The 70,152-nt window shown below is 45.6% G+C and overlaps 6 protein-coding genes and 1 pseudogene across 8 annotated transcripts; 5 read left to right on the forward strand and 2 right to left on the reverse strand.

The window, feature by feature from the left end:
- Positions 1–17,530: 17,530 nt before the first annotated feature.
- Positions 17,531–19,364, forward strand: LOC136503298 (protein NRT1/ PTR FAMILY 8.3-like; annotated as a pseudogene).
- A 3,262-nt stretch (positions 19,365–22,626) lies between these two features.
- On the forward strand, positions 22,627–27,302 carry LOC136549278 (protein NRT1/ PTR FAMILY 8.3-like). Of its 3 annotated transcripts, none has more exons than XM_066540518.1 (5): positions 22,627–22,856; positions 23,547–23,649; positions 24,157–24,374; positions 24,702–25,258; positions 26,330–27,302. In XM_066540518.1, the coding sequence occupies exons 1-5, from the start codon at positions 22,776–22,778 to the stop codon at positions 27,150–27,152; spliced, it is 1,782 nt and encodes a 593-aa protein (XP_066396615.1). In that variant the 5' UTR covers positions 22,627–22,775; the 3' UTR covers positions 27,153–27,302. The 3 variants fall into 3 exon arrangements, with proteins under 3 accessions (XP_066396615.1, XP_066396627.1, XP_066396620.1); XM_066540523.1 differs by having other exon boundaries at positions 22,629–22,856; positions 23,550–23,649; XM_066540530.1 differs by lacking the exons at positions 23,547–23,649; positions 24,157–24,374.
- A 147-nt stretch (positions 27,303–27,449) lies between these two features.
- Positions 27,450–29,963, reverse strand: LOC136549252 (pentatricopeptide repeat-containing protein At4g37170-like). Its single transcript, XM_066540495.1, has 2 exons — positions 27,669–29,963; positions 27,450–27,586 (listed from the first exon to the last, which is right to left on the reverse strand). Exon 1 carries the CDS (start codon positions 29,916–29,918, stop codon positions 28,011–28,013), a length of 1,908 nt encoding a protein of 635 aa, XP_066396592.1. The 5' UTR covers positions 29,919–29,963; the 3' UTR covers positions 27,450–27,586; positions 27,669–28,010.
- A 1,022-nt stretch (positions 29,964–30,985) lies between these two features.
- On the reverse strand, positions 30,986–37,354 carry LOC136549337 (protein GID8 homolog). The gene is made up of 5 exons (XM_066540580.1): positions 36,934–37,354; positions 36,747–36,853; positions 32,698–32,829; positions 32,397–32,553; positions 30,986–31,359 (listed from the first exon to the last, which is right to left on the reverse strand). Exons 1-5 carry the CDS (start codon positions 37,151–37,153, stop codon positions 31,238–31,240), a joined length of 738 nt encoding a protein of 245 aa, XP_066396677.1. The 5' UTR covers positions 37,154–37,354; the 3' UTR covers positions 30,986–31,237.
- Positions 37,355–40,190: 2,836 nt separating this feature from the next.
- On the forward strand, positions 40,191–41,920 carry LOC136503307 (peroxidase N-like). Its single transcript, XM_066498434.1, has 4 exons — positions 40,191–40,461; positions 40,573–40,755; positions 40,863–41,028; positions 41,151–41,920. Exons 1-4 carry the CDS (start codon positions 40,234–40,236, stop codon positions 41,552–41,554), a joined length of 981 nt encoding a protein of 326 aa, XP_066354531.1. The 5' UTR covers positions 40,191–40,233; the 3' UTR covers positions 41,555–41,920.
- Positions 41,921–43,037: 1,117 nt separating this feature from the next.
- LOC136503319 (peroxidase A2-like) lies at positions 43,038–45,252 on the forward strand. Its single transcript, XM_066498440.1, has 4 exons — positions 43,038–43,420; positions 43,521–43,712; positions 44,392–44,554; positions 44,637–45,252. Exons 1-4 carry the CDS (start codon positions 43,181–43,183, stop codon positions 45,053–45,055), a joined length of 1,014 nt encoding a protein of 337 aa, XP_066354537.1. The 5' UTR covers positions 43,038–43,180; the 3' UTR covers positions 45,056–45,252.
- Positions 45,253–65,955: 20,703 nt separating this feature from the next.
- LOC136467447 (zinc finger BED domain-containing protein RICESLEEPER 2-like) lies at positions 65,956–68,604 on the forward strand. Its single transcript, XM_066466162.1, has 3 exons — positions 65,956–66,646; positions 66,757–66,974; positions 68,302–68,604. The coding sequence occupies exons 1-3, from the start codon at positions 65,956–65,958 to the stop codon at positions 68,602–68,604; spliced, it is 1,212 nt and encodes a 403-aa protein (XP_066322259.1).
- The last annotated feature ends 1,548 nt before the right edge of the window (positions 68,605–70,152 follow it).

The raw sequence follows: 70,152 nt of genomic DNA on the forward strand, positions 1-70,152 counted from the left end.
ATTCCACCATTGGAGACAACATGACCCAGAAAAGAGACCTCCTTCAACCAAAACTCACACTTGCTCCGCTTAGTGTACAACTTATGTTCTCTAAGCTTTTGCAAGACCAACCTTATATGTTCAGCATGTTCTTCTTCGGTCTTAGAGAATATCAGTATGTCATCAATGAATACCACCATGAATTTATCTAGAAACTCCATGAACACCTTATTCATTAGATACATAAAGTATGCAGGTGCATTGGTCAATCCAAAAGATATAATGGTATACTCATACAAGCCATACTGGGTAGTGAATGCTGTCTTGGGTATGTCTGAGTTTCGAATCTTATGCTGATGGTATCCTAAGCGGAGATCAATCTTGGAGAACACATAGGCTCCTCTTAACTGATCAAACAAATCATCAATCCTAGGCAAAGGGTATTTATTCTTGATTGTAACCTCATTAAGGGAACGGTAATCCACACACATCCGTTGACTACCATCCTTCTTATCCACAAAGATCACAGGTGCCCCCCAGGGGGAAGAACTAGGGCGTATGAAACATTTTTCTTGCAACTCTTTTAGTTGTTTCTTAAGCTCTTCTAATTCATTAACCCCCATTCTATATGGACATTTAGCTATTGGTGCAGTCCTAGGTAATAATTCAATAATAAATTCAATGTCTCGGTCGGGTGGCATACCTAGCAAGTCATCGGGGAAGACATCCGGGAACTCCTCCACAACACGATCTTGTTCATTGGCATCACCATCCAACTGATTCACAGTGGCTGTAGGCTGAGCTTGCACTACCACTTCTACACAGATTCTATCTCCATTGGGTGATGTCACAACCACAAATTTCTCCTAACACTAAATCACTGCCTGGTGTTGTTTCATCCAATCCATTCCTAGAATAAGATCAATTCCCATTGTTCACAACATAATAGGTTTCACTTTGAAGTCTACCCCCTTAAGGAAATGCTAGTTGAGGGACTCCAATATGAAGCGGGCATACTACCTCCCGATGAATTTACTAGTATGGGGTTTTTTCATGGCACATAAAGGTATGCTATGCATTCTAACAAAAGCTTGGGAAATAAATGAATGCGAAGAACCATAATCAAAAAGTATTGTAGCAGAGATAGAGTTGACGCTGAATGTACCCAACATGACCTCAGGCGTCTCCTAAGCTACATCAGATGACACATAGTTCACCTTCGTAGTATGAGGTGGTTGGGCGTTGAACTTCTGATTGCCAGTCTGGTTCTGAGGGACTTGCTAGTTCTGCTTCTTTGGACACTGATGAGCATAGTGACCTACTTCTCCACAGCGGTAGCATGCATTGGGGTTATTGGGTGCACCACTCTTCACTGGAGCATTGTTGGTCATTCCCTAGTGTGTTGCCAGATTGCCAGTCTATTGCGGGGGACACTGATTACCATACTGTTGCTGGTACTGAGGGCATTGCTAGAACTAGTTATGTTGAGGATACTGACCATGGTTTCCCTGGTTAGATTGTCCTTGATTCCTTTATTGAAAACCCTACTGGGGATAGGCTTGCGGGCATGTGTTGCTTCTAGAAGCTTGCCCTTAAAGCCTCCTCTTCTTGGCTTCCATCTCTTTGCGCTTATCGTCAATCACAATAGCGCGGTTCACCAAAGACTAAAAGTTAGGGTAGGTGTTGGACATCAGCTAGAGCTGCAGGCCATCATAAAGTCCTTTGAGGAAATGGCGTTGCTTCTCCTTATCCTCAGCCACATCATTTGGAGCATAGCGTGATAGTTGAGCAAACTTGTCATGATACTCCGCCACAGTCATGGATCCTTGCTTGAGGGACCTGAATTCCTCCTGCTTCAATTCCACGAGTCCATCAGGAATATGATAAGACCGGAAATTGTCCTTGAATTCCTGCCAAGTGATAGCAGGAGCATTGTTGGGGCATCCATACTGGAAAGAATCCCACCAATCCTGAGCTGCTCCCTGGAGTTGACCAGAAGCATACAACACCTTCTCAAGATCATTGCATTCTACTATGTTAAGTTGCTTCTCTACAGCACATAACCAATCATCTGCCTTTATAGGATTTGAGGCATGGGTGAACACCAGTGGGCGACCCCTCATAAACTCTCCATGCTTATCTCTGACCTGAATAGGCGGTGGTCCTCTTGCAGGTTTATTATCCAAGCGTTGCATCATGGCTTGCATTAACTGCGCTTGCATTCCCATCAATTGTTCCATGGTCACAGGTGGCGATGGTGGTGGATTTATGAGAGCATCACATCCATGACCACGGCCTCTGCCTCTTCCTCCTCTTACGGCCATCTGCTTTCCAACAAATGTGTAAAATTTTAGAGATTTCCAATTTATAGAGAGCTTATAAAGATAAGGAACAATGCTAAAAATTTTCTGGACAAGATTTAAATACAGCAGTTCAGTAAATTTGTCATAACTCGAGTTTCAGAGATCCAATAGAGGTGTACCAAAAAATGGTTGGAAATCTTAGGAGATCAGCTACAACTTTTATTTGAATCACTTTTACAGATTCTGACATGCACATGGTCAAAAACAGCGCTAAACCGAATCTGTTCTGGATTCCAGTCTGTGTAGGAACATCAACTTGTGACAGCTAGATCTCACAAACCTGAACAGCTATTGATGTGATTCCAGAGACATTTGAAAGATACAGACGTCTAGTTATCTCCACAAAAATTTCAGAATTTTTAGCAGCCCAGATTTCGAGATACAAAATAAAGAACACAGGCTGCTCTAGAAAACAGCACAGCAGAGGTAAGATAAAGCAAACCATCTGCATTAATATTTCATCTAAACTTAAGGTTCCAACCTAAGTAAGTTGTGGACATGCCCACAAACTTCTAGCAAACAACCAAACTCCAAATCAACCAAGTTCACAATTAAAACATCTAATCATCAAAGTTCACAAGACCAAACAAGACTAAACATGAAACACGAACTAACAACATCATAGCTTTAAAACAAGGCACCTAACATCTATGGGGCGGTGTCAATCATGGTGAACGACCAGCACTTCTTCTTGTAGATCGGTGGCTACCCAAGTTGAGCACGTAGTTCATCAACTTGCTTCTGGAGGCGTCTCTCGTCTCTCTATGATGCACGCAGCTCTCCCTTGACTTCTTCATCCACCCCCTGCATGGCATGGACATGCTGCACTGTTGCTCCCAGAGTTGGGTCACTCTTTGGTGGTGCCAAGACCTGCCAAACACCCTCATGATCATTGCGAGGAAGGAACCTGAAACAATCCTCCTTCATAGCCTCAAAACGACGGTCATGGTAGTAGATGTAGGCGTCTTGCGCCGCATCTTCCATGCCATCCAAGGCATGGGCCCTCCTGGCAGTGGCACAATGGATAGTCTCCACCTCATGTCCATTCTTAATATCATTCCAAGCAGTGACAACCAGCTCTACCTTCCAAAAGGTTGCCTCCAAAGGATGCTGGTACTCTACACAATGATAGCTAATGGAGGCATGCGGATTGGGGTAGTAGTCATCCAGCACATGGGTGAGGAGGGTGTGGTAGTAGGCCGTCTCCGGGGCTGGCTTGAAGTAGTACTTGCACTTCCAGCCTATCTCCTCATCCACCACAGGGACAGCTGGGGATGGCATAGGTGTAGGTGAAGTAGCTGATGACTCCTTGGATGTAGCTACAGCAGGATAGACCAGTGCAACAGCTGGAGTAGGAGCAGGTGCAGGTGTTGGGGTAGCCATCTCCTCATCGTCGGAGATGATCACAATCTCCTTCTCCGCCTGTGGAGCACGTGGGGTGAACAAGGCACGGTAGCCAGCAGTGCTGAGGCGGGCGGTCTTCGGGTTATGAGACATCAATAGATTTAAAGTGAGATAGAATTAGAATCAACAATTTTATATAATAGATTAAGGTATGAAAAGCATAAATGTTTTAATAAAATAATAAGAATAAGACAGTAAGCAAGAAACCAGAGGAGCAAAGATGCTAAAACGACTATTTCTAACTAGGCTTGCGTCCTACAGTCAACACGGCTCTGATACCAATTTGTCACACCCAATTTTAAGGATAAAATTGAATACACTAACTCATGTGTGCCCAGGGATCAGTCACACACATAAGCTGACAAATTATAAAAGAGTATCATCACAGTGTATCTTACATCACGATAATAACATAACTTAGTCTTACACATCACAGCAGAAAATAAAAGATAACTCTCTCTCGTGGAACACCATCACAGGGAAGGTCAACTGGTTGACCACAAGCCTAATAATTCTCAGGAAACTCCTCATACACGTTGTCATCTATTACCCATCCGGGATTTTTATCCAAATAAAGAAAGTAAACAAGCATAAGTACTTTCTGTACTTAACAAGATAACATGGGGTTATGTAGCTCAAAAAGGATGACACTGGTTTACTTGCAGTTAGCATTTTTAGTAAGTCAAGATTTTATTATCAAGTTTAATCAAATTATGCTTAAGCTCCCATTTATACCCACATAATCAGATATCAGAATCATTTGCATCATATTATTATCGTATACCATCATAAATGAACCACAATGAGTAACCATTTATTCTGTGAGTTTTCCGGGCCGCTCGTGACCATGAGCACACCTGTTATAATAGTTTGTAACCCTCTGCAGAGGTGGTGCACATTCACCGCGAGTCATGATTCCCATATGCCCGGGTTAATTACTCCCATGTCACTGCCAAGGTGAGCGGGCAGGGTACACTATGAAGCCATTTCATAGGTTTCTCTAATAAGTTAGGGCTGCTAGGTTTCCTCAGCAGGTAGATGTAGGAACCCCCCTTTCCTATGGCACATATCCATCGTGGCTATACACATAGGAACAGAGGCAGCCCTATACTCAATGTGGCAAGCCCCTCTTGCGCCATAATGGTAACCTCTAACAAGCTAGAAAAGGTCCTATTACTGAGCTAAAGTCAGAGCCATATGACTCTCACGGTTGCACTGTTAGTCCTAGCTTTTGCCGATAGATAAGTCCTTATGGAGGGCCGGGAGCAACATGATCAAAAGTCATTTGCACCTTCGCCTGATGGATCAGTTGCTATAAATCATGTTATACTTTTAGTTCCATAGAACCATTAACCATTGTATAGATCATGTTTAGTTAGAGCACTAGCAATCTACCCATATGCAATTAACCCATAGGAGTCAAGGGAACATGTCATCAAATGACTAGAATGTCCTTATGGTTATCAAAGTTAGACACATGCACATGAGTAAATGATTAAAGTGAATAGGATATCAAGGTAAGCCCATGCTTACTTGCCTTGGTTCACAAACTCTTGCTGGTCGTGCTGGTCATCGAAGTACTCTTGATCTCTAACGTTCTCCTCACCGTCTGAACGCGACCAACATGGCAACATACAACATTCCACAGGCATTCATGCAAAGCAAACAATCCTATAGTTAGAACAGTACACCAACAGTATAGAAAACAAGATAAAATGTTTATGAAAATAATCTATGTCTCACTACGATCACGTCAATGTGAAGTTCACGAAAATCAGAGCTAAAACACGAAAGTTATGAATTAAACGGGGTTTTCTATAGCACTTTATTTAATTAAACCTAATCATGAAATTTAAAAGTTGCAAACTTGATTTATAGTGGTACTAACACGTAGATTATGAAATTACAAAGCTAACGCAATTTGAACGGGTTAATTCGGAGCTAAAACGAAGTTTTTATGAGCAAAACAAATCTAGTGGCATTTCTATAAATACTGAAAACATATTTTGGACTAAAACAGTGTACTTTTCGTTTTCAAAATGAGAAAGCATACTCTGGGAACTGCGCTAGGGACGGTGGGTTCAATTAGGTGAAACCAGGAGGTCTCTTTAGCAAATTTACCCACGAAGGGGTATCGGCCTCTATGAGCCGTTGGATCAAGAATGGGTGGCTCAGATTAGATCTAGGGGGAGAGAGAGAAAGGGGGGTGGCCGGAACAGTGGCCCGGCGGTGGCGCAGCCATTGCCGGTGGTGAGAAGGTCACCGGCGCGTGTGGTTAGGGGCCTATGGGCCACGGTTTGAAGAACCGAGGGCACTGGGGAGTAGCGGGGGTCTCACGAACTCATCCAGGCTGAGAAGGCAGCCGAAGGGCGCGGCTGAGGCGACGGTTGCCATGTCCGGCAGCCGAAAGCTCGCGGTGCACACAAAACAGCCACAAGAAGCCATGAAATGAGAAATAGGCAGCACAGGGAGAGAGAGGGGAGTACGGTGAAGCTCACCGCGACTTCAATCGGGGACGAACACGGCTCGGGGATGGCAGTTCGCACAGAGGGACGGACGGCAGAACACGGCAATCCTCGGCGTGGAGGTTTTTGGCGTCCATGGCTCAAGCGAGTGTGAAATGGGAGTGGGGATAGGCAGCAGGGGTGTGCGTAGGGTCACGACACCCTTTTTGTAGAGGCTGAGCGCGGGCGACGCGCCCACGACGCGAGGAGCGGGCGCGGGACGGTTGTGGCTTGACCAGCGCTGCGGTTGCAGGAGGTGGGGGACAGCGTCGACAGGTGGGGCTAGGCGGTCAGTGGCTAGGCGTGGGGCATAGGAGCATGGCAGTGGTTAGGCACGCGGTGCTAGGCCGGCGCCTTGCCGGCGGCGGTGCTAGGCCGGCTGGGCTGGGCTGGCGGCTGGCGCGGAGGGAGAAAAGAGAGTGGGCCAGCGGTGAAGAAAGGGCCCGCGGGCCAAAACTGAGGAAGGGAGGGAAAGGAAAGGAATTTTCTTTTTCTTTTTATTTTCTAGAGTTTTTCAAAAGTATTTTTCAAATGGATTTGAATTCTTGTTTTCAAATTTGGTCAAACCAATCATCCCAAGAATGAATATGCAGCAGCATGTATTCATCAAGAGGTTACTAACCTTATAATTGATTTTAATTCCATAAAACTATTATTTCCCTAGGTTCAATTCTCACAAAAATTGCTTAAATAAATCAATTTGGCTATTTTAGAAAATGAAAATTTTCAGGGTGTGACATTAGAGGCTATGGTGGTGATGAGCTAGATTATCACAAGGTAGTCAAAATTATGTTGGAAGCTTATTCACCTAGAAATGAGACCATAGTAACTCTAATTAGAGACAAGAAGTTTGAGTACTTCACACTAAATGATGTACTTGGAAGGATCTTGACCTTTGACATGCAAAGAGAAGAAGCAAATGAGAGGAAGAAGCTTGGTGAGTTGCAAGCAAAGCTAGAAGGCATAAAGATCAAGGATGTAGCTCTTATGGCCAACAAATCAAGCAAGCAAGGCACTACTAACAAGTCCAAGATCAACAAGCAAGCCTAAAGCAAGCAAGCAAGTCCAAGAGCAAGTAAAGACTACATCATCCTCAAGTGAAAGTCAAAATGATGATGATCAATATGATAAGGTTGATGATGTTGCTCTCTTTATGAAGAGGTTTCAAAATGGGCTAAAGAAGCAAGGATACAAGGTAGTGAAGAGAAAGTTTCTAAACAAGAAGAAGAGGACATGCTACAATTGTGATAGCACCAATCATTTCATTGCCAAGTGTCCATATGAGATCAAAGACAACAAGTACAAGAAGGACAAGGAGGACAAGGCCGACCATAGAAAGAGCAAGAAGTACATGGGAGAGGCTCACATTGGGCATGAATGGGACTCAACTAGAGAGAGCACAAGTGAAGAAGATGAGAAGGTTGCAACCATTGCTATCCACAAGTCATCTCCTACACCAAGGCTCTTCAACAACATGTTCGATGATGACTACTACTCCCCTCATATTTGTCTCATGGCAAAGGGTGAGAAGGTAAAAGTAAAGGCCAAACCTCCTCCACCTCCTAGTGATATCTCTAGTAATGATATTAGTGATAGCTCTAGTGATGATGGATCTAGTGATGAAGAAATTGACATGATAACTAAAAATTTGGATGGAAAGACCAAATTATTCATCACTAAGCTAATAGAGGATTTAGAGAGTGTCCAAGCTGAGCTAGAATCTAGAGAGGAAACTTTTATCCAATAGGTGGATCTTCACATTGCTAGCAAGGAAGCTCTTGAATTAGAGAGAAGTGAGGTGGAATCCTTGCACAAGGCTTTGGCCAAAGAGCAAGGGGACCATGCTATCACAAAGAAAGCTAATAATGCTCTCAAGAAAAAAAGTATTGTGACTTGGATGAAAAGTACAAAGAGCTTGAGCTACAATATGGCATTCTTTGGGATAGCAACTCACATCCCTCTAAGACAAAGGGAACCTCTACTCCCTCCACTAGCCAGGGTTGTGGAAAATGTTATAATCTTGATTTGAATGCCTATTCCACTAACCTTGCAAACATGGAGGCTATGAAAAAGAAGATTGTTAGGCTCAATGAGATCATTGGTAAAGGGTGCATGGTTGATATGGATCAAACCAATGACAAGAAGGATGAACAAAAAGGGCCACAATATAGGCAAGGAAGGCATCCCTCAATCAAGCATGGACTCGGCCACACAAAAGGGGCCAAAACAAATGGAAGAAAGATAGTGAATGGCTTTGAGTGTATATAGTTTGAAAGGAAGGATGGAATTGGTACAGATCAGCCTGCATAGCCCGTGGTAGAGCAGCAGCCAGGAGTGGCAGTGTCACACCCCACAAAAATGGGAAGGCTACCAATTCTGTTCCTAATCAGACTAAGCCCAAGGAGAAGGTGTTCTAGTAGAAAATAGGTTTTCTAGAAGCCTAAGGAATCAATGTGGGGTACCAAGAACAAGTATACCTATCAACCGAAGACCCATGCACCTTGATAAAGCGTGATATCGTGCTTTGTTTTGAAGAACAACAGTAGTGGAAAAGTGGTTGCTAAATATGTTGTAAAAGAAACCAACATATATAGGAATACTTCTATTTGGGTTCCTAAGTTTCTTATGACTAACATGCAAGGCCCGAAGTCAAGTTGGGGACCTAAATTTAGCAACTAAACTTATTTTGTAGGCATACTCCTCTGGTGGATTAAGTTGGGAGCTTGATAGTGGATGTACAAATCATATGACCAGAGAAAAGAGCATGTTCTCATCATATTCCCCGATGACAAACTCAAATAAAAATATTGTCTTTGGAGACAATTCAAAGGGGGGTGTGATTGGTCTCGGTAAAGTTGTTATAACCCTTGAGCATTCAATTACAAATGTATTATATGTTGATTCATTGAGTTACAATTTGTTGTCCATTTCTCAATTGTGTGAGATGAGCTACAATTGTCTCTTTATGAATAAGGGTATGAAAGTCTTTAGAAGGGAGGATTCCTCTATTGTCTTTATAGGTCGATTAAAGAATAAGCTTTACCTAGTTGATTTCAACAAAAGTAAAGCTAATCTTAAGACTTGTTTAGTGGTAAAATCTAGCATGGGTTGGCTTTGGCATCGTCGACTAGCCCATGTTGGGATGAGGAACTTGGCCAAACTTCTAAAAGATGAACACATCCTTGAACTAACAAATGTTCATTTTGAGAAAGATAGGATTTGTAGTGCTTGTCAAGCCGAAAAGCAAGTTGGCGTACCTCACCCACCAAAGAGCATCATGACCACCAAGCAACCATTGGAGCTAATACACATGGATCTCTTTAGACCGGTCACCTACCTAAGTCTCGAGGGTAACAAATATGGTCTTATTATTGTTAATGACTATTCCCGTTTCACTTGGGTATTTTTCTTATATGACAAGTGCCAAGTTCAAGAGAAGGTGAAGATATTTGTTAGAAGAGCTCAAAAGGAGTTCGGTCTTTCCATCAAGAAAGTGAGAAGTGACAATGGGACTGAATTCAAGAATACTCTAGTTGAGGAATTCCTTGATGAAGAGGGCATCAAGCATGAGTTTTCAACTCCATACACCCCTCAACAAAATAGTGTAGTAGAGAGGAAGAATCGTACACTCATTGACATGGCAAGGATAATGCTAGATGAGTACAAGACGTCGAACCTCTTTTGGTATGACACCATCAACACCGCTTGCCATGCCATCAACCGCCTCTATCTACACAAGAAGTTGAAGAAAACTTCATATGAGCTTCTAACCGGTAACAAGCCTAAGGTGTCTTACTTTAGAGTGTTTGGGTGCACGTGTTTCATACTTAACAAGAAACCTAAAACCTCTAAGTTTGCACCTAAAGTTGATGAAGGTTTTCTTCTTGGTTATGGATCAAATGAGCATGCCTACTGTGTTTTCAACAAAACCTCTGAGAGAGTTGAGATTGCGGTAGATGTCACATTTGATGAATCTGATGGCTCTCAAGTAGAGCAAGTTGATTCAAGTGTTGTAGAAAAGGAGAATCCACCATGTGAACCAATCAAGTAATTGGCTATTGGTGATATTAGACCATAAGAAGATCAAGCCATTGAAGTGGAGGTTCCTCAAGTTGTTGTTGCATCAATTTCCACTGACGTACCTGATGCTGAACAGCAGCAGACTCCTCCTACAACACCTATGCGTGGCAGTGCCACACCTAAGAGCGTCAGTGCCGCGCCTACACAATCAGCAGCAGCTGATTCCACTCCAACTCATAGATAGAACCTACAACCAATCTTCGAGCAAGAAGAAGATGAAGATCCAGAAGATGAACAAGAGGCCATTGATCATCCAAGGCTAAGGCAAACAATACAATGGGATCATCCCATCGATAATATCCTTGGGAGTCTTTGAAAGGGGGTAACAACATGTTCTCACTTAACAAATTTTTGTTAATATTACTCATTTGTTTCCTCTTTGGAGCCTCTTATGGTAGAGCAAACACTTGGTGATCTAGATTGGGTGATGGCCATGCAAGATGAGCTCAACAATTTCAAAAGAAATCAAGTGTGGACCTTGGTGGAATGACCCAATACCAATGTCATTGGCACCAAGTGGGTCTTCTGCAACAAGCAAGATGAGAATGGCGTGGTGACAAGGAACAAGGCAAGATTGGTTGCTCAAGGTTTCACTCAAGTAGAGGGCTTGGACTTTGAAGAAACATATGCACTAGTGGCAAGGCTTGAAGCAATCCGAATGCTTCTAGCCTATGCCACTCATCACAACTTTAAGCTATATTAAATGGATGTGAAGAGTGCATTCCTCAACGACCCTATTTAAGAACTTGTCTATGTTGAGCAACCACCAGGCTTTGAAGATCTCAAGTTTTCCAACCATGTCTACAAACTCCAAAAGGCACTCTATGGGCTTAAGTAAGCACCAAGAGCATGGTATGAATGCCTTAAGGAATTCTTGCTTAAACAAGGCTTTAAAATAGGCAAAGCCGATCCTATCCTTTTCACTTGCAAAGTTGGTAAAGATATCTTTGTGTGCCAAATATATGTCGATGACATAATATTTGGTAGTACTAATCACACTTTTTGTGAGGAATTTAGTAGGATCATGACTAAGAGATTTGAAATGTCCATGATGGGTGAATGAAGTTCTTCCTTGGATTTCAAATCAAGCAAGTGAAGATGGAACTTTTATTAGCCAAACGAAGTACACCCATGATATGCTCAAGAAGTTTGACATGGTGAATGCCAAGCCTATCAAAACTCTCATGCCAACTAATGCACATCTAGATCTTAATGATGAAGGGAAAGCCGTGGATATCAAGGTATATCGCTCTATGATTGGCTCTCTACTTTATTTGTGTGCATCTAGGCTCGATATTATGCTTAGTGTGTGCATGTGTGCTAGATTTCAAGCTAACCCAAAAGAGTGTCACTTAGTGGCCATTAAGAAAATCTTAAGATATTTAGTACACACTTATAACCTTGGCTTGTGGTATCCTAAGGGCTCTAAGTTCAATCTACTTGGGTATTCAGATTTCGATTACGCCAGTTGCAAAGTAGATCAAAAATAACTTTGGGGACATATCAATTCTTTGGATGGTCTCTAGTGTCTTGGAGTTCCAAGAAGCAAAATTTTGTAGCCCTTTCCACCACCGAGGATGAGTATATTGTAGCCGGTGCATGCTGTGCTCAACTGCTTTGGATGAGGCAAACCCTTCAAGATTTTGGATGTCACTTTACCAAAATCCTATTATTGTGTGACAATAAAAGTGCCATAAAGCTAGCAAACAATCATGTATGCCACTAAAGAACTAAGCACATAGACATCCGACATCATTTCTTAAGAGACCATGAAACCAAAGGAGATATCGAAATTCGTCATGTGAGCATAGAAAAGCAACTAGTTGATATCTTCACTAAGCCTCTCAATGAGTCAAAGTTTTGTGCTTTGCATAGTGAGATAAATATACTTGATTCTCATAACGTGGTTTGAACTATAGCACACCTTTGATTGATGAACTAGCTTGCATAGGACAAAAGATTTGCCAAAAAGTTTAAATATTGTGCTTCAAATTAATTTATCAAAAGAAACAAGTGCATTATGATCATTGTTTGTATTGATTATCTGCTGGTGATCATAGTGTGCTTGAGATATGTGTCCATATCCAATATATGTAGAGCTATTTAGTTAGTAGCTAATTCCTGCTATTCTAGGAAGTGTGGCTGTGTTGCGCTTGCCCTGCGACAGTGCCACACTTTGAATTCCAATCGGAATTCGGCCCACAACGGTAGTTACCCTGGGGCCCATATCCTTTACTCTTTTCCCCATTTGGCCCACGGTAACTCTCTCTCTCCTAGATGTCGCCGCGTGGATGCACTATCTCTTCCTCGATTCGTCGCGTCATCGTCCAGCTGCACCGCTGCTCTCCGGTAGTGCTACGCCGACCACCAGTCTTCTCCTTCGTCATCGGTGGCCACTGAAGCCCATGGGTGGAGCAGTTTCTCCTCTTTTCCCTTCAATCCATGAGTTCCAAGGTGATAACCCTAGAACCTTCCCGATCTATGCAATGGAATTTGATTTCTATTTGATTACGGTTTCTAGTGATTGCATGAATAGGATAGAAGTAGATTTGATGGACAAATTGAATTGAAATATAGAATTATGGGTTGACTGTCACTTGAGCCTGTGGCAGTGTCGCATGCTAAGCGCGGCAGTGCTACGCACTGAAGATTGTTTATGCAATTCAAAGTGACATTCCATTGATGACTCTCTATTTTGATTGGATTAGTGCACCAAATCTATTACTCTCTTAAACATGAAGTTACTTTACCCATCTAGTGCTCAACTCCATGTTCTTGTTAGATCTACACTTTTTGGAATTGTATGATGGTCCAGCAGGGCATTTGTAGAGTGGTTTGAGTAAGCAAGAAGAGGTTGATCATGAGTTGGGAGAAGTACTAGGCATGGTAGTGCCGCCCCTAGGGTGCGGCAGTGCCGCACCACCTGACACAGTTGTGATCAGAGTGCTTTCCTAGCTTATGATTTGCAACTTCTTGACTATTTAAATCATTCTACAAGTGTTTTTCTACCTCTCATGTGTATAATTTCTTATTTTGGATCTATTTTCTTATGCATAGATGGCCTCCGGAGGTGAAGATGATTGGAGGGGGAAAAGGAAGATGACATAACCTCATGACAAGCCAACTCCTCACCGTGGTTGTGGGAGGACAGCAACTGGTAGCAACAGTGCAGTAGCTAGAGGAGATGCCAGAGATAGGGGGAGGAGGGATCAGATGATCCAAGAGGAGGAGAACTTGGAGAGGGCTGGCCGCACCATTCCTCCTGGTGCTTGACCAGCCACTCCTCCTCACCTTGAGGAGTTTGATAGAGCCTATATCACCGAGTATCCTGAGGAGGTGCTCATGAGGCGTCCAGTTGATAACCGCGCTCATCCCATGCTCAATTAGGTGGGAAGGCATAAGATGGTAGAAGAAGCACGTGAGAACAATCTTTATGAGCAGCCAAAGGATTTAGGGGTTGACTATAGATTCTAGAATGAGTTTCATTCCAACTTCTATGCCTAAGTGATCTTCAACTCAAAGAAATCCAAGATTGTGAAGATGTAATATATTGACTAGGAAGAGATCAAGGAGAAGGATGATCCTAAGTTCAACAAGGTGATCAAGGCTTGTAAGATCTTTGGCCTTACTAACATCATGAGCTTCCAGTACAATTGGAATGAGGAAGTGTTAGCCCAGTTCCATGCTACCTTCTTCTATGACATCTATGCAGATGAGATTCCCTAGATGACTAAGGGACGGCACTACCGTATTGACTTTATGACCTTCTGCCAGATCCTTGGTTTTGGAGAGGAGGAGCGAGGCTTCACTTATATCTATGATGAGCCTAGGGCAGAGATCTGTGACATTGCATACATGTGGATTGATAGAGAGGAGCAGATGGTCGAGTTAGTGGCTTGCAAAGCTACTACTACATCTTGAACAACCTAATCAGGCACACCATCAATCCCAAGGATAGAGCAACTCCATATCTTAATAGCTATGTGAGGAATGTACTTGCTAGGTTTGCTCCTGGAGGTGACAGGTTTAATGTCCCTCGCTTCATGTGGCGTGAGCTAAGGATTGCCATGGATGATAGGAGAAAGGGGCTGCCCTATGCCCCCTATCTTATGTTCATGATTGAGAGGGTCACCGGCTACAAGTTTGACAAAGATGGTCTTCACACCATCTACAAGATTGAGAAGACCCAAGCCTCAGGTGCTAGCAAGGTAGTGAGACGCTCTCCTTTAGTTGAGGACGTGCCCAAGTCCTCTCGCTCTAGGTCCCGCAAAGGTAAGAAGATGAAGAAGTTTAGAAAATGGATCAAAGCCATTTTTACCACTTGTACCTATGCAGCGAGGACCGCATATGAGGACCGGTTGGAGAACTGTGAGGCCAACCGGGAGGCTAGAAAGTGTAATAGGCTGCCACCTCTTCCTCTAGCTGAGCCACCGTCGAGGTTTGATAACCTCCCTAGCCTCTCCGACATAGATTCAGAGGATGAGGAGGAGGAGGAGGAGGAGGTGCAACCAGAGCTTGAGCCTCACATGACCTTGGCATCGACCTTAGAGTCCTTGAGGAGGAGCACCAGACGCACTCACCATACTTCGACCACACATCGCCAAGGGAGGGCGGTGGTGTCCTCTGATGATGATGATGATGGCAATGATGGAAATGCTGCCCATGGTGGAGATGATGTCGACTAGGAGGGCATCCAAGGAGATGAGGAGTGAGTTTGTTGGTCTTTCTTCTTTTTCCTCTCTTTTTTGTGCTTTATGCCAAAGGAAAAGAAATTTATAGGGGGTCAACAACTTTTCGGCGCCATGGAGAGATTGCTGCAGTAGGAGCTTCATGTTCTATCCGTTGAGAGTAGTCTTTGTTAGGTGAGAGTTTTACATAATAATGCTACCTAAGTACTCTTTATGTATGGTATATGGACATGTATTGATCTGTGATGTAGCTTCATGTTCTTTTATATGAGTATTACATACTGTGTGGTGCCTGATTTTACTTGTGCTGTTACAGCAAGTACGGCAGTACCGCACCCAGGCCCAGTAGTGCCGCTCTACGGCAGTGCTGTGGCTAAGGAACGGCAATGCCGCACCTAGCTCTCACAGTAATCTTTGTTGTGCATAAATTGTCATTTGCATCACGATTATATATCTAACATAGTGTGCAGCACCCCACAGGAGCATGGATGTAGGGGGAGCCCCATCACTTTCACTAAAAATGTGAATCCTGGCTTCTTATGCCAATTTAAGAATTTAATTCTCCATTCACACATTTAGGAGGAGGCTCTACACCCATGGCTCGAAAATCTCAGTTATGTTTCATATCTTTTGTAAGCTCTAATTGGGTTGTCATCAATCACCAAAAGGGGGAAGATTGAAAGTGTAATCAAGCCCTAATTGTGGGTTTTGGTGATAATAACCACGCAATTAGAGAACTAATAAGATTTATCGAGATGACAAGCAGGGAATCTATATTTGAGGATGTTATACAAAATGGAGGAGCCCCCAATTACAAACGTTGATGGCTTCAAGCTAAAAGGAGGTTTAAATTCTTTTATATTTTGAATTTGAGTATAGAAAAAGCTGTACTATAAAGGAGAACCCATTGCTTAAGCTAAAGTGTGCTACCAAGTGCTCAATCTTACACATACATCCTCGGTTACTCAGTCAAGACAGCCATCACTTCACTCTTACCCTTACTGTCTTGCCTGGTGCGGTAATACCGCACCTGGATAGAGGCACTGCCACTGAGTGGCACTGTCGCACTTGAGCCACGGCACTACCGTGACTTAAGTGACCGTTGGGGGTTGGGAGGTATTTATACATTTCCCTTTCCCCTCCAATGTCTCTCTCTCTTCTTCTCCAACCGTTCAGTTCGTGGAAGAACAGAAAAGTGCTCTTCTCTCTCTCCTTCATTGGTGACCTTGAGTTCCCAAGCCTCTCCATTGATTTCCCATCAATCATTGAGAGAAAAAGGTCACAAACTCGATTAGAGAGCAGATCCTTTGATTCCCAAACTCTAAAGAGCACTTGGTTCACGTTTTGGTCGGCGGTTGTGTTTGTTACTCTTGGAGTTTGGCTCCTAGTTGGTTAGAGCATCGCTCGTGGAGCTTGTCAACTTGTGTGATAACCCCGGAAGGTTTGTAACCATCTCTTGAAGCTACTGAACTCACCCATCATCTCAAGAGTTAACCCTTTTGACTTGAGAACGAGGAAGGGTTGCAAAGCCCAAAGCCTTAGTGGCTAACCTCAACAACGTGGACTTAGGCGAGCCTTGGTGGCGAGCTGAACCACGGGATAAATCCTTGTGTCACCTTGTGCTCGATTTACTTTACTTGCATTTCATATTGTTGTTGATGTGGTTTTTAGGGTTTGATGCCGATCTACTTGTGTGTGGTATTCCTACCACTTCTAGCTGTTGATCTGTGATCCATATACTTGCAGGAAGATCAGTAATTTCTTCGATCTGAGTTTTCATTGACAAATTTTGAATTGTGTCTCGAAGTTGTCTGCATGTGCGGCAGTGCCGCTGTTCTGGACCGACAGTGCCGCGGTCTCAGAGTGACAGTGCCGCGGGTTGAATTTGATAAAAGTTAAGTTTTATTTTGACAGACCTATTCAATCCTCACGCTAGGCTAACCAGAGATCGTACGGTAACAGATGTACACCTCGCAAGACGCAGACCGGGTAAACCATGAAAGGGGTCCACGGCCTCCTACTTAAGGTGTGAACCTTCCTAATCGGTGGTATGTTTCACTCTCTACAGTTCGGACTGAGATTCTGAGTTGCCATGGATATAGAGTTTCAAGAGCAAGTTCCTGATGTAGAGATATGAACCCCCCTGCTAGTTCTTGTAATTTTTCTTAAGCAAATGGCAGGACCTCTGTCTTTCGAATTAAGAAGCAAGGGGAGAAAAGCTGTTAGTTCTTCTATATCTACCGACAATTTGGTCTCCAGGCTTACAATCCATCGTTCTTTGTTTCTCTTTTTACTTAGTGATAAACTTGTTTCTGTTTCCATTTGGCCTTACAAACTATTTTTGAAGATGAAGGTGCACATATTTAATTCTAATTCTAGGCCCAGTCATCTCGTACTTGTACATAGCATACTAATAAAAGGAATTTGGTATGTGTTATTGCAGAATTCAATGGAACATATAAGCGAAAGGATGACTGGCACCGAGCGAACAAAAGACCATACCGACAGTTGGAGAGCATGCAGTTACATCTTAGGTGATCACAAATTATGAAATCTCAAACATCTCTAAAGCAAGAGATTGCTCAAAACGCTGAGGCTTTGAAGCTTCAATTCGCTTGTTCCAGCTTTCTATTCAGACCTCTGATACGTTCTCCCATGAACAACATCCTTTTGTGTTCTCCTGCAATTTGCAGTGAACCTATGCTTTGAGGAGCTGGCATACTATGGAATCCAGTTCAACTTGGTGACATTTCTCAAGACGTTGCTGCACGAAAGCAATGTTGTGGCAGCAAGAAACTATACAAATTGGCAGGGGACGTGCTACATCGCGCCGCTAGCTGGAGCGATAATAGCAGGTTCTTATCTGGGCAGATACCTGGCTACAGTAGCTTTCTTCACAGTCTATCTGCTTGTAAGCACACAAGCCGCACCCATTGGTAGACCTACCAAACACACCTAACCAGTTCGTTTTCGTGTTGACAGGGGATGGCTGCAATGTCTATTTCAGCGTCGTTCCTGAAGGTGCATGGTCCATCTCAGTCCGTTGTGTTCTTCCTTGGCCTCTACATGATGGCCATAGGAGCTGGTGGCATCAAGCCCTGCGTTTCATCATTCGGCGCTGATCAATTCGATGACAGCAGCCCGGCTGAGAGGCTGAAAAAGAACTCCTTTAACTGGTTCTTCTTCGCAATCAACATTGGCAGCTTCATCGCAGGCACCGGTGTTGTGTGGGTGCAACATCATTACGGGTGGGCGGTTGGCCTCTGGCTCCCAACGCTGTTCATCGTGTTGGCCATTGCAAGCTTCTTGATGGGCTCCAATAAGTACAGGGTCCAAAAGCCTTTGGGGAGTCCAATTGTAAGAGTTTTTTAGGTCATAGTTGCAGCTATTCGCAAATGGAATGTAGGCTTGCCGCGAGATGATTCTCTTCTCCACGAGCTACCTCACACACTAGTTCTTAGGTACATTAGTTGCCTCGATACAGTGTACACTCCTTCCATAGGCCCCATGTTTCTCTGACCTGGCAGGCAATTTCTTTGCGTAGATTTCTTGATAAGGCTGCAGTGGTCGTCTCATCTACTGAAGAGTTGTCTGGCTATGATCCATGGAGGCTCTGCACCGTGACGCAAGTAGAAGAGCTGAAGGTGATCATCGGGATGCTGTCCATCTGGGCCAACGGGATCGTGTTCTTCGCCGTCATGGCACAGTTCTCCTCGACATTCCTGGAGCAAGAAAGGACAATGAACAAGCACATCGGTGCGTTCGGCATCCCGCCGGCGTCGTTGGCGTCGTTCAACGCCGTCAGCGCCCTCATCTAGGTCCCTGTCTACGACCGGGTCGTCGTCCCGGCAGCCAGACGCCTCACCGGCAATGCTCGGGGGATCTCGGAGCTGCAGCGCTTTGGCACCGGACTGCTCCTGTCGATCACGGTGATGGTGACCGCGGCGCTGGTCGAGACGCGGCGCCTGGCGAGCGCGCACGGAGAGGGCCAGGCGTCGATGAGCATCCTTTGGCAGGTGCCGCAGTACTTCCTGGTGGGCGCCAGCGTCGTGTTCGCATGCGTTGGGCAGGCGGAGTTCTTCTACAACGAGGCTCCGGCGTCGATGCGGAGCCTGTGCTCGGCGCTGAGCCTGCTGACCGTGGCGCTCGGGAGCTACTTGAGCTCGCTCGTGGTGACCACGGTGGTGTGTGTCACGACAAGGGGCGGCAAGACCGGGTGGATACCCAGTGATGACCTTAACAAAGCCCACCTAGATCGCTTCTTCTGGCTCCTCGCGGCACTCAGCTCGCTCAACCTGGCGGTTTTCGTGTGCTGCGCAAGGCGGTACAAGCGCAAGAACGTTTAGATTCAAACCGGCAAGGAAGATCGTTGGTTTATATGTTTCGTTAGATTCATGTATGATTCCAAGCGACGTGATAATAATATTTCAATCATGTATTCCCTCTATTTCAGATTGTAAGTCATTTTAGTTTTCTACATACGTAGATTTTACTACGTAGATATATACCATGTCTAGATATATAATAAAAACTATGTATTTAGAAAAGCAAAAAACAACTTATAATTTGAAACGGAGAGGGCCGAGGTGGGATCCAGCAAGCAAACCAGCTTCGTCAGATCCGTCGGCGAGGCGACACTGGGATCCCGCTTCGTCAGACCGTCCACAACCCCAGCAGGTCTTGTCCATAACCTCCAATCTGCTGCCGACGAGAAAGAAGGTGTGTAGCAACACAGGGAGTTCAAAGCAGAGGTAAGAGCGAAGGCACGAATCGACAGCGGCTTACGCAAGGCCACCACGGAGATCGATGGCGACGCGGATCACGGGGCTAGGGCCTCGTCCTCCACCACCTCCATTTGTTCACCCGAGCACTGCGAGGATCAAAGACGAGGCGCGGACCTCGTCGCCCACTGCGAGGTGTGTCTGAGAGAGAGGAGAGAGATGGAGGGCAGAATACATTTTTTTTCTCCGCCACTTTTAGCTCTTGATAGTTCGTTTTCTTCGACTAGCGAAATGATGGTTAGTTTGATATGGTCCATCTGGCTAAAACTTAAGCGGCTAACTGTTAGCCGAAGGGATCAGGCTCTATAGCTAAATCATATATAATATAAAGTAAAATGCCACCTGGTCCTCAAACTTTTAGGGTCTTCCCACCTTGATCCTCGAACTAAACTACTACCTCGGTGCATCAATGGTCCAAAACCAACTACGTCAGCATAGCATCCGACGTGGCAGTGCCACTTTGGCAGCTGGACGCTGTGGCCATGCCAACTTTTCAAAAAAAACCATGTCCCATTTCTCTTTCTCGCTTCCAAGTCGGGTGGGGATGCCCACGAGGATGGCTGTGCCCATGCAGCTCCCCTCGCCGCCCGCGCACCTCCGGGTCCAGGTGGACGCTGCACTATGGGGCGTCGTCACGGCATCCGAGGCTGCTCGACGCGGCCACGGGCTTCGCCTCCAGCATCCACACCAGCTGCGGGATGGCGTCCAGGAACGCGGCGGGGTTCCGGCGCGTGGAGCTCGCCGCCTGCACGCCTTAAGGCTTAGCCAAGCTCGCACTCACCTCCACTCTCTCGTCCTAGCCTTCTTCTTCTCCCTCTCGCTCTCCCTACTTGTCGCGGGCACGGCCGCCATGGTCGCCGGACACGAGCTCGCAATCTGCCGCCGCCGTTCCGCTGTAGCCGAGACACCCCACGCCTCACCGTCAGCACGACCAGCTGCAACGTAACAAGGCACACCCGGAGCACCCATCCTCGGCCACACTCTTCGCCGGCGCCGGCGCCCCGCCACCGCCATGGGCGTGCGCTCCCGGGCAGCCGCGCTCTGCCCGAGGCTGTGGCCCCGACCGCGCGTCACCGCCACCGCGTGAACCTCACGGGCCCCGTAGCTGCCACCTCCGTGCTGCCGGCGGCCATCTCCGTGAACGCGAGCGAGGACACGCGAGCAGGCGCCGTTGGAGGCGTGCACCACTGCACGCCGCGAGCGCCGGCGGCGTGCTCGCGTACGTCGCCCTCGCGCTCGCCGGTGCCAGGTGCTGGTGCCACGGCGCCGAGAACCCACTATTCCGCAAGGCCGCCGCGTACGAACCCGGAGCAGGGGCGCCGAGCAGGCGCGTGTGGGTGAGCACTGAGCAGCCGTGTGAGCGGGCGCGTGCGCGTGCAGGGTCGCGCGAGGAGGAGAAGCGGGGCTTGGTAGCGGGGTCCAGCCGCGGCGCATGGAGCGCGCGGGTCGGAGGCGGCACCGAGGCTTGGACGTGGCGCTTGTGTTGCGTGAGGCTCGAGCGTGGGCGGCAGCCGTGGGTCCGCGGTGGAGGAACAGAGAGCCTGTTGCTGTGCTGGCAGACAAGGTGGTGGTAGTGGAGGAGGTGCAGTCTGGCCGCAGCCCGTCTGCCGCCGCCTGCGCCGCCGGGGTGCCGCCGGCAAATGCGGTCAGGAGCATGGCCACCCCGTCGCGCGCATGCGTGCTCGACTGACGCCGCGCCGGAGCCGGACTCGAGCGCGTGGGGATGCCCAGGAGGAGGATGGCGGCGCCCGTGCGTGATGCCGGTTCAGGGAGGGCGTGGAGCTGCTCCGCGACACGCCGGTCTCCAGGTCTACGGCCAAGGCGGCGCTGCACGTGCTTGTGCGCACAACGGCATGGGGACGCAACCGCGTCAAGGCGGTTGACACCGGCGCGGTGCCCGTGCCCGTCTACATGCTCTTCGACGACGGGGCGGAGCGCCGCGCGTGCGAGCTCGTCTTGGTGGCGCGGGACATGCTCTTCGACGACGCGGCGGAGCGCCGTGCGTGCGAGCTTGTCCTGACGGCGGTGGCGGTGTCCAGGGAGCGCGTCATGGCCGCCATGCTCTCGGGATACGACAATTCTGGAGCTTAGACAGGGGGGTTTTGGAAAAAAAAATTGCGCAGCCACGGTACACAGCTACCATTGTTGCACCGTCGGCCGTTGGCGCTTGCGTGGCGGGCTTTGGATCTTTGGTGCGCGATGACAGGAGATTAGAGACCTAGATAGTTGTTTTTCTAGTTTGAGAATCTAGGTGGGAAGGCCTCAAAATTGAAGGACTCATGGGGTATTTTACTCTATAATATATCATACATAATTATTATATCACTACATTATCAAATCAAAGTCTGAAATGTTACACCAATATACTGGCCCTGTTTGGATCCATGGGTTAGAGCTAGTTTGGGCTAGTTGAAGTTCAATTAGCCCTAAAGTAGCCAAACAGGAGGGCTAGAGTGGGTTATTTGCAACTAGCCCACCCTAAAAAACTATCCCCCTAAAGAGATGATTATTTGGGCTAGTTGGGGCTATTTGAGGTGGGGTCCACTATTTTCTCTCTACTTTCACCCGCACCAATGATTTGGAAAGCACATTTATTATCATTTTAACCCTTGTATCCAAACATCTCTTAAGCTAGAGTTAGTTTAGGGCTAATCCTGAGCTAGAAACTAACTCTAACCTCTAGCTGTGCTAGAGTATCCAAACAGGGCCACTGCTCCGTAGATGGGTATCGGAATACTGCTCTGGCAATTCCAAATCGCGTCTCCGAATCTGTATGAATTGACTGCCGCGGTCCACTCCGTCTGAGACCCTCCTACCCAATTATTTTTCTCTATCGTGACGTGAAATGAATGAAAGCCGCCCTGTCAGACGAAGACAGAGCGTTGCCAGTGCGGAGCTTTTTGATCCGCTCCGGCTGTTCCCGTGGACCGTGGACCGGACTTGGGGTTGGGGGAGGCCCTCTGTCTCCAACTCTCCATGGATGAGGCAGCAGGACTGCTGTTACAAGAAGAGGGTGGAGGTGGGGACCACGAACCGCTCCTCCTTCCACTTCCACAGGTGAACTCCCCGATTACCATCTCTCTGTGGTTCAAATTCCATCCCGTAGTTTATCGTAGCCAGTCTGTGAGATTCAGTTAGTATTCCTTTCCGGGCCAGCTATTTTGTTCCTTTCTTTGTTTAACGAAAATTCCTGCTTGAGGAATCCATCCCTCGAGTTCAAGTCAAAACTTGTGAGGCATTCAGAGTTCTTCACTTTCTGTTTATGAATTTGTGATGCCATGTTTTCTGTTCGAGAAAAATTGTGATGCCATGTTTTGCATGGTAATGTATTTGATGCTAATTCGGAGTTCAGGCAAGTGGGTGGAAAATCCGACTGCCCAAAATAAATGTGTAGTTCCATTTCGACAGGGATTTGTTGAACGCCTACCGTTAATTCATAACTGTTTGCCTATGTTGGGAAGATTGATGGGAAGCAATTAAGTGCCTTTCCTTTTTCTTTGTCTTTCTTTTTTTGGAGGATAAAAATAGTAGTACTGCTAAAGCATTACGAAAGTGTATGTAATCCATTTAGGCCTTGTTCGTTTCATCCCTAAACCATGGGAATTGAGGGGGATTGGAGGTGATTGAGGAGGATTTTGACTTGTAGAGGATTTAATCCCCCTCAATCCCTCCCAATCCCCTTGGTTTTAGAGCAAAATGATCAGGGCCTTAGGTGGTTTAAGCCTAAGTGCTAGTGTTACCTTTTAGCAGGACGCTGGCCTTTACACAGGTGATGGATCTGTTGATGTCAAAGGGCGCCCTGCATTAAAGCGCACTACAGGCAATTGGAAAGCATGTTTTTTCATCCTAGGTAATTTTTTTGGCAGATGCATATGCCAGAAAACTTTGGCGCATAATTTGGCATGTTCATATTCTGTTACCTACACTATTCTTCGGTTTGATATATGATCACATTAATAATCTCAACTATCCATTGTTAATGTGTAATATGTGATTTTGTTTTGCTTAGGAGGTCAAACTTCCAACATGTTCACCTCTTCTTACAAGTGCTTATATAGTTTCACATACCTAAGATTCTCCATAGGCACTTGGCAGGCACCGTGCTGCAGGATAACCAAAAGAAAATCCTTGATTTTTTTTTCTGTAAAGCATCTCTCCAAACATCTGCATTGTACATGAAATTTATATCCTCAGGAAAATCATATATTCAGCATTAGCCAGAACAGTCAGTCATATAGCACAACACGTTTCAAGACTAACCCATATTACAGATCATATGGTAAATTGAAGCATTCCTGCACTTTATAAATCCAGAAACAAGTTTTGCCAAGTTTCAGCATTGCTAGTCTTTTGACAGGGAATGAGTGTTGTGAAAGGTTGGCCTACTACGGAATTGCGAAAAACTTAGTTACTTATTTGAAAGTGAAGCTTCATCTAGGCAACCTCGAGGCTGCAAGACATGTCACCACTTGGCAAGGGACATGCTATCTCACTCCCCTTGTTGGAGCCATCTTAGCAGATTCTCATTGGGGGAAATACTGGACAATTGCTGTTTTCTCATCAGTTTACTTTATTGTAAGTACAAAGATATTGCCACCCAAGTAATAACCATATTTTAGTACAATATCCATCCCATGCTAACTTAGAAAACAAAATAAAATCTTTGTGGCATATACTACTTAATAATTTATGGATAATCTTTATTTTTAAATTGTGGAGCCCACTGAGCATTAAAAATGAACATGTAGGATATTGGATTGCATCATTAGTGTCAGACTCAGATTAACTTGAACATTTTAATATTTTCATTTTCTTATATTTTTTATCATGTGAAATAAATGTCTACCCTTGCCTGAAGCACTAGTTAAATCAAGTATATGACTTCTTTTTTCTTTACTGAAGGGCCTGGCTATTTTGACGCTGTCAGCATCAGTCCCAACATTGCAGCCACCTTCATGTTTAAGAACAGTTTGTCCAGAAGCAAGCTTACTTCAGTATGGCATATTTTTTGTTGGTCTCTATATGATAGCCCTAGGGACTGGAGGTATCAAACCTTGTGTCTCCTCCTTTGGAGCTGATCAATTTGATGACACTGACCCAGCAGAGAGAGCTAAGAAGGGTTCCTTCTTCAATTGGTTCTACTTCTGTATAAATATTGGTTCATTCATATCAGGCACTATCATAGTGTGGATACAAGATAACACTGGTTGGGGAATAGGATTTGCGATTCCTACTATATTCATGGCATTAGCTATTTCATTCTTCTTCACAGCTTCAAATAAGTACAGATTCCAAAAACCTGGTGGGAGTCCACTCATAAGAGTGTGTCAGGTAGTTATAGCAGCATTTCGTAAGTGGCACATTGAAGTGCCACATGATACATCTCACCTTTATGAAGTTGATGGCCAAACTTCAGCAATTGAGGGAAGCCGGAAGCTGGAGCACACAAATGAGCTCGAGTAATTCTCATTCTCTGTGATGGAGTCACTACTTACTACTTTAGTTTCAGTATCATGAGGCACCGCATTTATGTAATCTTTGGAAATGACAGTACTTATTATATGCATAAAGACATTGAACTTCACTACAAACTTTTTACTGTCTCAACTTGAGGATACTGGAAAATAAGTACATAAATGCAATGAAAAATAAATAGGAATTATTCATGGGATCAGACAACCATGATACTTTCTCCCATACAATTGAATTATCCATACTTTGGCCACAATATATTTCATATGTTCAGAATGAAATAATGGTACGAGTTTATTTATCTTGAAAAGTACTGAAGTAGTTTGATAACAATATATTGCAGCCGAAATTAGTTGTAAAAGTTGCTTTTTTGGGGGACCATTTCAAATTGCCAATGTCCTAAACAACACTTCTTTGTGAGTTTGTGACAAAGAGTAGTAGTATGTTGTAGTTCTATTAGACATCCAATACAATAGGAACAGGGGCAGATCCAAAGGGGGGGCTGCCGGGGCTACAACCCCCCCTAGTGAGCCTGATTTCTTCATTAGACCACGGTTACTTAGCCTCAAATCACCATTAATCTCTAGCCCTAGCCCTAGCCCTAGCCCTAAATCTTCATTATTTAGCCCCCCCCCCCCCCCCTTTTGTTCCCATCCTGCATCCGCCACTGAATAGGAATAGTGACTGCCACTTAATTGTCAATACTCAGTAGCCAATAGTAATCCAAATCAACTTGGAACTCCATAGAGGAAGCAAATGCATCGTGACACCTGTTACTGTGTACTTGTGATCTTGTTAAATGCTTGCTTGTAAATGCAATGTTTGGTAACATAACTTAAGCCTCAGGACAGGACTAGACACATGTTACTTGCATCTTGTACCCTTCTTTTCCTTCTTAATACAAAAGATACGCAGCTCTCCTACGTGTTCCAGAAAAAACATGTTACTTGCATAATTGTATTTTTTCAAGTATGTTATGCCTGTAGGCAGCTTGATTTGCAGACTTGTCATTTGTTGTGTGACTACGATAACATTTTAGCTACCTCTCTTTTGTGTAGGTTCCTTGATAGAGCTGCTGTTATCTCATCTGCTGATCTGAAGAGCGAATCCTTTACGGACCCATGGAAGCTTTGCACAGTTACCCAGGTGGAAGAATTGAAGATCCTAATAAGAATGTTTCCCATTTGGGCTACTACTATCATATTCAGTGCTGTTTACGCCCAAAACTCTTCCATGTTCATAGAGCAGGGCATGGTTCTTGACAAGCGCATTGGATCTTTCAACATTCCTCCTGCATCTCTCTCAACTTTTGATGTAATCAGCGTCATCATATGGGTTCCACTTTATGACCGCATTCTGGTGCCAATAGCTAGAAAATTCACCGGAAGGGAGAAGGGTTTTTCGGAGCTACAGCGGATGGGAATTGGATTAGTCCTGTCAATTCTTGCGATGGTATCTGCAGCTCTTGTTGAGTTGAAGCGTTTAGAGATTGCCAGGTCTGAAGGTCTTATTCATGAGAAGGCTGCTGTTCCAATGAGCATTCTTTGGCAAATACCACAATATTTCTTGGTGGGTGCTGCTGAGGTGTTTACTTGTATAGGCCAAACTGAGTTCTTTTACGATCAGGCCCCAGATGCCATGAGGAGTTTATGTAGTGCATTTGCACTTGTTACAGTCTCACTGGGAAGCTATATAAGCTCCATCATACTGACGTTGGTGGCGTACATTACAACTCAGGGAGGAGATCCTGAATGGATCCCTGACAATCTGAATGAAGGCCATCTCGACCGGTTCTTTTGGTTAATTGCAGGGATAAGCTTTGTGAATTTGATAGTTTACATGGGTTGTGCTGTGAGATACAGATATAAGAAAGCCTCTTGATTATATTTACGTGAACTCTTGTAATGTGATTCCTGGTGCCATACTTAGCAAATACAATGCATTGTACAGACTTCTGAAGTCCTGCTATTCACTGACTGACTTTCTATTGCAAATCCTACTGTAATTTATTACATGCAGAATAAAGTATCTTGTGATTACTTTGTCTGTGAAATACACCAAGGGCAGTAGAGTTATTGCCTTGTTCTATGAAAAAGCTTCCAATTGTTTGTTCAAAGTAGGCCTTTGTGCTACTCGTTTGCTTGAAATGTAGCCACCCTGTTCCGCCTTTTGAATTGTGATTGCCTTAATTTCTTTCATAGTAATACTCCATAGTCCATACCATACATGGATCCAAGTAAAAACATTGCAAAGCAGCCTTTCGCTGCCAAACTTAACACCACAAATTCCATTCTCCTTACGTACATGATCTGTTACTAAGAAAGAGCAGCAAAAAGAAAGACATCAACTTTGGTACTTCAGCAAACAGATGGGATGTGCAACGTTTAGTAAGCCTACATCCATGTAGGTTTGCGTAACAGATATTCTGTCAGGCTGTGAGTCCCTCGCCTTTCTTCTGCATTTGACAAAAGAAACAGCTGGAGCATGTGCATGCCCATCTGCAAAGGAACAAGCGAAATGAGTGTTTAGTATTCCATGGCAGATCTCTCGAGACAGAAGATCACAGAATTTGCAGAAGGAAAGGTTCAAGTGCCATTTTGTTGCAGTTTGCCTAGGTACCGCAAAAAGCTAACTTCCTAAACAATGCCACAATATCAGTACTGCCGTACATTGGCCTTAGTCATTTCCGGTCTTAAAAAGTCAAAAGTTAAAACCATTTCCTTGTATATGCAGCACAGATCACCAATAATCCCTGCAAGAACAACTCCCATTCTTGAAGTGATGGAACCTATTAGAGTCCCTGACAATGATCTCTCTCTGCACAATCTTTGATATTAACTTAATAGTGGTATGACAGTCCCCACAAATGCGCAGATTCTTGAAAACCTTGATGGGAGCACCCTTCGGAGTAGCAATGATTCCAAAAGCAACAGCAAGCCGCTCGCTATGACAACCAATGTCCTGCTGCTTCTGCTCGTCTTCTACATCATGGAGAACAAATCCGGTGTCTGCTACATACCCTTCTTCCCTCATCTTCAGATACAGCTTCTTCAGAAGCGCATATATTTCTTCAGCTTGAGGATGCAACTTATCCCCAACCAGAAACACATGCACTCTTGTCCCAACTTCAATCCAACTTGAGGCTGGCATTTTAGTAATGCGCTTTAACTCCATGATCCGTCTCGTATTCTCAACTTCATCAAACAAACCAACTGATGCATAAATATTGGCTAGAGTAACATATGTTGCTGGATTTTCAGGTTCAATTTCAAATAATGCTTCTGCTGCCCAACTTGCGAGGCAGACATTCTTATGAATCCGGCAGCCACCAAGCAAGGACGCCCATAGGAACTTGTTAGGCTTTACAGACATTGTGTTGATCATCTCTTCTGCTCGCTCAAACAGGCCTGACCGGCTGAGGAGATCAATCACACAAGCATAATGATCAGCAGTGTGCTCAATACCATATTCATCCTTTATCGAATGGAAGATACCCAGACCTTTATCGACCAGGCCAGCGTGAGCACATGCAGATAGAACACCAACAAAGGTGACATGATCAGGCCTGAATCCGGACCTCAATAACATGTCGAAGGAATGCAATGCCTCATCTGGCTGCCCATTCTGTGCATAGCCAGAGATCATGACTGTCCACGACACCAAGTCCGGCTTTGGCATCCCCCTAAAGACACGCACTGCAGTTCCCATGTCGCCGTACTTGGAGTACATGTGCACAAGCGCACTCTCTGCAAAGCATGAATCCCCTGCCCTGCTCTTTGTCATTCGACCATGCACCTGCTTTCCGAGTTTCTCAGAGGTGAATTCTGCGCAAGCACGCAGAACCCCCGCGTACGTGAACTCATTCGGTTGAATGCCACTCCTCAGCATGCGCACGAAGAGCCTGAAGCCTTCACCATCGCGCCCGGCGTCAAAATACCTCTCCACCATGGCCGTCCAAGAGACGACGTCCCGAACGGGCATCCTATCGAACACGCTCCTCGCGTCGTCCACGCGCCCGCACTTGGCGTACATGTCTGCGAGCGCGCTCCAGACGACGGCATCCGCGTCGATCCCTCTCCTGACCACGTGGCAGTGCAGCTCCCTCCCCGCGCGCGCGCACCGGGCAGCCGTGGCCGCGGCGAGCGCGCTGGACGCGGTGAACTCGTTGTCCGCGCCGGCGCTCACCGGCTCCCGCAGCATCCGGCGGTAGATCGCGAGCGCGGCGCAGGGCTGGCCGTGGCGCGCGTGGGCGGAGACGATGGCAGACCAGGAAAAGTGGTCCCTCCGGGGCATTTGGTCGAACAGCGCGCGCGCGTTGGCGAGGCCGCGCGGGGAGCGGCCGAGCGCCGCGACGAGGGTGTTGTAGGAGCACACATCGGTGCTTGGGAGGGAGGAGAGGAGGGCGACCGCATCCGGGAGAGTGGCCGGGTGGGAGGAGAGCAGGTGGAGGATGCGGTTGGATAGGAGCGTGGAGGGCGGCCGGAATGAGGCGACGGCCGCGGCGATCGCGCGCGCCGCGGAGGCGTGGGAGGCGTCGCCGCGGAGGAGCGGGAGGAGGCGGTCGATGGCGTCGTGGAGCTGGGACGCCGTGGTTACGGACACAGAGAAGGAAGGGTGCTTCATGCGGATAGCGGCTCGAGACGGCATGCATGGCCGCCGTGGTGAAACTAAACGAGCTGGGCGAATACTGATACGCGGGAAGCGGCAATGGTGATCCATGAATGCGACTCATTGCTGCCGGTGAGGAAAAGGAACATACTGTTAAGGCTAAACAATGGCTTCTAAAATCTGTAGCCGCTGAGAGCACCTCCACTAGTTCTCAAAACCTTTTTTTTTTCCCGAAAGCGTGCATTAGCATGTACTTCCTTAAGGGAAGTGAGAAAAGTTACATAGCCCGTGGCTTTCGACGGCGAGGTGCCGCAGCAATCTTGAGAGTTTTCAAAACTCACTCTCATTCTTGAGTTTACAAACTTTCCGCACTTAAGAAAATCTTCTCAAAACCCACTCTCAATCTTGAGAGTTTTCAAAGCTCACTCTCAATCTTGAGTTTACAAAACTTACGCACTTAAGAAAATCGACCTATCAGATACGGAGGTGGAAAGATACTCCCTCCGTCCCAATTTATCTGTCGTTTTCGGTGTCCGTGCCACGACTTTGACTCAATTTGTATAAAATATGTGTAATATTTGTGTCTCCAAATAAATTTGTTAAAAAATTAGATTCAAAGATCTCTCCAATGATGTTAATTATGTACCATAAATAATAATATTTTTTAATATATATTTTTGTTAAAGTTGTTTCTCGAGAAGCGAGAACGACAGATATTCTGGGACGGAGGGAATAGGACTAAGTTCTCAATGCAAATGTACAAAAGAGAGAGAAAGTATAAAAGTACAAATGTACAAGATAGAAAAAAAAGAGTATAAAAGTAGTTATAATAATTTTGAAATAGTCCAAGATTCCTGATACGAAATTGCCTTCTATATAGTGGAACCAAACAAAAGAACAAATGTACTTAGCCTCTTCAAAAAATCATTGGTTTACCGATTCTGTTTTCAGGAACTATTAGAGATTCTCTAATGCAACTCTTCCAATTGATTCTGACATTGGAAAAAATGAGCTGCTTTGCACAGTTGCATCAAACTGACAGCAGGAGCGTGAATTCGATGCCCAAACCATGACTAAAAGAATTTGCGTGTTGCAAGTACCACAGGTTTGAAAGGAATGTCAATGAAAAATCAAATCCAATATTTGCACTGACTGGAAAGGGGTTCAAACATGTCTTCTACATCATGTACAGGTAGAACACAGGTGAAGTTTTCAGATCAACTGCTTGCATTGAGCCTAAAACACTGGTGAAAGGGGTGCTGCAGATGATGATCTATTGACAGATCCGGGGCAAACCACATGCAGGCACCAGACAGGCTTGGTGCCTACCCTCAATTATCATCACTTTGGCAGCAGATTCATATCGATGGATCTTCCAGTGCGTCAGTGGTGAAGTCATTGATTCGTGGATATGCTGCCTTTTCGTCCAGTTGATTTTGTGTCCATTTCAACATCTTTAACAAGCTTGGAAGCTTCGGATCTGCCGTTGTGGGGAAAGGAATATACAGAGGAACTTCAATAAAGCCGGCAAGTCACAACATATCCGAACAAGGGATGTAGCAGTTTGTGTTCCAAACAAATAAGACAAACATAACTACGTCATACAGTACTGAATTATAGTGTAACCTGCCCTAAAAACTAAATTTAAATGCTTTAGTGTTGGAAATTGTACAGGCATATTATAAATTCTTTAAACCATTCAGTACATATCAATTTAATTAACACTTAAAGTTGAAGTCATACGACCACTGCACAGGATTCGGGTCCACAATACTGCTGAGCCTTATATGTTACGACAAATGAGATAGTTAAAATTAAAATTCCTTATTCCTTTCTTCTCCAGTGACAGAATCACAGAAACTAATACAGTCGACTATAATCTACTCCCTTCACTCCGAAATGTACTTCGTTTTAGCTTTATCCTAAGTCAAACTTCTCTAAATTTGACCAAATTTATGGAAAAAAATGCACTAATAGCATCTACATCATGCATCAGGAGAAATCTAAAACGACCTACATTTAGGACCGGAGGGAGTATTTTTCACAACCTTGAACTTGTTAAATACAAACTAAATAATTTGATAAATTCAATGTCAAAAGTTTCAAGGGGTATAAAATGATAATAGATATGATCGGGTTTCAGTTTTTCCACTTCCTTTCTTCTCAAAGAGCGTACCAGTGCAGAGAGCTCCCGCTCTGTGCGGGGTCTAGGGAAGGGTGTTAGTGGCAAGCCTTACCCTCGCCGGTGCAATGCGAGGAGACCGCGACTCGAACCCAGGACCTTCCGGTCACAGGCGGTAAGACTCTACCGCTTGCACCAGGCCCGCCCTTCACTCCCTTTCTTCTCAATTAATAAGATATCACCAGCCTCACCTTCCTTTATTTATCCAAATATAACTTTGACAGATTTAAATAGCAAACTACTCAATGAATAAACATTTACACATGGAAAGGATTTGATGTCAATTCTGAATTCTGATAAGTTAAATCTTGAACTAAACAGTAGGTGTTACTAACCTTTCTCATGACTTTGGCTTGTAAGAATAGCAGCATTAACTTCACTTGCAGTCTTCAAACGCTGAGAAACATCCATTAGTTCCCCGTAAGGGCAATTTTTTACATCTTCAAAAACCAGTAGTGCTACAGTTTTTTCTATCTCCTCGAGAAATGTTTGCTGCAAAATCAGGGGGGGGGGGGGGGGGGGGGGGAAGCAGAAACCACACGTGTCTTTAAAGCAGTTCAGTTGCGTGTGGAATAAATTACATCTGAATCCTGAAACCAAAATGAAGTATAAAGGTAAATCTAGAAAAATAAATACATTTTCTTCGCCTCTCGGTGCAAGTTCTTCTTGAGCGAACTCCAAAGCTTCATTTATTTTTCCCACGCGAATCAACTCTATTAGTTTCTGTTGCTGGAGATGAAAGTATAGTTGGGGATTCGTGTCCAGAATCTGCATACATTCATCCAAGTCAGCATAACGATTAAGGAGACATGAGTTAACAAATGTTACCTTTACAGAGCTCCTCCCAGAAGAACACAAACAAATACACATGCTTCTAATCTATATCTATTATTACCTAATATTAAAATACCTATTACCTAATATTAAAGTACAGTAATTCCTTTGGTCCATTGTCTCTCACTCCCACCCCTTATTGGTCCGTCACTCGGTCTGCCGTCCCTCACTTCACCCCTCTTCTTCCGTCCATCGGCCCGTCGTCCCTCACTCCCACCCTTCTCACTTTTACCAATCGCAAACCTAGGTCCATCACCCCTCTTACTCCCACCCTTCTCGCTTTCACGGATGCCAAATGTAAACCTAGGAGTCCAGGGCCCCGGGCCCAGCCAAGGTAGAGTCTATCCTTGTCCAACACAGGTCGATCATAGTTTGGAGCTACAAAACCTTCCCTGGCGCTGCACAGCTGCACACTCATGTCATGGCCTGGCTAGCCAAGCCCGAGCTCATGCACGTCGCGACTCAGCACGGCTCGGCACATGCGGGCCTGTATCTCTGCTTCCACCTTTCTCAACCTCACACCAAGTTCACACAATTGCCACTCATTTAAGTTGAATCAATCTCCTAACAATTTCTCATGCGGGATTAATCTTTTATTGCACCTAGCATTTATTACGGGCATTGGGGTTTAATTGAAATAAGGTTGGGCTAAGCCCAATTAAGTCCAATAAAGATAGCTAGCTCTAGGTGACCACGCAACAAGCTGTACATCCCATTGCAATATCTGGGAATGTTTGCTATTATATAGAAAATAATGAACATTAGATGACGGAAGTTTTATGACCTTGAGAATAGGGCTTCTCTATAGATTTCCTAGCCTAGTTTCCTAGCCTCTCTCAGGCTTGTTGTTTTTTGCATTTCACTGTATGCTTGTACAGCTTTGTGTTTCTTGCACAGCTTCTTTTCTTTTTATTAATATAAAATCGTACAGTGGGCCCCCTGCTGTACAACAACAACAACAACAACAAAGCCTTTAAGTCCCAAACAAGTTGGGGTAGGCTAGAGTTGAAACCCAACAGAAGCAATCAAGGTTCAGGCACGTGAATAGCTGTCTTCCAAGCACTCCTATCTAAGGCTAAGTCTTTGGGTATATTCCATCCTTTCAAGTCTCCTTTTATTGCCTCTACCCAAGTCAACTTCGGTCTTCCTCTGCCTCTCTTCACGTTACTATCCTGACTTAGAATTCCACTACGCACCGGTGCATCTGGAGGTCTCCGTTGCACATGTCCAAACCATCTCAACCGGTGTTGGACAAGCTTTTCTTCAATTGGTGCTACCCCTAATCTCTCACGTATATCATCGTTCCGAACTCGATCCCTTCTTGTATGACGGCAAATCCAACGCAACATACGCATTTCCGCGACACTTAGCTGTTGAATATGTCGTCTTTTCGTAGGCCAACATTCTGCACCATACAACATAGCAGGTCTAATCGCCGTCCTATAAAACTTGCCTTTTAGCTTCTGTGGTACCCTTTTGTCACATAGGACACCAGACGCTTGCCGCCACTTCATCCACCCTGCTTTAATTCTATGGCTAACATCTTCATCAATATCCCCGTCCCTCTGTAGCATTGATCCTAAATATCGAAAGGTATCCTTCCTAGGCACTACTTGACCTTCCAAACTAACATCTTCCTCCTCCCGAGTAGTAGTGCCGAAGTCACATCTCATATACTCAGTTTTAGTTCTACTAAGTCTAAAACCTTTGGACTCCAAAGTCTCCCGCCATAACTCCAGTTTCTGATTCACTCCTGTCCGGCTTTCATCAACTAGCACTACATCGTCCGCGAAAAGCATACACCAAGGGATGTCCCCTTGTATGTCCCTTGTGACCTCATCCATCACTAAAGCAAACAAATAAGGGCTCAAAGCTGACCCTTGATGTAGTCCTATCCTAATCGGGAAGTCATCCGTGTCTCCATCGCTTGTTCGAACTCTAGTCACAACATTGTTGTACATGTCCTTAATGAGCCCGACGTACTTCGTTGAGACTTTATGTTTGTCCAAAGCCCACCACATAACATTCCTTGGTATTTTATCATAAGCCTTCTCCAAGTCAATAAAAACCATATGTAGGTCCTTCTTCTTCTCCCTATACCGCTCCATAACTTGTCTAATTAAGAAAATGGCTTCCATGGTTGACCTTCCGGGCATGAAACCAAATTGGTTCATAGAGACCCGCGTTATTGCTCTTAAGCGATGCTCGATAACTCTCTCCCATAGCTTCATAGTATGGCTCATCAACTTAATTCCCCGGTAATTTGTACAACTTTGAATATCCACTTTATTCTTGTAGATCGGTACCAATATACTTCTCCTCCACTCATCAGGCATCTTGTTCGATCGAAAAATATGGTTGAACAGCTTGGTTAACCATACTACAGCTATGTCCCCGAGGCATCTCCACACCTCGATTGGGATACCAGCCGGTCCCATCGCCTTACCTCCTTTCATCCTTTTCAACGCCTCTCTGACCTCAGATTCTTGGATTCTCCGCACAAAGCGTCTATTGGTGTCATCAAAAGAGTCATCCAACTGAAAGGTTGTGTCCATATTCTCACCATTGAACAATTTGTCAAAATACTCTTGCCATCGATGTCGGATCTCATCCTCCTTTACCAAGAGATGCTCCCTTTCATCCTTAATGCACTTAACTTGGTTGAAGTCCCGTGTCTTTCTCTCACGAACCCTAGCCATCCTATAAATGTCCTTCTCTCCTTCCTTCGTACTCAAATGTTGGTAAAGATCCTCGTACGCTCTACCCTTTGCCACACTTACAGCTCGCTTTGCAGTCTTCTTTTCCACCTTGTACTTCTCTATGTTGTCCACACTCCTGTCATGGTACAAGCGTCTATAGCATTCTTTCTTCTCCTTAATAGCCATTTGGACTTCCCCCTGCTGTACTATTTCCAAAAAAATGATAGGGCTTCTCCTAAAAAAAAGGATAATAAAACAACACAACTCTCACATACTAGCCATATGTGCAATATGACTGATTTTTTTTCTGGCCATCTATGTTATCTGAGTTGTATGTAAAAATGAACAGAACCCTCTTATAAAGAAACATTTCTCAAAACTTGTTAGTTATTTCCAAGCAAGGGGACAACGACGGTGGAAAACACCATTCTGAAACAGAAAACACTTGTGGAAAAAAGGATGTCACATCGGATCCTCGTCTCATCACTCATTAGTGTTGGGCAAACAAAGTAATCAACTGAGTTTAATCAGTAATCAATGAGGTGCAATTTTTATACTGTTGGGTTTCTTTTTCATGTTCGAGATACTTGGCCCTGACTCCTAGATTGGTCGAAGTATATTGGATGCTACTTATTAAGGATTTCAGTTGTTTCTACCGGTTACAAAGATGTTCAAAACTGCAACCTGCTCAGTACGAATCTCCAGCTCCTATTTTAACAGTCAAGTATGGCAAACCGTGGACAACTAATCTAAAGAGTAGAATAACCGTAAGAACTGATGATTAAATCAGAATCATATCATTTGATACAACAGGAAGCTCCTGCATACTCTCCAAACACATGACAGGTCATCAAATTAGATTGGGAAAGGATTCCATTCCTGTATTCTATAAACTAGTTGTGGCTCTAAATTGCTGACAAAGACAAACACGGTGAGTCGGTGACAGTACATCCAAGTTACCCACATTGCAAAACTGAGTGCTTCTCTAGTTGACCGTATTTATTTTAGACCTACAGGAGGATGGAAACCAAATCTGTACAACCCAGCAACCACAACCTACTTCGAGATCTTCCACAACACAATAAAATACCTAAATGTGCATCTCGGCCGTTATTCGAACTAATTTTGCTAGGAACAGAGACAGAATCGAACCGTGGGGTTAAGATCGTTGATTTTCTCGATCGCCTCCTGAACATTACCCGACTGTACTGCTCTCTTAACCTCCATTCGATCCGTGATGGTCGCTAGGTCAATCTCCGCTGCAAAAATAAAATCATAAATTCAAACGAATTCCCCGGTAAGATCAACAGCGGAGGAGAGAAAGAGGAGCGTGCCATACGCTGGGTGCCGGACTCGATGCGGAACTTGTCGGCGGCGTCGACAAAGCCCTCGGTGACGAGGAAGTTCATGACGAGGCGGTTCATGTCCTCCTTGCGGATCTTGACGTCGCGGAGCTTCCGCTCCCACTCGTCACGGGTCACAACCTTCTTCGAGGACGCCATGGAGGCCGGGGAGTCGATGGAGTTCAGGTCGCGGAGTACGATGCGGGAGAGGAACATCAGATGCGGGGGCCAAGGGAGAGATGGGGCGGACTGCTGGTCCGGTCACACAGGCGCCATAAGCTTGCAGCGACGGGCGGCGAGGTGACGGGCTAGGGTTTTGCCGCTGGGAGGGGACAGCCGGAGGATGGATGGAGGACTTGGAGAGAAGCCGAGGAGGATGAGTCGATGTCGGGAGACCCCGAGAGTCCGGAGGAGAAAGAGTTGCAGCATGTTCGGTTTTCGTGAAGAAGTACTCGCTGATTTATGTGAGAGAAAAATATTATTCTAGCTGAAAATTTATGATTGTTTACGACAAGCCACAGCCAAATGAACAGGCTGTTGGTTGTTACTTACAACAGTATCCAACTGCCTAAACTGTGGCAAACTAGAGAATTAATAGGGTTTTCACAATTCATAATGATTATAGTAAATTTTTCTTATTTGCAATGCAATAGTCTATTAGGAGAACTGTTTGCAGAGTTGAAGCTAAAAAAAGTTTCACGGGCTACATCACACAAATTAGGAGCTTCACCGACAAAGCCTAACCACCATCTAGGATTTGCGAGAAATCCAACAGTGACAAATGAAATTCAAGATAAGCAAAGGTCACAAGTGCTCAAAAGATTTAGATAGATGATAACTTTTCTTATATCACTCCTCAAATCCTATCCAAGAGAGTATAGAATCTAAGTACGCTAGAGAGGAAGAAAGGGAGATTTAAATGTGTTTAACTTGAGATAGGTTGTTATGGTGTACAAGAGTAACAAGGAGAGAGGTGGAGGGGTATATACTCCCCTTCTCAACTACTCCATCCGTTTCAAATTATAAGTCGCTTTGACTTTTTTGATACATCAATTTTACTATATATATATATATATATATATATATATATATATATATATATATATATATATATATATATATATGTCTAGATACATAGCAAAATGGATATACCAATAAAGTCAAAACGATTTATAATTTGGAACGGATGGAGTAGTTCTTAATGTAGGGACCATAAATTCTAATGGAGACAAGAATTTTCAACCCCTTGAAAACTTAGAACTCGAGCACAGGTTAAGTGAGAAAAGAATATCATGTCCCAAAAAAATTGTCCGTTGACCAGAATTGGTGGTCACATAAACAGTGGACCTTAGTGAACCACGATTTTTCGATGGCTCTGGATTTTTGGCCAATGCCCAAAATTTCCGACCATAGAACAATTCGCACTCATTTTGCAAAACAAAGGGTCATCTTCTATCACGTCTAGGTTTTAGTTTGAAACTTTTGATCAATTAGAAACTTGCAAGTGATTAGTATTCGATCCTCCTTTATAGTATGGCAATCAACAAAACCCATGATAGGATTAGATGCACTTTCAAATTCCAACTCTCGGTTAGCTAAAAGAACCGAATTATATGAATTGTACTTCGCTCATTTGCATTTTGTAAGACTATGCTTGGTTTATGTGTGATGTCTCATATAGTCATATTTGAACTGCTATGTATTTGTGTTATTATAGTGCTACTATTTTCTTAGCAATTATTATTATCTACAATGGAGAAAATGTTGCTCAAATTTGCTTTAGAACCTACACACCTTTTTTATTTATCTTAACCTCTGTTGAAAAGGTTTGGTTAGTTCATCGAAAATCGAAATGCTTGGTTTCTAGAATTTTTTGGAATCGATTGGTTCTTATTTTCTATAGAAACCAAATTTATTTAAGAACCGAGGAACCGAAGCGAAAATGATACCCAGGCCTAGATACAGGATTCAATTCAAAACCCTCTCCATACAAGGAGCAATGCTATAAGCTATTGTGCTTGGGCCACACAATTCGCTTAAACATGTGGGCTGACTCAGTTAGCCCATTCAGGCCCAGTAACTCTCAGGTTGGTGCAACGAAGACGCACCGCGCGTTGCAGCTTCTCTGGGGCTTCTCTTACTTGTGCTTTGTTCTTCAGTCCTGCAAGTCGCCGTCTCTTGGATGGGGACACCTTGCAACTAGCCAACAACTCGATGGAGAACAGAAGTATATAAGATACATGCATGCAGATTTTATGGTGCGCAGTGCACTAATCGATAGTCACCCGATCCATTGGGATTGGGCCACTGGAGAGTGGAGACGAAGACGAAGGATGTTCCAAGACGTCACGAAGTCATACTGGCACAGCCTCGCACAGAAGGAAAACAACGCAGGCCCTCACAATCACAACTGATTTACGCATGGGACTGAACCTTCAAAGTGGGCAAAGGCCCAGGATTTAAAACCAACGCTGCGTAATGGGGTACGGCCTAACACTGTAACAGCATGCATGTACAATAACGAGCTTATAGCCAAACTAGTCAGCATTTTTGCTGATGTGAAAAAAAGATGAGAGAAAAGATAAGAGAGCTTGTCTTTCATGCAAGCAATAAGTTGGGTACGGAAGCATAAGCATCTGTGGCCCAAACAAAAGTGTATGTGAGAAGGAATAGGAAAGAGAAAGTAAGATAGCACCACATAATAATAAAAATCTTTTTTATAGTATACAACTATTATAGAGCTTAGTTCTTACTACTTGACTTATAGCTAAGTACTTGCTCAATTATTGACAGATGCGCAGAGCACGCACGCCTACTGCAGAGTGCGGACTTGACTGATTGGTTCGCAGCCGCCGTCACCACTCACTTGGTCCATGCGAAACGTGCGTTAGCAATTTACACTACTGTACGGGCACTCGCACTTGGTTGAAGCTCCACTACCACTTGTAGCGCCGGCCGCTCCACTACGCACGGGATTCACAGTGCTCGCGACTCGTACTTGCGCCACTCAGAAAAACTCGATCGAGGCGATCGATCAGTGCGTCCGGCTGTGATCCATTCAGGGAGAAAAACGCACGCGCGCAGACACGTCACTCAGCCAGCCTCCGCCAGCCGCTTACTCGTCATCGAGTCAGTCTACCGCTTATCCAACAGCACTAACTGCATTGTCACTGACACTGACTCACTCTCAACAGTCTAAAACGTCTCTATATAAGCCTTGCGGCAAGAATCAGCTAGAGGAGCTAGGCAGCACTTATCGACAGCAGTACGTAGTTGTGCAGATTACAGAGGTAGACATGGAGCATAACTCCTGCAGAGACACAATGAGCTGCCTCGCCCTGCTCGCCGTGCTGTGCCTCAGCGCCGCCGCGGTGGCGCGGGGCCAGCTGACGGACGACTTCTACGACGGCTGCTGCCCGCAGGTGGAGGACATCGTGAAGGCGCGCGTGTCCACCGCGATGAAGGCCGAGCCCCGCATGGGCGCCTCCCTGCTCAGGCTCCACTTCCACGACTGCTTCGTCAACGTACGTACGAGACACCACATGACACATACACGCACGCTCCCAATGCAACTTTTATGTACCGATCGATCGCTGAATTGAAAAAGACCTGCTCGCTGCATGCACGCAACGCAGGGGTGCGACGGGTCGATCCTGCTGGACGGGAACAACACCGAGAAGCTGGCGGCGCCGAACCTGAACTCGGCGCGTGGGTTCGAGGTCGTCGACGCCATCAAGGCCGACCTCGAGAAGGCCTGCCCCGGGGTCGTCTCCTGCGCCGACATCCTCGCGATCGCGGCTAAATACGGAGTGCTGCTGGTGCGTCCCGTCCCTTCCCTTCCCACATGATTTCAGTCATCGATTCATCATCACGCTGAAAAATACTAGCAACCTGCTGGTGTACTACTTACTGGAGTATTATTCAGAGTGGAGGGCCGGACTACGGCGTCCTGCTGGGAAGGAGGGATGGCCTGGTGGCAAATCAGTCCGGTGCCAACAGTAACCTGCCTAGCCCGTTCGATCCCATCGACACCATCACAAAGAAGTTCAGTGATGTGGATCTGAACACAACCGACGTGGTCGTTTTATCAGGTATAACTGCTAGTCCCACGCATCTTTCACTGCACAATACTTTCCTTCCAGCTCGTCAAGAGTGTAGTGATGACTGGACATATAGTAACTGACCCGACGACGGCCACTGGACACGTACGCAGGAGGCCACACGATCGGGCGAGCGCGGTGCGCGCTGTTCAGCAACCGGCTGTCCAACTTCACGGCGACGAGCTCCGTGGACCCGACGCTGAACTCGTCGCTGGCGTCCAGCCTGCAGACGCTGTGCCAGGGCGGGGACGGCAACCAGACGGCGGCGCTGGACGCCGGCTCCGCCGACACGTTCGACAACCACTACTACCAGAACCTGCTGAGCCAGAGGGGCCTCCTGTCCTCCGACCAGGGCCTCTTCTCCAGCGCCGACACCAAGGCGCTCGTGCAGGCCTACAGCGCCAACAGCGAGCGCTTCTTCTGCGACTTCCGCAGGTCCATGGTCAAGATGGGCAACATCCGCCCGCTCACAGGATCCGCCGGCCAGATTCGCAAGAACTGCCGTGCCGTCAACTGAGCAAGCATCGAGCTGCAGCCTGCGTGCACGTCGTTGTCACTAGCTAGTGTTTGCCATGCACTGGGATCTCAAAAAAAAAAGGGCGAGATCGTGACGCATCGTCATTGTGTTGTGAAGCGTGTTTCGTTTGGCTTAAGCCAGGGTTTGTTCATGGCCAATAATATACTTATAGTATGGGCCAGCTAGCTAGCGTATCAATTGGGACGGATGAGTGGTAACTACTCGCCTCTCTGCAAACGAACAAGATAGGATCTGTAACTGTTGCTGCAGTGCCTGATGAATTATCAGTAGGTGCATATGCGTTCCCCGATCGATGTTGTTGTTCTCGTGAACAAGCAAGAGAACAAAATAAATAAAAGCCGACCCTAGTCCTCTCATCCCCTGTCACCTAATCGTATCGTGCTACCCTTTCTGTCGATCTGTTATGAGACTGATGTCTCGCCTTCTCTCCATGATTGGCAACCTGCTAGCACATCATTGCTTGCACCTATCCTTGGCGTATAAAGTGGCCAACATCAGCAGTGTTTTCGTGCTGTATTACGTACTGTGGTGCAGGGGACCGGATCGCGACTAGGAAACAAGAGCTCACTCATCGTTATCCCAGCTGGTTCCTCGGTCAGACGAGCAAATAGAAATTCAGACCGATCCCACAGTGGCAGCTTTCAGTTAATCGGTTTTGCAGATACAGACTATACAGTATTTTTTTTAGATAATGACAGACTATACAGTATAGCAACATCGACAGCCTGCAGTGATTTCGTTAGTCTTTTTCAGTTTTTTTTTTTTGGCTGCTTTCACCGCCAATCCGTACTAACTTTTATAGATTGAGGTAGATACGAATGCAACCAAACGAGCTCTCAGTGGTTTTACGAGCACGTGACGCTGGGATTTTTTATTTAAAAGAAACAAGGGAACGAGATCACGAGAGCCGATTAGTTGCTGGCCATTTTTACTTGCGGTGCGCACGGATCCTCAAATCAGCAACTAACGTACGTTCTTGGAATCATTGCGCGCTTCCAGAGTCCAGACCACCTGCCGCTCCATAACCTGAGCCTCCTTTGTATCTGAACAACTCCAGCTACTTTCAGCTACGTACACTGCACAGCTAGTGCGAGCCTGCAACCACGTAAAGTACAGTACTGGAACACGTCTGTTGCAGATTAAAGCTGGCGTTGACTGTGACCCCGCACGGTAGGCAGCTGCTCCTGCTCGTGCTAGACCGCACCGAACCAAAACTAGCTAGAACAGCCATGCGCACGCTGACAAGCAGAATTGCAGTTGCGGGGTGTGGTGTCTTTTGCTCGGCGCACCTGCATGCATGCATGCTGGTTGCCATCTCTGAACTGAAAGCGACGCGGCGACGGAAACGTTGCCAGGAAACGCTTGTCGACCCGAATGATATGATTGCCCATCCTTCAGATCCATGAAAAGGCGCGCTCTTTGTGCTCAAATGGGCACAACCACCTGTGAACTCCGTGGCTATAAGACTCGCCGGCCGGGCCATAACACCTAACTGATCGAGTCACATGCCAGTGTGCACAACAGCCACCACCTGCACGACGACTGCGAGCTAGCGCCCGCAGCAGCTAGCTCTGGGAGAGAAGAGAGAGAGAGAGAGAGAGAGCAATGGCGCCCCGTGGCAGCATGACTTGTCGTAGTCTTCAGCTCGCCGTCCTCATGTCGGCCGCCGTCGCGCTCGGGTTCGGCGTCCGGGCCGGCGCGGCGCAGCTGTGCAGCGAGTACTACGACCAGACGTGCCCCGACGTGCACAGGGTCGTGCGGCGGGTGCTGAAGAAGGCGCACGAGGCCGACGTCCGCATCTACGCCAGCCTCACCCGCCTCCACTTCCATGACTGCTTCGCGCAAGTAAGAAAGCAGCCGGAACCGTGTCCCGTGCTCCGCAGGCGTAAACGTACGTTCTGAGCCTGAGCCTGAGCCTGCGTGTGTTTATTTCTTCATTCGTCAGGGCTGCGACGGGTCCATCCTGCTGGACAACAGCTCGAGCATCGTGTCGGAGAAGTTCGCGACGCCCAACAACAACTCGGCGCGCGGGTTCCCCGTGGTCGACGCCGTCAAGGCGGCGCTGGAGGAGGCCTGCCCAGGCGTCGTCTCCTGCGCTGACATACTGGCCATCGCCGCCAAGATCTCGGTCGAACTGGTGAGTAGTTTTTTCGAGCCGGCAAATGTACTACCGATCGATCCACCGTTAGTCCCCAGTATACTACCTCCATCATATCCGCAAGAGAGTATAATTCTACCTCTATCTTTGATCAATTTTCTAGACTTCGACCAAGTTTGAACAAATATTGATACACTAAGCTCGAGTATAGTCACACTAATAAAATGGTTTAACTCGGTACTACACACTAATTAAAATGTATTCTTTCCGAATCGAGTATAGTCACACCAAGCTCGGGATCACCGGTTAATGAATTGATCTTGACAAAACGATCGACATTGTTCAAGAAGATTTGACACACAGAAGCAAACAAACTGTCGGACTGGCGTTGTACAGGCTTTGCTCGCCTTGCATGGAGACCTGGAGCAATAATTCGAAACCGTCGGTGCAAAATAATTGAACTAGCTAGTATGGCCATTAGAGAGATCTATGAGAAGAAGTTGACAAAATTGCACGTCTTTTAAATTAAAAGCATGCACAAACAGATAACCCTAGTACGTACAGTACGACGTGGATATTCATACGTCACATCTCGTCGGCTGTACGTCATCAGCAGGGCGTTCGTTCGAGGCCATAGGCACCGATCACTTTCCTTTCCGTGCCACGCTTTAATCCAACACGGCCACATGACGTGTGGTCCCGTGTACTATGCACGCAGTCCGGCGGGCCACGGTGGCGCGTTCCTCTCGGCCGGCGCGACGGCACCACCGCCAACATCACCGCCGCCAACAACCTCCCGAGCCCCTTCGACAACCTCACCACGCTCCAGCAGAAGTTCGGCGCCGTCGGCCTCGGCAACACCGACCTCGTCGCCCTCTCAGGTAAGGAGCAAACCGATGCCTCCGTGATTCTGCACCTGAACGAACAGAGATGCTAGTGGCGTCACAACGACGGTGGATGCAGGGGCGCACACGTTCGGGCGCGTGCAGTGCCAGTTCGTGACGGCGCGGCTGTACAACTTCAGCGGCACGAACCGGCCGGACCCGACGCTAGACAGGGGGTACCGGGCGTTCCTCTCGCTGCGGTGCCCGAGGGGCGGCAATGCGTCGGCGCTCAACGACCTCGACCCGACCACGCCGGACACCTTCGACAACAACTACTACACCAACATCGAGGCGCGCCGCGGGACGCTGCAGTCCGACCAGGAGCTGCTGTCGACGCCCGGCGCGCCCACGGCGCCGATCGTCGGCCGGTTCGCCAGCAGCCAGAAGGAGTTCTTCAAGAGCTTCTCCAGGTCCATGATCAACATGGGGAACATCCAGGTGCTGACGGGGAGCCAGGGTGAGATCAGGAAGAACTGCAGAGTGGTCAACGGAAGCTAGACCCGTCGAGCAAGGTTGCAAGTAGTAGTAGCTTTTGTAATTGTGGCATGCCTAAGTTATTGGTGAAAGCAGTGCTGCTGTATGTAGGATGCTGCAAACATGTACGTATAGTTGAGGGCATGATGCACCGATCGATTTGTTTATGTCATGGAGATTCAATATAAACTATAAAGTGGTGTCTGCAGTTTTGTTCAATAATCATGTACATACATTAATCTCATTACATTGGCTGCGGCTTGTGAACGAAGATCATGCGGCAAGCTGCAAGCCCTACCGCGTTGCTGCGAGACTCTGTTCTGATATGACTTTTCAGGATCTTTGCGAACTGGAAAAACCGTGCGTGGTCCGTATGGCGTCCTCAACAGTGAAGAAGAAATCCCAGCGTCACCAGGTGCGCAAAAGAAAAGGATGCCATACTGCAAAGCTGTAGTAAGTGCTGCGAGAAAGAGTGTTTTTGGAAGACGTGCGAGACTAGCCCCGAGCTGTTTCATGGCCTCAAAGTTGAGGTGCCCAAAGTGCTCGTGCCACCGCCATGCATCGTCGTCGTGTCGAGCTGCAAGACAGAGGGACTGCGCCACCTCCACGTGGAGGATGTAGAGGCGGTTGCTCCCCTTGTTCACCTAGGCGAGAAGACGATGACGAGTGTCCCAGACGTGCAGCAGCCCGTGCTCGATCTCCACACGCGACCCGTTCTAATCCAGCTGCCCCAAGCTGATGATTGAGTTCCTCAATGCGGGAATATAGTAGACACCGGTGATCATCCGGTGCTTGCCAGTCTTGGCGACGAAGATGACGGAGCCATCACCCTCGATCTCCATGGCGGAGGCATCCCCGAACTTGACGGAGCCTCGCATGGTGGAGTCTAGGTCGGAGAAGTACTCGCGTCGCCCGGTCATGTGTTGGGTGGCGCCGGTGTCGAGGTACCATTCGTTGATCTTCTCATCGCTCGAACCCTTCCCGAGGAAGGCGTGAGCGCGCAGCTCGTCGAGGTGGAGAAGCGTGGTGACGGCCGGTATGGGAGAGGAGTGTAGCTCAACACTCCCATGCATCAGGAACAAGGCCGGGTCGTCGTCGTCGACCCGAGCCTGCATGACATGGGCCTGGCCCCCACACCTCGCCTGCCTGTAGTCCTTGGCCCAATGGCCAGTCCTGCCACAGTTGTAGCTGATGTCATCGCGGTTGGCCTTGCGCTCGCTATTGGCGTTGCCACCGGTGCCACCACACGGACGAGGAGCCTTGTCCTTCCTACGTGGTCGCCGCGTGCGGACGCTCAAGGAACCTGAAGCCTCCCCTTCTTCCACTCACCCTAGCGCGCGCGCCAGTGCTCCTCGGTGAGAAGAAGCTTGTTGCCCGTGGTGGCCGGCTTGACGGGAAGTGGCTACTCGCGGTCGTCAAAGGCCTTGAGGCAGCCCATCACCTCCTTGATGGTGAGCTCAGAGAGGTCGAGGAGGGTCTCCACTGCTAGGGAGACCTTGGTGTACTTCTTAGGGACGACGCGGAGAAGCTTCTCGACAACTCTCTCCTTGTCGATGTCGTCATCGTCGTACCGCTTCAGCTGCTGCATCAGGCTGGAGAGGCGGAGGGCAAAATCGTCGAAGTCCTCGCCTGGCTTGAAAGCCAAGCAATCCCACTCCCGTCGAAGCTTTTGAAGGGTGGACCACCGCGCACGGTCGCTGCCGATGCATGCCGCGGCGATAGCCTCCCAAGCTTCCTTAGCGGTGGGCTAGGTGGCGAGGATGGGCCCCATCTCTGGTGGGACAGCCGCGACAAGAGCCTCGAGCGGCCATCGGTCCTCGTGGCGGTTGACGCTGCCGTACTTGACCGTGTCCCACATCTACTGCGTCTACAGCTTGACCTTCATGATCAGGATCTAGTTGGCGTAGTTTTTCTTCGTGAGGACCGGCCACGGCGAGCCGCTGCCAGAGTCCTTGAAGATTGTCTGGATGACAGGGGAGCCGCCTCGGCCATGGCGGCCGCGGTCACGCTCCGGGGATAGAGAGGCTCTCGTCGGTGACAGGGAGGCATGCCGGCGTCGCTCCAGCGAACGAGGGAAGAGGCATCGATGCCTCTCTGCTACCTCCGTGTCCTGAGTGACCTGCGCCGTGCGCGCATCTCGCGTCGCATGCCGCCACTCGACCTCATCGTTGTTGTCAGATATCTATACCCGGGTATCCGAGCCAAAGGATTAAAGAGCGTCACGTCACCTCATCCGATGGTTAAAGACGCAACTACGGCCTCATCCGACTCCGAGAGCGAAGTTTCCTCCTCGTCCGACCCTAGGGGCTAGACCACACCTTGTCCAACACTGAGGACGAGGTTTCCGCATCGTCCGACTCTGAGGGCGAAGTTTCCGCCTCATCCGACCCCCAGGGGCCGGGCCACGCCTCGTCCGATGCCGAGGACGAGGTTTCCGCATCGTCCGACCCCTAGGGACCGGGACACGCCTCGTCCGTGTAACAGAACCATCCAAATTATAAGAGCACAAGTACAAAAACGATCGCCGAAACAATCAAATTCTCGCACTTGAGCCCATATAATTCTGGTAGTCCATCGAAATCGTGAAGGATTTCAAACCAACTTGCATACAACCAAGATTGTACAATTCAACATAACACATCATACGTTATAACAATTCACAAACAGTTCACAGATAGATTACAACACTTCGGAGTCATAGTTATTACAAACTAAGTCTTGCAAAGTAACGAAAGCAAATAGTTTAACTCTCTCACACGAGTTCAAATACAAGTACCAGCTCACCGATCACATCCCACAAAAGCATTCGGATAAGATAAACAGAGATCATGCCCGTGATCTAGTCTTCGTCACCCGCAGGGTGGAGACGCTGATAAAGAAGGTCACATGCAACAAGAGGGAATAAACCCTGAGTACGAGAATGTACTCAGCTAGACTTAGTCGTCGGAAACCAAAAATAAATGATACCAAGGATCATGTATAGCTTAATTTAGTGGATCCGGTTGACACTTTCTTTTTTGGAAAAGCATAAATAATAATGGTCAACTTTTAACCTAAGCTAGCAGTGACTTTTAGTCATTAACATGTCATCTATATTAGCACCTGTACTAAGCCATCACTTGATTAAGATGTAAACATTATTAACCATAGCAGGTATAAACTGTGGCAACATTATCATCATCATTCATTTAACCATATTGTTAAATTAAGTGAATCTACGTTGCCGCTGCTCAGTCAAGTTCTCACTATCCGGGAGAAATGGCGACTCGAATTAATTCCTATCCAGCTAGAGGGGTATTCCTAACACAAACCTTGCTTCCCCCATCGGGATCGCAATCAAGTCACCTTTGGTACAACTCAGGAGTCGCGAGTCCAGACAGCGCCGCATTCTCAAGGACAATACTCTACCAGGAAGTGCAGGAATTTTAAGCATCTAACCCCTTGGACTCACGCCAATGTCCCCAACCACATCCTTACTGCCTCCAAAATGCGCACTATACCCCCTGGTTCCCAGCCTGAGTCGAGCTACTAGGCTTCATGGTCGGAACGACTTATCCGGCCAGCTAAGTGTTAGGCTGCGTTTAACATGACATGATGACGTACAGTGTATCGGTCCTTAAACGACACAGACGGATTCACTATGTCCAACCCTACACAAGACTCCGTCCGGTCTCAATTCATTATTAACATGTTTCTTTTCCACGATAGCAAATATAGCCAACCGTGACCCACCTCATCCTAAAGCTCGCAAGTGACAGAAAATCACTCGACTTCTACCGCACTAAGCATGGCTAAGCATTTAACCCGTTCCTAAACTTAAATAGGATTCAAGTGCGATATCTGGACAAGGATAGATATATAATGCATCAAGTGTTTTCACACAACTCCTACAACTTAATGCATCAAGCATGTAAAATTGACTTAAATGATATTTATAAAATAGGGAATTAGCATGCACCGGGGCTTACCTTTCATGAAAGAGGATGGGCAGTGATCAGGGCACTCAGGCAACTCCTCCTCGGCGGCTGCTTCGTCAGTTGCCTGAACCTTGGGCTCCTCCGGCTGTTCCTCCTCCTGGCTCGCTCCCTCGAACTTCAGAAGCGTCACTCCCTCCGGCACACCTATTGCATGTATGCGCAAGATAAATATCATGGATGCACATGAACGAAGTTAGGGATGCTCGGAGAACGCACATGCTTACTGCAGTACACATATTCCAACTTAAGCTCTATTTAAATCACTTTAACTTACCAAGTTTAGACAACATAATATACAATTGCTCATCTTCAGTTAAGGACCTAGCACCTGCACCTAAGTATTTTCTTAAGTTAGCCTAGCACCTAAACAATCAACAAGAACAATGCTACAAAGCATTCACACAAGCATTCATATTTCAACAAAAATGAGACTATATAACAGCATAGTAAACTGACCATAACTGGAGATTTACAAATCCAAATGACATATAACGAGACAATTTGGAAAGCTTATGAAATTGTCAAAAATTCATTTTCAGACCTCAAGGCACGATTCCAACTTATACTAGGTCAAAATCACCTAACAACAGAAATATGTCTTCACAAGACAGAGAGCAGCCAAAACTAGACTCAAACTGAGAACAGCCATATCTCCTAAACTACTTGGCCAAATACCACCAAATTTTAACACAAGTTAGTTTAGTAAGTTAACTACAACTTTGGTATTCACATGATTCCTAGCAAACACCATTATCAAAGCCTAATTCACCAAGTGCTAGAAACCATCCAAAATTATAAAAATGCTAAAATTAAATATTTACTTATGTGCCAAACATGATTTCTGACCAAACCAAGTGCATCACAAGTTCACATATAATATAAGATCACAGAAAGTAAGGTGTTCACCACCAATTCATTTCTTTTAATGCCTTTCTTAATTTATTTAATTATTTAAGTGGAATAATGAACATATATGAAAACTGCACAGTTTAATCTATAAAAATTACAGTTCATGCTGCATACTCTAAATGGGCTACTGTTAAAATTTCACCCAAAGTTACCAATAGAAACCTCCTACACAAAAATAACAAGGCAGCAAGGCTGATTTTAGCCTAACTTAGAAACCCTATTGAAAAGTGTCAAACAACAGAAGCAATATTTTTCCTAGCTTTATATTAGTGCCATAAAACTATACAAAAAATTTCATATCAATATGTTACATATTTTTATCCCTACAATTTTCCTCAGAAAATACCATTTATTACTAGATAAATAGAAAGACCCTACTTAAATCAAATTTATAGCAAGTTTATTATTTTTCCTAGATAAAGCATGTCAACACAAGTCCAACAAAATTGGAATCACAATTTTACGAGTTTTCTAACTCAAGATATCTATTTTACAAGTTTACTAACATTTAAAAAGCATTTATTTAAATATATTTTAATTACTAAGAAAAATATCATAAACTGTACATTTCATATTTTTATAAAAAACTACACTTCATGAGGAACACAAAAAATTGGTTCACCAAAATTGGACCTCAATAACTCCACTTATGATTTTCCAAAGTTGCATACCAATCCAAAAATAAATGCACTAGTTTTCTATCCTACAGACACTGACAGCAGGGGTCCATGAAACAGGAGGGCCCACGTGTCAGTGAAACAAAAAACAGGGGAGCGATGCTGCGCGACGCGGCTCGGCCGGAGCTCACCGGCGGCGAGCTTTTCTGGCGACGGCACCGACACGACAAGCATCCCCACGACATTGCACACACGTTGAGCTACCTAGCTAGACCTATTGCCGGAGCTAACGACGACGGCGGCAGCCATGGCGCTGCGGCGGTGCGGCTCGACGACGAGACACCGGAGCTGGCCACGAAAGCGCAATATAGGGATACGCCGAGACTCTACGTGCTACGGCGGAGCTATTACACGCGCTATTACGGCGAATGACGAACGGAGGTGGTGCGGCCACAGCGACGGAACGCGGCGGCGGAACACCGGTGATGTCGTGCACGACGAGACGGCTTACCGAGCGCTCCTAGCTAGCAAATGTGGGCACGGTGGTGCGGTGGGACCACGGCGAAGCTACTGCGGTGGCAGAGGAGGGACACGGTGCGAGCTAAGGCCGATAATGGCGACGCTGTGATGAGCTGCTGCGACTACTGCGGATGCTGCGGTGAGTGAAGGAGAAAGGAGGAGAGTGAAATGTGAGCGCTGGGAAGTCATGGGAGAGCGTGGGCTTGAGTTGACGAGCTTCAGCCCAACATGGCCTGACCAAGCGCGCCGACGGCGACGCGCGGCCTCCATGCGGCGCTGGAGTTCTGACGCGGTCGACACTGTAGCTACCCGATTCAGTTTGGCCATCAGAGCTATGCCCGAGCCTGACAGCGCATAATGATGATGTTAATTCTCCTAATCCATAGCTTATCGGTGCAGACAATCTTAACAACAATTGAAGCCCTATATACCAGCTACAATTCCTATTAAAGGACTAAGTTCTAATTCTCAATGGTTTGCTAGTAAAATCATCCCAAAGTTGAGCCAGCGAAACTAGAAATTCGAAAAGACTTAGAAAAATTCTAAGTGTTGCAAAATAGTGAATTGTTGATTTTTGTGAGCACAAAATGACTAAGCTATGCACTTAATTAGCTCATGACCCAAAAATAAAAGTTGTTGCTCTACTTAAATACTACAACTTTGGTTAAAGGTTCATTGCCATGCAAAGTCTCTATGACATAGTTCAAACCTCACTTAGGGGCATAATTAGTTAATTTAGTTAACATGAACAATGCTCCACTATGTACCCTAAGTGTAGTTAAGGTGTTTAGGGGATAATTAACCACACCACACATTGATCACACCAAAATCAAGCATCACATGCATTGAAACAAGGAAAAACAAGTGAATTGCTACTTTTTTTAAAGCCATGTTTCATATGTTTCATGAGTTTGTTGCATAGTACTAACTAACCATGTTTCACTAAAGTATGTGACATGTTTCAAGAGTGAGTTGCACATGTTGCACTTGAGTGTTGCACACTATCCATTTCATAAAACAAACACACATGGAATATAAACATATGGTGCAATGTTTCAAAAGCATGTTCCAAACAATCTAAGCTCATGAATGAATGACAAGCGTACCATTGTTGATAGAATTCCTTATAACCTTCCCTCAAATAATCTTCTATTTCCCAAGTTGCATCGCGTTCACTACCCTGATTACTCCACATGACCTTGTAAAACTTGACCACCCGACTCTGAGTCACTCGCTCTCGAGTGTCAATTACTCGGACCGGATTTTCTTCAAAAGTCAAATCAGATTCTAACTTGATATCCCTAGTGGAACTCTCTCTTTAGGGACGTGAAGACATTTCTTCAACTGAGATACATGAAAGACGTTGAAGATAGCACTCATCTCAGGAGGTAATTGGATCTTGTATGCTACCTTACCACTCTTTCCTATGATTTGAAACGGACCGACATATCTCGGCGCAAGCTTTCGCTTCACACCAAAGCGTTGGACATTCTTCATGGGTGAGACTTTTAGATAAACGAAGTCTCCAACTTTGAACTCGATAGGTTTTCTACGGTGATCAGCATAACTTTTCTACCTAGCTTGATCTGCAGCCATATGGGTTTGGATAGTACAGACTTGTTCTTTGGCTTCTTTAACAAAATCAATACCATAATATCTCCTTTCACTGGCTTCAACCCAATTCAATGGGGTTCTATACTTTCGGCCGTACAAAGGTTCAAACGGTGCCATCTTGATACTCTCTTGATAACTATTATTATAAGATAATTCAGCTTGGGGCAACCACTTTTCCCATGAACCCTTAGACAAGATGACACACACTCTCAACATATCTTCTAAGATTTGGTTCACTCGCTCAGTTTGCCCAGAGGTTTGCGGATGATAGGCAGAGCTTCTTACTAACTTAGTTCCCAATAACCCATGCAAGTGCTTCAAAAAACGAGCAGTGAACTGTGGTCCTCTATCAGAGACAATAGTGTGAGGTACCCCATGAAGTCAGACTAACTGATTGAAGTACAACTTAGCATAGTCAGTTGGACAGAAATCTACGTGAACAGGAATGAAGTGTGTAGACTTGGTTAGATGGTCTACAATCACCCAAATGGAGTTAAAATTCCTCTGAGTAGTAGGGAGTCCAACAATAAAATCCATACTTATCTCCTCCCATTTCCAACCTGGAATAGAGAGTGGCTGAAGCAATCCAGCTTTCATGTGCATAGCTTTGACTCGACAACAAGTGTCACACCTAGCCATATAAGCGGCTATCTCTTTCTTCATCTTGGTCCACCAAAAACGAGGCTTCAAATCATGATACATTTTGCTACTACCAGGATGAATAGATAATTTAGAGGAATGTGCTTCAGATATGATTTGATTTCTAAGCTCTCTATCCTTCGGGACCACTAACCTATCCTTGAACCATAACATGTCATTCTCATCTACCCGAAAATGCTTGGTTTCTTGCTCTTTCATCTTGCGCTTGATGTGGAACACACCTGGATCTGTCTTCTGTAGCTCAATAATTCGACTCTATAGAGTACAACTGACAGTGATGTTGTGAAAGACTACATGATGTAGAAGATGTGACAAATGGAAGTCACTTTCAATCAAAGAGTGGCAATGAGATTTCCTGCTTAAGGCATCCGCAACGACGTTTACCTTGCCTGGATGATAGTGCACTTAGAGGTTATAATCCTTGATCAACTCTAGCCATCTTCTCTGACACATATTCAACTCAGGTTGAGTGAAGATGTACTTAAGACTTTTATGTTCAGTGTAGATGTGGCACACATTGCCAAGCAAGTAATGTCTCTAGACCTTCAAAGCATGAACAATTGTAGCGAGTTCTAAGTCATGCGTAGGATAATTCACCTCATGCTTCCGAAGTTGGCGAGAGGTATAAGCAATGACTCGGCCTTCCTGCATAAGAACACCTCCTAAACCTATGCCTAATGCATCACAAAATATATCAAAAGGTTTCTCGATGTCTGGTTGTGCCAAATGGAGCCAAAGTTAGAAGGGTTCGCAGGGTGTGAAGAGCCACATCACACTTGGGAGTCCAGACAAACCTCGTGTCTTTTTGCAGCAACCAAGTCATAGACTTGGCTATTTTAGAGAAATCTAGGATGAAGCGACGATAATAGCCAGTCAACCCCAGAAAACTCCAAACCTCGTACACTGAGATTGGAGCTTTCTAGTCCAACACTTCTTACACCTTGGTGGGATCCACCATAATTCCATCATCGGACAACACATGCCCGAGAAAAGGTACCTCACGAAGCCAGAATTCACACTTGTTGAACTTTACATAAAGCTTGTGTTCACGCAATCTAGTGAGAACCACTCGTAAATGTTCATCATGATCTTCTTCGTTCTCAGAATAGACCAAGATATCATCTATAAATACCACCACAAATTTGTCCAACATGGGCATAAACACCGAATTCATCAAATACATGAAGTGTGTGGGGGCATTGGTCAATCCAAAAGACATAACAAGATACTCATAAAGACCGTATCTTGTAGAGAATGCAGTTTTGGAATATCCTCAGGTCGGATTTTGATTTGATGATAACCAGATCTTAAATCAATCTTGGAAAAGACTTTTGCTTTAGACAACTAATCAAATAAGATATCTATGCATGGCAGAGGGTACTTATTCTTGATTGTGACTGCATTCAAAGGCCTATAATTTACACACATGCGCAGTGAGTGATCCTTCTTCTTCACAAAGATAGTTGAACACCCCCACGGAGACAAACTAGGACGGATAAGGCCTTTCTTTAGAAGTTCATTCAACTGGGTCTTAAGTTCAGCTAGTTCGTTGGGAGGCATTCTATAAGGTCTTCTAGATATGGGCGCTATACCAGGTAGCAACTCTATCTTGAACTCCACATCCCGATCCGGGGGCAATCCTGGCAAATCATCAAAAAAAACATCCAGAAAATCACACACTATAGGGATATCTGCAATAGCCTTTGCTTGCACCGCATTTGCCGCACAAGAGAGATTGATGTCCCTTGGTAGTTGCACTAGAAAACCTTCCTGATTACTAGGATCTCTAAGCATGACTACTCTAGTCGATGTATCAATAAGCACCCCATGATTGCTCATCCATTTCATTCCCAATATCACATCGATACCTAGCCCTGGTAAAACTACTAGATCAACCTAATAACTTCATCCTTCTATCTCAAGTTGCATGCCCCAAACTACTAGCTTTGTTGGGATATTACCACTGGCAGCCCTAATACAATAACCCCCACCCTCGATAGTGTATGTTTTCTGCTTAAACTTGGATGCAAATGTGGGGCTCATAAAAGAATGTGAAGCACCTGAATCAAATAATACAACTACAGGGTGTTGACCAACCAGAAACTTACCAGTAGTGACTACCTCTCCTGAAGGAATATCAACAATATTAGTGTAGTTCACCTGCCTCTGACAGACACCTTGGTTGTTATTCTTCTTAGGATAAGGACACTTTCTTGCCTAGTGACCTGGCTTGTTGTAGTTCCAGCATGGCATGTTGCTTGGAGGAACATTGGAGCTGTCTTGACTAGTAGTGCCCTTTGAAAGAGCAACTGTAAAAGGTTTGTGAAATCCAGTCTTGCCTGGATTCTTCTTCTACAGTGGGCGAAACTTAGCAGTTGATGCCAGAGGATAGAATAGAGCCTTAGATGTGATTGGAGCTTTGGACTATGAGGCACCCGCCTCATAGGCTCTCTTGTGATTCTTTGAAGCAGCATAAATAGCATTGTTGTTCTCTTGAGTTAAAGCATCACTAACAAACACATTAAAAGTAGCACACTTACAATTTCCCATAGTCTTCATCAACTTGGGGCTAAGTCTCCGCTTGAAACTAGCGATCTTCTTTGCATCAGTGTCAACAAACTCAGTAGCATACCTTGCAAGGTCATTGAAGTCCTACAGGTATTCATTCAAGCTCTTGTTCCCCTATGTTAGCTTCATGAACTCAGTGTGCTTGATTGCCATGAGACCAGGAGGAATATAATATCCCTTGAAAGCATACTTGAACTGATCCTAAGTGATTTGGGCATCAGCGGGTATAGTGGACCGATGATGACTCCACCAAATACCAGCTGGCCCATGCAGTTGGTGAGATGCATACTTAGTCTTCAGCACCTCTGTCAAGCGAAGCAGACGGAATTTCTACTTAAGAGTGTTCAACCATTCATCAGCTTGGAGGGGCTCCTTAGCCTCCTTGAAGATCAGGGTTTAGTGTCAAGGAAATCTTTGAAGTCACTATACTGATTTGGTTCAGGTCCTCGGCGTACACCACGGCCATCATGATTTGCAATCATGCGGAGAGCATTTTCCATAGTGCGCTGTCCTTCAATAAGAATTGCCATCAATTCCACTGGTGTGGGTGGTGGTGGCGGTGGGAGATCATCATCATCACCAGTCGCACAAGTGGAACGAGTGCGAGGCATCTGCAATAATGCGCAACCAGTAATTATTGGTGATGTTAGCACATTGGAGAGGAACAATGTAATTACGCCAAACTAAATTTACTAAAGAGAATGTAAAATTTATGCAATGAAACAGAGGCAATAATTCATTCCCCAATCACCACATCATTAATTAGATTACTAGCGCCATTCGCAGTGCATTCCAACATGACAAGTTTTAAAATTCACCAACTAAGATAAGCATCCCGAAGGGAGCAGATTAAGGTACATTACATGCCAAGTTTGAATTAAAAGGTACATCCAACATCTACCACAGTACTTAGTCCATTATACAAATGGCTGATAAAGCTTAAACTAGTGAGACTTGCTAGCTAACTACTCATCAAAGTGGTCACTATCCACATCAGAGATGCCCTAGACTTCTTTAGGATCTTCCTCTTCCTCTTCCTCTTCATTTGCAGGTTCAGCTACATTGATATTCATCTGCACATCCTCTTCTTCTTCATCGGCCTCAATCACTTGAGGTCCACCCACATTAGGATACCTTGGAATGGGCTAAGGAATAAGAAATAGGTGGTTGTTCAGGTGATGGTACTCAACCTGAAGCTCCTCTAGCTACTCTTGGAGTGCATTCTCCCTGTGAAAAGCATTGTGGTTAGCCATGATCCATCCCTGATGCCTAATCTCAGCTGCCTCACGAGCATCATCCCACTCCTGAGACAACTGCACTATCTGTGCCTAAAGTGCCTCCTTCTCATGGGCCAGCTGCATCATCTGATCATGCTTGTGGTCCCTCTCACAAATAGCCCACATGAACTGCTGCCTGCGAGTGTTCAAAGCATCCATCAACTAACCCACTTCATGCTGAGCTTCTTGCAACTTCTTGCCATTCTTGTGAGCACGCTTCTTGGCCTTGCATTGAGCATCTGAAGCCTCTCTAAGTGCTGCCATGATAGTAGAATTGCTCTCATCTCTCGACTGATAGATCTTCAGAACAGCCATCATTGCACTCATGGCTGCACTAGAGCTTTCTACACGCTCCCCACGGCCCCTAATCAAAGCACTTCCCTAAGCCTGACTCCATTGAGCTCCCTCAGGGTGAACATGAGGGAATACAGTAGCAGGTCCACCTCCCAACTCATCTCCATGCTTGTGACAGATGTCAATCAATGCGGTCATAGCAGCACACTATGCACCTTCCCATGGGCTTTGCCCATCGGACTCAATCACCCAACCACACCATACTGTCCTTCCTTCGTGCCTGGGTATCTCCATGTCCACATAGTACCACGGCACGGTACCTACGGGCTCAACTTCCCGCCAGTAGTAGCGAGGTGGCTCCGTGTACCCCACTAAATTCAGCACCCTCCATAGGATAGTGGGAGTGCCAAAGTGGTTTAGAAAGTTGCTGCTGTCAGTAGGGAACGCAGGTTCGACCATCTGCATCACAATTTGATGATTGACAAGAGAGATTATCTTTCAAGGTAAGCATAAATAATAGGATAAGCAATTTATAAGGGAGGGAGTAATGCAATATGAATGACATGAGTGAATATGATGCATGCATGTTCCGTACATCCTCTCACCCTAGTAGAATTTTAAAATTCTAATGGCTAGATGGTGGCATACATACGCTCTCTCATATAGGCGAAACTAATCGATCTACACGTTGTGTTGTTAGTGTACATGCAGAAGATTCATTTCAGCCCATAAACCCCAAAAGAAAACAATCAATGAAAGCAGTAAAGCTATGACACACTCCGCATGTACATCCCCAGACATACATACGAAGGCATCCAACTACCCGACAGATATACCCCAATTAAGTACTTTCATATCTACATGTTCGCTCACATGTAAATAATCCAGTAACCACCGCGACCACTCCCCTAGACCACCGGTTGGATGATCATGCACTCACGAGCTCACACTTACCTTGGCCTAGAGGCAATTGATCCATACATTACCATTCAAGCGAATGGCACCCATGCAATAGCACGCCGCATGGATGATGAAATAGAAACAATCAATTTCCCCCAAGTTAGTAATTATATAAGCCACCTAAAAGTTTTTATGTGGGCTACAAGGGATGTGATCACCGACACACTATAAATATAAAATTTTAGATTTTGGAACACCTATATATAACTATAAGTTGGAAAACAGTTTTCGCAACAAAAGCTTTTGTTTTTAAATACCTGTATGACATGTTTAGTGTTGAATCTTGCTTCGGTGCCAGCTGTAACAGAACCATCCAAATTATAAGAGCACAAGTACAAAAACGATCGCTGAAACGATCAAATTCTCGCACTTGAGCCCATATAATTCCGGTAGTCCATCAAAATCATGAAGGATTTCAAACCAACTTGCATACAACCAAGATCGTACAATTCAACATAACACATCATATGTTACAACATTTCACACATAGTTCACAGATAGATTACAATACTTTGGAGTCATAGTTATTACAAACCAAGTCTTGCAAAGTAGCAAAAGCAAATAGTTTAACTCTCACACATGAGTTCAAATACAAGTACCAGCTCGTCGATCACATCCCACAAAAGCATTCGGATAAGATAAATAGAGATCATGCCCGTGATCTAGTCTTCGTCACCCGCAGGGTGGAGATAGTACTTACAGAAGCCATGATAAAGAAGGTCATCTACAACAAGAGGGAATAAACCCTGAGTATGAAAATGTACTCAGCTAGACTTACCCATCGGAAACCAAAAATAAATGACACCAAGGATCATGTATAGCTTAATTTAGTGGATTCGGCTGACACTTTCTTTTTGTGGAAAAGCATAAGTAATAATGGTCAACTTTTAACCTGAGCTAGCAGTGACTTTTAGCCATTAACATGTCATCTATATTAGCACCTGTACTAAGCCATCACTTGATTAAGATGCAAACATTATTAACCATAGCAGGTATAAACTGTGGCAACATTATCATCATCATCCATTTAACCATATCGTTAAATTAAGTGAATCTACGTTGCCGCTGCTCAATCAAGTTCTCACTATCCGGGAGAGATGGCGACTCAAATCGATTTCTATCCAGCTAGAGGGGTATTCCTAACACAAACCTTGCTTTCCCCCGTTGGGGTCACAATCAAGTCACCTTTGGTACAACTCAGGAGTCGCGAGTCCGGACAACGCCGCATTCTCAAGGGCGACACTCTGCCAGGAAGTGCAGGAATTTTAAGCACTTGACCCCTTGGACTCACGCCAATGTCCCCAAGCACATCCTTACTGCCTCCAGAATGCGCACTATAACCCTCGGTTCCCGGCCTGAGTCGAGCTACTAGACTTTGCGGTCGGAATGACTTATCCGGCCAGCTAAGTGTTAGGCTACATTCAACATGACATGAGGATGTACATCGTATCGGTCCTTAAACGACACAGATGGAGTCACTATGTCCAACCCTACACAAGACTCTGTCTGGTCTCAATTCATTATTAACATGGTTCTTTTCCACGATAGCAAATATAGCCAACCGTGACCCACCTCATCCTAAAGCTCGCAAGTGACAGGAAATCATCCGACTTCTACCGTACTAAGCATGGCTAAGCATTTAACCCATTCCTGAACTTAAATAGGATTCAAGTGTGATATCTAGACAAGGATAGATATATAATGCATTAAGTGTTTTCACACAACTCCTACAACTTAATGCATCAAGCATGTAAAATTGACTCAAATGATATTTATAAAATAGGGAATTAGCATGCACCGGGGCTTGCCTTTTAGGAAAGAGGATGGGTGGTGATCAGGGCACTCGGGCAACTCCTCCTCGACAGCTGCTTCGTCGGTTGCCTAAACCTTGGGCTCCTCCGGCTGCTCCTCCTCCTGGCTCGCTCTCTCGAACTCCAGAAGCGTCACTCCCTCGAGCACACCTATTGCATGTATGTGTAAGATAAATATCATGGATGCACATGAATGAAGTTAGGGATGCTCAGGGAACGCACATGGTTACTACAGTACACATATTCCAACTTAAGCTCTATTCAAATCACTTTAACTTACCAAGTTTAGACAACCTAATATACAATTGCTCATCTTCAGTTAAGGACCTAGCACCTGCACCTAAGCATTTTCTCAAGTTATCCTAGCACCTAAACAATCAACAACAACAATGCTACAAAGAATTCACACAAGCATTCATATTTCAACAAAACCGGGACTATACAATAGCATAGTAAACTGACCATAACTGGAGATTTACAAATCCAAATGACATGCAACAAGATAATTTGGAAAGATTATGAAATTGTCAAAAATTCATTTTCAGACCTCAAGGCTTGATTCTAACTTTTACCAGGTCGAAATCACTTAACAACAGAAATCTATCTTCACAAGACAAAGAGCAGTCAAAACTGGACTCAAACTGAGAACAGCCATATCTCCTAAACTACTTGGCCAAATGCCACCAAATTTTAACACAAGTTAGTTTAGTAAGTTAACTACAACTTTGGTATTCACATGATTCCCAGCAAACACCATTATCAAAGTATAATTCACCAAGTGCTAGAAACTATCCAGAATTATAAAAATGCTAAAATTAAATATTTACTTATGTGCCAAACATGATTTCTGACCAAACCAAGTGCATCACAAGTTCACACATGATATAAGATCACCAGAAAGTAAGGTATTCACCACCAATTTATTTCTTTTAATGCCTTTCTTAATTTATTTAGTTATTTAAGTGGAATAATGAACATATATAAAAACTATACAGTTTAATCTACTAAAATTACAGTTTATACTACATGCCCCAAATAGGCTACTATAAAAATTTCACCCAAAATTACCAATAGAAACCTCCTACACAAAAATAACAAGGCAGCAAGGCTGATTTTAGCCTAACTTAGAAACCCTATTGAAAAGTGTCAAACAATAGAAGCAATATTTTTCCTAGCTTCATATTAGTGCCATAAAACTGTACAAAAATTTTCATATCAATATGTTACATATTTTTATCCCTACAATTTTCCTCAGAAAATACCATTTATTACTAGATAAATAGAAAGACCCTACTTAAATCAAATTTACAGCAAGTTTATTATTTTTTCTAGATAAAGCATGTCAACACAAGTCCAACAAAACTGGAATCACAATTTTACAAGTTTTATAGCTCAAGATGTCTATTTTACAAGTTTACTAATATTCAAAAAGCATTTATTTAAATACATTTTAATCACTAAGAAAATATCATAAACTGTATATTTCATATTTTTATAAAAAACTACACTTCATGAGGAATACAACAAAATTTGGTTCACCAAAATTGGACCTAAATAACTCCACTTATGATTTTCCAAAGTCGCATACCAATATGAAAATAAATGCACTAGCTTTCTGTCCTACAGCCACTGGGTCCACGAAATAGGAGGGCCCATGTGTCAGTGAAACGAAAAACAGAGGAGCGACGCTACGCGACGCGGCTCGGTCGGAGTTCGCCGGCGGCGAGCTTTTTCGGTGAAGGCACCGACACGACAAGCATCCCCACGACATTGTGCACACGTTGAGCTACCTGGCTAGACCTATTGCCGGAGCTAACGACGGCGGCGGCGGCCATGGCGGTGCGGCTCGATGGTGAGACGCCGGGGCTGGCCATAAAAGCGCAATCTAGGGATACGCCGAGACTCTACGTGCTATGGCGAAGCTATTGCACGCGCTATTATGGTGAATGACGAACGGAGGTGGTGCGGCCATAGCGATGGAACGCGGCGGCAGAACACCGGTGATGTCGTGCACGACGAGACGGCTTACCGAGCGCTCCTAGCTAGCAAATGTGGGCATGGTGGTGCGGTGGGACCACGGCGAAGCTCCTGCAGTGGCAGAGGAGGGACACGGTGCGAGCTAAGGCCGGCAATGGCGACGCTGCGATGAGCTACTGCGGCTGCTGCGGACTTTGCGATGAGTGAAGGAGAAAGGAGGAGAGTGAAATGTGAGCGCTGGGAAGTCATGGGAGAGCGTGGGCTTGAGTTGGCGAGCTTCGGCCCGACATGGCCTGACCGAGCGTGCCGACGGTGATGCACGGCCTCCATGCAGCGCTGGAGTTCTAACGCGGCCGGCACTGTAGCTGCCCGATTCAGTTCGGCCATCAGAGCTATGCCCGAGCCTGACAGCGCATAATGATGATGTTAATTCTCCTAATCCGTAGCTTATCGGTGCAGACAATCTTAACAACAATTGAAGCCCTATATACCAGCTACAATTCCTATTAAAAGACCAAGTTCTAATTCTCAATGGTTTGCTAGTAAAATTGTCCCAAAGTTGAGCCAGCGAAACTGGAAATCCGAAAAGACTTAGAAAAATTCTAAGTGTTGCAAAATAGTGAATTGTTGATTTTTGTGAGCACAAAATGACTAAGCTATGCACTTAATTAGCTCATGACCCAAAAATAAAAGTTGTTGCTCTACTCAAATACTACAACTTTGCTTAAAGGTTCACTGCCATGCAAAGTCTTTATGACATAGTTCAAACCTCACTTAGGGGCATAATTAGTTAATTTAGTTAACATGAACAGTGCTCCACTATGTACCCTAAGTGTAGTTAAGGTGTTTAGGGGATAGTTAACCACACCACACATTGATCACACCAAAATCAAGCATCACATGCATTGAAACAAGGAAAAACAAGTGAATTGCTACTTTTATTTTAAAGCCATGTTTCATATGTTTCATGAGTTTGTTGCATAGTACTAACTAACCATGTTTCACTAAAGTATGTGACATGTTTCAAGAGTGAGTTGCACATGTTGCACTTGAGTGTTGCACACTATCCATTTCATAAAACAAACACACATAGAATATAAACATATGTTGCAATGTTTCAAAAGCATCTTCCAAACAATCTAATCTCATGAATGGATGAATGATGCTCGTGTTTATGAAATGCAACTATAAATGTGGAAGCCAAACACCTAGGGTGTTACAGTCTGATCCCACAGGGAGGGCCCTGCCTCGTCTGACCCCGAGGGTCGGATTCCGTCTCGCTCGGCTCCTAGGGAGAGATTTCTGTCTCGCCCGATCCTTGGGGATCGAATCTGCTATCGGACCAAAGCAGTGGTCCTAGAGTAGGGCTCGAATCACTTCAACCACTATGGCATGGAGGCGCATGCCTAAGAGCACATCTCAGATGCGTCCTGATGCAACTAGCGGTCACATCAGGCCATGCTGGGAAACTCACGTCGCCCATCATGTCAACAGGCCAGCACTGTGCTGCCAACTCTCTACATGGGCATCATCCAACATCAGTCAACCAGCATCAGTTGACTAGCGCTGTACCACCAGCCCCTCGTATGGCCTCTGTCAGGGACCCCCCTGACCATTCTGTCCACTCAGATGGGACGGAAGACAATAATGGCGCGCGACACCCGCACGTAAGCTGCAGTGACCAATAGGACCCTAGTACAACACCGCTGCCACCATGATCTACAGGGTCAATGGGACCCACATGAAGAGGAGGACGGTATACCCTGAGGAGCCTTATTTCTTTCTTGTTTTTCCCTCTTCCCTTCGGCTATAACCCCTGCTTTCCCTTTGCCTATAAAAGGGAAAGCAAGGCGTCCCCCTTAGGGGATCGATTCATCGCACATTGATTGATCGAACAAACCCACCGCATCACACCAGAGAAACCTAAAATACCCGGACCCGGACCCGAAATACCCGAACCCGCAGTGCCCGATGTTTAGTTCAGATAGTAATTCCTATTACCTGATTTTAATTTGGGTAATTCGGGTAACTACACCTGGTACCCAAACTATCTGTACTTTGAGTCAGAGCCCAATAGGCCAAACATCCCCCGTGGCCTAATAGGCAACAGCGCAACATCATTCCCTCACCTCACTCCCTGTATCCTCCAAAACCTAGCCGCCAGCCCTCCAGACTCTAGTTCTCACCTTCTCGGAGCGTATCGAAGGGGCGCGTGTGGCGACGGCGTGACGCAGAGCGAAGTTGTCGGCTCATCGACGCCGCCCTTACTCCATCGCCCACCTCTACACCTCACTTCGACACATGACACCTCGCGTCCCCGTGCATTGACCTCATCAGAGACTGGACACTGGAGAGGGACACCGGTGCCTGGCTACTTGAAGATTGAAGGACAGCTGACACATTAGAATCCTCGTGCAATGTATGTATTCCCTAACCCCTATGGCCCTATTCCCCTTAGTTTTTTAATCTGTGGGTTGTGGCTTGGTCTCTACAAATTGCAATGTATGTACTATGTAGTGTAGTGATGTAGTGTAGATGAGTGGATCTGTTATTTGTCTATTTGATATGATCTGTGATTTTTGATAATATGGTGATGCTGATAATATGGTGATTTTTGATATGATCCGTGATTTATGGTTAACAGAGGCAGTGAGGCACATGATTTAGTTGATTTGTTATGATCTGTGATTTATGATGTGTTGTTATGATCTATTGATTTGATCTATGATTTAGTTTGACTTAGTGTCTTAGTGATTGATTATAGTGCTCTTTTTATTTCTGTAGATGCCAGAACTAGAGGATAATATGGATTCAGTGGGCATTGGCTCTCAATTTGATAGTCAGGAGACTCAGGCAATGGTAATGGTGCCAATGTCAGTAGTTGAACAACCATCATTGGAGACTTAGGAGCAAGGCAAAACCGAAGGAACTAAAAAAGTGGTCATTGATGTGGATGAGAAGGAAACTGAAAAAACTCAAAGAAAGGAGTTGGCACCAAGGTCTGAGATGTGGCAACATTTTATCAAGATCAAGGACGATAAAGGACTTTTGAAGGCTGGAAGGTGCAAATATGGCCACCGTGACATCAAGGCTAACACAAGGGAACATGGAACATCTGCATTGAAGAAACATTTTGGTACATGCAAACGCATTCCTCATGTTTTCAACAAGGACCCAAAGCAAGGCACCTTGCAAGCATGTCGGGGGGGAAGCCCCTACCACTTGGAGGTTTGATCAAGAAGCACTTAGAGAATCCTTTGCTAAGATGGTAATAGAAGATGAGCAACCCTTTTGTTTTGGTGAGAAGCCTGGCTTTAGGAAATTTATGTCCAAAGCATGTCCTCGATTCCAATTTCCATCTAGAAGAACTTGCACATGGGACATCGTACGTCATTACTTTGAGGAGAAAGCCAAACTAAAGAAGTTCTTCAAAGATTCTTGTTAGAGAGTGTGCCTCACAACAGATTGTTGGACTTCTCAGGTTCAAGATGGATATATGACTATTACAACAACTTTCATTGATGAAAACTAGAATCTGCATAAGAAAGTGATAAGTTTTTTATGGTAAAGGGTCACAAGGGGGAGGATATTGGGAAGAACTTGACAAGATGCTTAGCTGATTGGGGTTTCGATAGAGTAATGACTGTAACAGTGGATAATGCAAGTGCCAATGATAGTGGTGTTGATTACTTGAGGAGGCAGCTGTAGAAAACCAACATTGCCAAGGGCAAGTTTTTGCATATGAGGTGTGCAGCCCACATTGTGAATCTTATTGTAAGAGATGGTTTGCAAGAAGTGGATCTCTCTATTAAGCATGTTAGGGCTGCTATTAGATATATCAAAAATGGGACTTCAAGATTGCTCAAGTTTAAAGAAATTGCTGAGGAAGAGAAAGTGGACAGCAAAGCTTTTTTGAAACTTGATGTTCCGATAAGGTGGAATTACACATATTTGATGTTGAAGGCTGCAATTGTGTATGAGAAAGTGTTCTTAAAGTTAGCTGAAGATGACACTAATTATGTTATTGATCTGTCTGAAGCAAGGGATGGTTTTGGGCATCCTGATGAAGATGATTGGGACAATGCAAAGAAGATGGCACAATTTCTACATCATTTCCATGACCTTACTGTTCGTATCTCTTCTTCTCTCCAAGTCACTTGCAACACTTTCTTTCATGAGATTGGAGAAGTCCATCTGTTGATTCAAGAATGGCTGAATAGTGAAGATAATTTGCAAGTATCAATGGGGATGAGAACGAAAGAGAAATTTGATAAATACTGGGGACTTTGGCACACCAGTAGCAAGGACAATGACATGCAGCAACAAGAGCAAGATAGGGATAAAGGGCGGAGCAAGGGCAGGGGAAGGAGAAGGACAAGGACAAGGAGAACATCAATTTATTCATATTTGTGGCTGCATTCCTTGATCCAAGGTACAAGTTATCTTTGTACACAAAGATTAGCGTTGAAGAGATATTTGGTGAGGAAAGATATCAATTGGTTTGGGCATCAATTAATACTTGTGTGAGAGAGCTGTTTGAAGAATATAGGAACATGTATGCTCCAAGTGAAGAAACAACTCAAGTAATTGATGCTGATCAATCTAAGAGAGGTGCAGGAGGAATGCTTAAAGAAAAAATCGCCAAGAGGATGAAGCTGAGCAATTGTTCTACCAGCACCAATAAATCTGAACTTGAGAAATATCTTGCTGAAGATACTAAAGACACAGAAAAGAAAATGGACATTCTTGGTTGGTGGAAAGTCAATTCAATTAGGTTTCTAGTTTTGAGTCACATGGCTCATGATGTGCTTGCTATACCCATCACAACAGTAGCGTCAGAGTTCGCTTTTAGCATAGGTGGATGTATCTTGGATGACTTCCGTACCTCTCTTACTCCATTCATGCTAGAGGCTTTAGTATGCACGCAGGATTGGCTTTGAAGGCCTACTGTTGACATAAAGGAGAGTATGAAGGAATTGGCCATAATAGAAAAAGGTATCATATTTCCTTACTTGCTTGCATTTGTGTATTTACTGTATGCAATATGAAATATGTAACTGTGCTGTGCATTTACGGAGTGGATAGAAGAATATGGCAGCAAAGGGAAAAAGAATGAGCAGCCTTCTGTCGGCACCTCCAAGTCACAAACACCAAGCAGCAACAATCAGGCCTTGACTCCCTCCAAAACTTAAAGGTATATATGTCAAGTATGAATGGAGTATTCAGTATTCTTTTGAAATGTGCTGTGCACAGATTTCAACCATCAATTTTTATTGTAGAGTGCACTAAACTCTGAAAGCTACAACTGGACTGGATTACTGCCACTAGAGTATGGAGGACTAGAGTCTAGACTCTGGACACTCGACAGTCACTTGCTCTTGTGTCAGTTGAGTGATGTGTTTCGCTATTTTGTTTGAAATTCTGTTCTAGTGTGATGCGTTGGTAGGCAGCAGGCTTGAAGCCTTGAACTGTGTCTTGGTTTGCACTTGCATTGCATGTTGCATGTGCACAAGACTACTAAGTAAGTAAGTATCATGTATGTCAGGTCTGAGATGTGAGTCTATGGCTATGTAACTATGCCTCTGTCTTAGTGTTTCACTGTTTGTGATTATCTACGGTTGAAAACTTGAACTTATCAGTTATCAATTATTCTGTCCAGTTCAAATTCTATGCAAATTCTATGATGTTTGCTGTGATTCTATAATTTCGGGTATATTGGGTATACCCGAACCCGAACCCAAAATTGCGGGTACTCGAAATTGTGGGTACTGTTTTTGCGAGGCTGTTATCAGGTAATACTGTTCATTACCCAAATTTTTTGAAACCTGAACTACCCGACCCAAATTATTCGGGTAACCCGAACGCCCAGAGTTACTTGGGAGCTACCTCCCTCTCTCACCCATTTGTAACCCCTACTACAAGCTCAGTGCTGGTAACATGAGCAACCCGAAACTGGACGTAGAGACATTTGACCCGAACAAGTATAATCCTTGTGTCCTCTTAACACACCATCTGGGTCTGACGCGCAATATACAAATTTACTAGCTGGTGCTTACCCAAAACATCAATAGTTGGTGCACCATGTAGGGGCCTTTTGCACGTTTCGACATCAACCCGAGGCCTCGGATGGCTAGTCACGGCATCAGTTGGGTCTCGGGCGCACACGTGCGTTTTGGGGACCTGGACCTCATCCTCACGGTGGAGGGAGAGCTGGCGTGGGCACCTGTCGTTGTTCAACCCTTCCACTCCACCAACCTCGATGCGGTCACCAAGGCGCTCGAGGAGCTGCGGCTGCATACGCCGGAGGTTCACGCCCGTGGGAGCGGCCAGCTCCTCGACTTCGACTATGGGAGGTTGGTGTGTCAGCTCGGTGCCTTCCTAGGACCCTAACCATACCAGGAGAGCCTATGCCACCTCAACTTCTCGTTCGCCAATGTCATGGTGCAACTTACTAGGGAGAGCCACTCTCCCTAGAATACCTCATTCGGAGCGCCCCGATAGTCCTCCCATTCGGTCTCCGCAACGCCATAGAGACCATTGGCCACCATGTGGCACAACACATGATTCCATCCCCCATGAACGACGAGTTCATGGGGATGATCGAACACGTTGCAGAGTCTTTCCATGACCACCTCATAGAAGAGCCGGAGTCGCTCTCTGGCTCTAACTCCACAGGGGGAGCCATCACCCCTCTCATGAATGCTTCATGATAGGTACCCTTGAGGGACACATCGAAAGCATCTATGAGGAGGAGGCTACCCCGACAAACGACCTCAACGATGAGGTCGAGGGGGATGCAAGAGCCCCACCCCACCTATGGGTGGAACAACTGGGGGCCCGACACCTAGAGCTTGAGGAAGCACGACTCTTGCTCGGGCAGGAACGCGCAGAGCTCGATTACGAGATTAAGCGCCATAGAGATGGGGGATGTGCACGTGCCATGGCTCATGACGTGAACCGGAGGATCGTCGAGGATGGTCAAGAGCTCCCGCACTTCACCCGGGCAAGCCAGAACATCGTTGCTGCGGTAGCCTTGCTCAGGGGGCTTCTAGAGCCTACAACGCTCAAGGATCGATGGGCCCACTGTGAGATTCACACGCTGCTCGAGCGTTCGACTATGCAGCAGGCCAAGAGCTCGCTGTCTCGGCAGTGGGATCTTGACGCTAGCTAGCACACGCCCTTAGTGCAGCCCAACAAGGATGCATCAGTCCACCAAGTGCCACACAGCGGCAGGACACACATCATGGTTCCGGTGTAGGAGCGCCTCGCCCACAACCGTGACGTGTGCGACACTCTCGACGCCCACCAACGTCCCCGCAACGATGTGGGAAAGGGGGCCAGCCGTAGTTACCACCCTTGATGGGGCAGATGCTATGACCATGAGGAGGACCAGAGTCATAGCCCCAAGCCAACGGGGCCCTGGGCTTTCGATTAGCATATCCTCAAGGCGGCAGTCCCACCCCAACACTGCCCACCGACTAACACCCCAAAATACTCTAGGGAAACAAACCCTGGCTTGTGGCTCGAGGACTACCAGCTCGCATGCTGGGCCAGTGGTGTGGTCGATGATGACTTCATCATCCTCAATCTCCCCATGTTCCTAGCTGACTCGGCATGAACATGGCTAGAGGACCTTCCATCCAACTATGTTCAGAGTTGGGTGGACCTAAAACAAATCTCTATAGGGAAGTTCTAGGGCACTTACGCACGCCCTAGGAACCCCTAGGACTTGAAGAACTACCGACAAAAATTAGGTGAGACTCTCCACGAGTATATCCGATGCTTCTCCCGACAGTGCAATGAGCTTCCCAATGCCACCGATGCCGATGTCATCAGAGCCTTCCTGTCAGGGACCACTTGCGAGTCCCTAGTCCATAAGTTGGGACATAAGGGCCCATGGACTACCAAGGAACTCCTCGACATCGCGACTAGCCACGC

The sequence above is a fragment of the Miscanthus floridulus genome, chromosome 1, assembly GCF_019320115.1.
Source record: "Miscanthus floridulus cultivar M001 chromosome 1, ASM1932011v1, whole genome shotgun sequence".
NCBI classification, from domain to species: Eukaryota; Viridiplantae; Streptophyta; class Magnoliopsida; order Poales; family Poaceae; genus Miscanthus; species Miscanthus floridulus.

What these genes read in the sequence shown, in the direction of transcription:
- LOC136549278 (XM_066540518.1), top strand. Translation starts at nt 22,776, where the DNA reads ATGGATGAGGCAGCAGGACTGCTGTTACAAGAAGAGGGTGGAGGTGGG. An exon ending in TCCTCCTTCCACTTCCACAG is followed by an intron (nt 22,857 to 23,546) that starts GTGAACTCCCCG and finishes GTTACCTTTTAG; the next exon opens with CAGGACGCTGGCCTTTACAC. An exon ending in AGCATGTTTTTTCATCCTAG is followed by an intron (nt 23,650 to 24,156) that starts GTAATTTTTTTG and finishes GTCTTTTGACAG; the next exon opens with GGAATGAGTGTTGTGAAAGG.
- LOC136549252 (XM_066540495.1), bottom strand. Translation starts at nt 29,918, where the DNA reads ATGCCGTCTCGAGCCGCTATCCGCATGAAGCACCCTTCCTTCTCTGTG.
- LOC136549337 (XM_066540580.1), bottom strand. Translation starts at nt 37,153, where the DNA reads ATGTTCCTCTCCCGCATCGTACTCCGCGACCTGAACTCCATCGACTCC. An exon ending in CATCGAGTCCGGCACCCAGC is followed by an intron (nt 36,854 to 36,933) that starts GTATGGCACGCT and finishes TTATTTTTGCAG; the next exon opens with CGGAGATTGACCTAGCGACC. An exon ending in TCAACGATCTTAACCCCACG is followed by an intron (nt 32,830 to 36,746) that starts GTTCGATTCTGT and finishes GAATGTATGCAG; the next exon opens with ATTCTGGACACGAATCCCCA.
- LOC136503307 (XM_066498434.1), top strand. Translation starts at nt 40,234, where the DNA reads ATGGAGCATAACTCCTGCAGAGACACAATGAGCTGCCTCGCCCTGCTC. An exon ending in TCCACGACTGCTTCGTCAAC is followed by an intron (nt 40,462 to 40,572) that starts GTACGTACGAGA and finishes CACGCAACGCAG; the next exon opens with GGGTGCGACGGGTCGATCCT. An exon ending in CGACGTGGTCGTTTTATCAG is followed by an intron (nt 41,029 to 41,150) that starts GTATAACTGCTA and finishes ACACGTACGCAG; the next exon opens with GAGGCCACACGATCGGGCGA.
- LOC136503319 (XM_066498440.1), top strand. Translation starts at nt 43,181, where the DNA reads ATGGCGCCCCGTGGCAGCATGACTTGTCGTAGTCTTCAGCTCGCCGTC. An exon ending in TCCATGACTGCTTCGCGCAA is followed by an intron (nt 43,421 to 43,520) that starts GTAAGAAAGCAG and finishes TTCATTCGTCAG; the next exon opens with GGCTGCGACGGGTCCATCCT. An exon ending in CGACCTCGTCGCCCTCTCAG is followed by an intron (nt 44,555 to 44,636) that starts GTAAGGAGCAAA and finishes CGGTGGATGCAG; the next exon opens with GGGCGCACACGTTCGGGCGC.
- LOC136467447 (XM_066466162.1), top strand. Translation starts at nt 65,956, where the DNA reads ATGAGGTGTGCAGCCCACATTGTGAATCTTATTGTAAGAGATGGTTTG. An exon ending in GCTGCATTCCTTGATCCAAG is followed by an intron (nt 66,647 to 66,756) that starts GTACAAGTTATC and finishes AGCTGTTTGAAG; the next exon opens with AATATAGGAACATGTATGCT. An exon ending in ACATTCTTGGTTGGTGGAAA is followed by an intron (nt 66,975 to 68,301) that starts GTCAATTCAATT and finishes TGCACCATGTAG; the next exon opens with GGGCCTTTTGCACGTTTCGA.